The sequence below is a fragment of the Amblyomma mixtum genome, chromosome 1 (assembly GCF_055824585.1).
Source record: "Amblyomma mixtum isolate Tamu chromosome 1, ASM5582458v1, whole genome shotgun sequence".
In the NCBI taxonomy this organism is placed as follows: domain Eukaryota; kingdom Metazoa; phylum Arthropoda; class Arachnida; order Ixodida; family Ixodidae; genus Amblyomma; species Amblyomma mixtum.
Genome location: NC_143012.1, coordinates 88378184 through 88441142, shown reverse-complemented (window position 1 = coordinate 88441142; position 62959 = coordinate 88378184). Strand labels below are relative to the sequence as shown.

The 62959-nt window shown below is 47.8% G+C and overlaps 1 protein-coding gene and 1 pseudogene across 1 annotated transcript; both read left to right on the top strand.

Annotated features, from left to right (window-relative positions):
- Positions 1-4621: 4621 nt before the first annotated feature.
- On the top strand, positions 4622-55487 carry LOC149367139 (uncharacterized). Its single transcript, XM_089572740.1, has 3 exons — positions 4622-4723; positions 53253-53472; positions 55480-55487. Exons 1-3 carry the CDS (start codon positions 4622-4624, stop codon positions 55485-55487), a joined length of 330 nt encoding a protein of 109 aa, XP_089428866.1.
- Positions 28182-30572, top strand: LOC149367140 (uncharacterized; annotated as a pseudogene).
- Positions 55488-62959: the final 7472 nt, after the last annotated feature.

Below are 62959 nucleotides of genomic sequence, written 5' to 3'. Positions count from 1 at the left end.
TGATCTTTTAACTCTCCTCTATCTGCACGTGGCAGCGGTGGTGGCTTGGCTCGAGCCAGTAGCAGGCCCGTTCAATTTCCTCTTCATCCATCTCTCAGTCACAACAACAACAACAACAACAACAAACCGGAATCGTTGTCATTTATAGGAATGAGCTGAACGCTCAAACCCTTCACAAATTGCGGTGAACGAAGCCCCGTGAATATTAGATAAGCGCTGTGCAACTGCCAGCATGAAAGGCTCTCAGAGCGCACGGTGTGTTGCCGAAGTGGGTAGTGGAGGTTTGAGGCTTTCTTGGGAGTCACTTAAAAGTTCTCGAAATGGGAGCCCTAAAGTTCTCTATTTATTGAGATATACGGAGGCATTCAAATAAGCCCCGTGACAATCTCTACATGCAGTTGAGTTCTGTCTCGGAGGTTTTAAATGGACCGTACACCTGGTTACATGTGTTGAAGGTTACATTCCGTAACCTAGTTTTGTGCTCCATCTGGTAGAATGTAGTTATATTTAATCAGGTGTACTTTTCAGTAGGGACCTCTGGGTGAGCGATATGCCTAATCGCTGTTAAGAACAAAAGAATGTTCGTTTAGTTCGGTGTGTAGACGTTAGTTTTTATGCGAAGCATATTGCTAGAGCTACCACTCACGCCGTCGGCGTGGGACCCCTAGACGTCACACCACGTGACACCGTGACGTCACACCACGTGACACCGTGACGTCACACCACGTGACACCGTGACGTCACACCACGTGACATCGGATGAGAGAGGCGGCCTCCACCTCGCGCCGTCGCCGTGGGACCCCTAGCCGTCACGCCACGTGACACCGTGACGTCGTCGTGACGATGCCATCGCACAGACGCCGGAATGTCCTCGAGCGGAATTCCCGCGCATTTCGAACGCTCGCTCCACCGGCCAGGCAGACGCGGCTTCCGTGGCAATCCAGGCGCTCACCCAACGCGCGTCTCGGGGTTAGTCGGCGTTCCGCTGTAGCCATGCCGTTGTCTTCCCCCACGACGAAGGTTTCTAGTGGTTGTATTAAAATGACCAAGTATGCAACCAAGGAAAGCCATGTATTACCAAGCCTAGCCACCAATATGCTTCGCATCTGACTAGGCTTAACCTTAGCTAAGCCTCAGCCATAATTTTTTACGTACAATGAACTGAATCACCAGGGGTAAATGAACGGGTGACTATAGCATGGACAGCAGCGAAAAAGAAATGCGATGCTTAGATCATCATGAAAGCCGGTGACAGCTCCCTCGCCCACCCCCCTTTCCCGCAGAGTGGAAGGAGAAGACTGGCTGTCAGCAGGGCAGTAGTCTATAAAATAATTCAATTACTCCACTTCTTGTACATGAGTGCGTTTGTATCCGCTACGCACCCTGGCCGATCACCCGCTGTGGTTATGTGTCATTACGCCCGAGGACATCATCATCATCATCACAAAGAGACCAAGGCAGTAACAACAACCAGGAGACATGGAAAGACCAGGAGACATGAGAGGTCTTTGCCCTGCAGTGGTAGTAGTCAGGCTGATGATGATGATGACGCCACAGTAGACTCTGTGATCTAAGGCATGTGGAAAGGCTTCGGGCCACCGTGTGTGGCGGTCGATGCACGTATGTATGTAGCGGAAGCCTCTTGGTGGGCGAAGACGGCCAACAATGTCGGCGTGTAAAATGCCGATGTGACAGCATTCGGGAGAGATGAAAAGGCGGTAAGGAGACATTCTGTGGCGCGTCGTTTTAGCACGCTGGCAGTGCAAGCGCTCACGAGCCCACTGACGCACATCTCGGTTGACATTAGGCGAGACGAACCTAGACGTCATGAGCCGCTGCATAGCACGAATGCCAGGATGGCTAGCGTTGTGCAGCTGTTCGAAGACTTGGCGGTGGAAAACAGTGGGAACAAAAGGACTTGGAGAACCACTGGAGACCTCGCCCACGATACTGCCCGACCAGAAGGGCATAGGCGCTGGCGACAAACATAGGTAGCCAGAGGAGGCTTGGAGGGCTTGAAGCTCGCTGTCTAACTTCTGTGCTGGAGCCAGCGCTGCGAATTCCAGCGCGCCTGATGCAAGAGCATCGATACGGGGAATCGACTCGGCGGCGCTGTTCACGGGCCCTTCGATGTATCGGATGTCCACCGTAAAGTCAGAAATAAACCTCAGGTGTCTTATTTCTCGTGCGGTTTTATGAGCTCTGATTCTCACGAAATGCAAGCACATAACCATATAAAAAAATTATCTGCCTCTCCCGTAACCGAGAGTAGAGTAAGCATGAAATGTTTACGGGCCTAATGTCATCTCGGTGGACACGCGAACCCCACCGTACAGGAAGGGAGGAACGCCACCACCCGTTCAGCGCGATGCCCTGCCATTCGAACGCAAGGTTTTTTGAGGAAAGGAAATGGCGCAGTAATTCTCTGCCATCTCGGTGGACACCCGAACCGCACCGTAATGGAAGGGAGGAACGCCACCACCCGTTCGGCGCGATGCCTTGCCCTTTGAACGCAGCGCTTCTCCCCCGGGCCCCTTTGCGCCTGCGCGGCTTTGCTTCGATGCGCGAAGCCCCTAAGAGATCACGTATGAGAACGAAGTGTATCGTGGCATTTATGTGCTTTTTGCACGCGTTATTAGAAATCGAAAATTATAATTCCGTGCATTATCAAACGCACAGCGACTGATATCTTGATAAACATTGAGAAGGCACTGGCAGCAGTTATTTTTTGTGACTCCTTTGGAGACCAACCGGCGCTTGCATGCTGGTCGCGTAGGAGGGCTTACAGAGTCTCGTTAAATCTCGTTAAGTCTCGTACGGCGCCCGGATGTTCTCGTTTCAGAGCCCGGATGACTGGAATTCAGTGCCCGTATGAGTGGATTTCAATGCCCGTATGAGTGGATTTCAATGCCCGTATGAGTGGATTTCAATGCCCGGATGAGTGGATTTCAATGCCCGGATGAGTGGATTTCAGTGCCCGGATGATGGCTCTCGGTCTCGGCGTGACGTGACCATACTGCCGACAACGGGGGCTAAAAGCATTTCATGCCCAAAAATCCATAAGCACATGAAAAAAAATCTCTGCCTCTCCCGTAACCGAGAGTAGAGTAAGCATGAAATGTTTACGGGCCTAATGTCATCTCGGTGGACACCCGAACCGCACCGTACAGGAAGGGAGGAACGCCACCACCCCTTCAGCGCGATGCCTTGTCATATGAACGCAAGGTTTTTTGAGGAAAGGAAATGGCGCAGTAATTCTCTGCCATCTCGGTGGACACCCGAACCGCACCGTAATGGAAGGGAGGAACGCCACCACCCGTTCGGCGCGATGCCTTGCCCTTTGAACGCAGCGCTTCTCCCCCGGGCCCCTTTGCGCCTGCGCGGCTTTGCTTCGATGCGCGAAGCCCCTAAGAGATCACGTATGAGAACGAAGTGTATCGTGGCATTTATGTGCTTTTTGCACGCGTTATTAGAAATCGAAAATTATAATTCCGTGCATTATCAAACGCACAGCGACTGATATCTTGATAAACATTGAGAAGGCACTGGCAGCAGTTATTTTTTGTGACTCCTTTGGAGACCAACCGGCGCTTGCATGCTGGTCGCGTAGGAGGGCTTACAGAGTCTCGTTAAATCTCGTTAAGTCTCGTACGGCGCCCGGATGTTCTCGTTTCAGAGCCCGGATGACTGGAATTCAGTGCCCGTATGAGTGGATTTCAATGCCCGTATGAGTGGATTTCAATGCCCGTATGAGTGGATTTCAATGCCCGGATGAGTGGATTTCAATGCCCGGATGAGTGGATTTCAGTGCCCGGATGATGGCTCTCGGTCTCGGCGTGACGTGACCATACTGCCGACAACGGGGGCTAAAAGCATTTCATGCCCAAAAATCCATAAGCACATGAAAAAAAATCTCTGCCTCTCCCGTAACCGAGAGTAGAGTAAGCATGAAATGTTTACGGGCCTAATGTCATCTCGGTGGACACCCGAACCGCACCGTACAGGAAGGGAGGAACGCCACCACCCCTTCAGCGCGATGCCTTGTCATATGAACGCAAGGTTTTTTGAGGAAAGGAAATGGCGCAGTAATTCTCTGCCATCTCGGTGGACACCCGAACCGCACCGTAAAGGAAGGGAGGAACGCCACCACCCGTTCGGCACGATGCCTTGCCCTTTGAACGCAGCGCTTCTCCCCCGGATCACGTACGACAACGAAGTGCAACATGCAATTTATGTGGTTTTTGCACGCGTTATTAGAAATCGGAAATTATAATTCCGCGCGTTATCAAACCCACAGCTCCACTGATATCTTGATAAACATTGAGAAGGCACTGGCAGCAGTTATTTTTTGTCTCGTTTGGAGACCAACCAGCGCTTGCATGCCGGTCGCGTAGGAGGGCTTACGGAGTCTCGTTAAATCTCGCTAAGTCTCGTACGGTGCCCGGATGTTCTCGTTTCAGAGCCCGGATGACTGGAATTCAGTGCCCGGATGACTCGATTTCAGTGCCCGGATGACTCCATTTCAGTGCCCGGATGACTCGATTTCAGTGCCCGGATGACTCGATTTCAGTGCCCGGATGAGTGGATTTCAATGCCCGGATCAGTGGATTTCAATGCCCGGATGAGTGGATCTCGGTCTCGGCGTGACGTCACCACACTGCCGACAACGGGGGCTAAGAGCATTTCTCTGCCTATCTCTGCCTCTCCCGTAAACGAGAGTACAGTAAGCATGAAATGTTTACGGGCCTAATGTCATCTCGGTAGACACCCGAACCGCACCGTACAGGAAGGGAGGATCGCCACCACCCGTTCAGCGCGATGCCTTGCCATTTGAACGCAAGGTTTTTTGAGGAAAGGAAATGGCGCAGTAATTCTCTGCCATCTCGGTGGACACCCGAACCGCACCGTAAAGGAAGGGAGCAACGCCACCACCCGTTCGGCGCGATGCCTTGCCCTTTGAACGCAGCGCTTCTCCCCCGGGCCCCTGTGCGCCTGCGCGGCTTTGCTTCGATGCGCGAAGCCCCTAAGAGATCACGTATGTCAACGAAGTGTAACGCGGCATTTATGTGCTTTTTGCACGAGTTATTAGAAATCGGAAATTATAATTCCGTGCATTATCAAACCCACAGCTCCACTGATATCTTGATAAACATTGAGAAGGCACTGGCAGCAGTTATTTTTTGTCTCCTTTGGAGACCAACCAGCGCTTGCATGCCGGTCGCGTAGGAGGGCTTACAGAGTCTCGTTAATTCTCGTTGTCTCGTACGGTGCCCGGATGTTCTCGTTTCAGAACCCGGATGACTGGAATTCAGTGCCCGGATGAGTGGATTTCAGTGCCCGGATGACTGGAATTCAGTGCCCGGATGACTGGAATTCAGTGCCCGGATGAGTGGATTTCATTGCCCGGATGAGTGGATTTCAATGCCCGGATGAGTGGATCTCGGTCTCGGCGTGACGTCACCACACTGCCGACAACGGGGGCTAAAAGCATTTCATGCTTAAAACGGCTCCTTCCAAGGTGCGGCGCAAGTGCTGAATGGCGAGGCAGACAGCAAGGAACTCACGGCCGAACGTACTATAGCAAGGCTGAGATCTGGGCGAGTTGGTATGCATTCATACTGGTGAACAGCGCAGAAAAGGCGGGACAACAGCGCTTGTCTTGTTGTTGTCCCGCCTTTTTTTGCGCTGTTCACCAGTATGAATGCGTACTATAGCACCTTCCTGCGGCCTTGATTTTCTGGCAGAAGAAACCCAGTGGGCAGCGCAAGTCGTGGTGAACATGTTGCAGAAAGGCGCCTGCAGCTACACCGGGGTCATCGGTGACGAGACGCAACGGGGCGTCGGCCAGTGGCCGCATGAGTAGATTCCCTTCGGCAAGGGTGCGCTTAGCAGCCTCGGCGGCTGACTTCTACTCAAACGTAGTACGAGGACCGCGTGACGATTTAGGAGATTGATGATGGGCAGGGTAATGAGTGTAATTCAAGACAGGATACGCGTGTGTCAGTTCACGAGGCCGAGGAACTCTCGGAGCTTGCGAACCGACTCGGGGTGAGGAATGTCCCGGACGGCCCTATTTTCGGTCCAAAGGCCTTATCACCTGCGCCGTTACATGTTGGCCAAGGAACGCGATATCGCTGTCGCCGAAAACTCCTTTAGCCAAATGGATGACGAGACCGTTTTCTTCGAGGCGTGAAAAGACCAGGCTCAGGTGTTCAACGTGCTCTTCAGACGAGGGACTGGCGTCCAGCAGATCAGGTAGGCGAACACAAAACGCAGGCCACGAGTGAACTCGTTGATGAAGAGTTGGAAATTCTGAGCACAGTTTCGCAGACAAAAAGGCATGAGGACGCACTCGAAGAGGCCAAGAGGTGTTACAATGTCTGTATTAGGCATGTCTGCAGGCTGCAGCGCGACCAGATGATAGGCTTTCTCGAGATCAATCTTGGAAAAAAAATTCAGGGGGCACTTTGTTGACCTAAAGTGCGGTGAGGCGGAACCATTAGGCGCGGGGTTGCTGCTTGTGTCACTGATGTGTGGTAAAGACGTTCAGCTTCGCCTCTGAGTGGAACGCGACAGCGTCTTGTAAGGCTGCCAGGGAGTCCACAGAACGCCATCGCCCGTTCGGCTGTACACCTTGCTCGTCGGTAAATTTGCTTTGGAGGAAAGGAAATGCATCTGTCTCGCATATATCGGTGGACACCTGAACCTCGCCGTAAGGGAAGGGAGGAAGATGGGAGTGAACGAAGACACCGTGTTCACTAAACGCGCCTTTGTTCCTTCTAAACCATCCAGCTGGCATGGCGGAGTGGTAGCGTGCTCGTCTCGCACACTGGAGACCGAGGTTCGAATCCCGAGCTCGACCAATTTCCTACTCAATTTTATTTATTTATCTTGTCTGACTAGAAAGGTTAATTAGGCTAACTGGTTAATTAACCAATTAACTGAAACCTATCTACTTGGAGCATCGCTATACCATCCCTTTAATTGGTTGCATGGTTACCAGCCAAAGTACAATTGGCCCCGTTTGAAATTCGCGGACTGCGACGTCACGACCGTTTCGACCAATTGAAAAGCGTGACATTTCTGTCGACAACTTCTGCTTACTACGATGAGGCATTAAAGGCTTCCACCTTAAATTTCCTGTGCCATCTATATTGGCCGCGAAGTGGTGGACGAGAGGGGGAATATCAATCCTGGATGGTGCGGGCGTTCACGGCGCGAAGGTCGCCACAAGGTCGCCACAAGGTCGCCATATGCAGCTCCCAAGACCAGCTGCCGGATGACGGCCGAAACATGCCCAATTGCAGCATTTGGATGAATTTGCGGCGGTCATTGGAGATGCAGTCGCTAGCAAGACGACGCGGCCGCCAGAATACTGGCGGTCCCGTAGTGAAAAAATTAGTAGTCACTTTGGCGACTAAAGTGGTGCAAGGCGAAAGCCTGAGTACAGCATTCTGCCACGAATGTGGTTGTGAATGATGATTCAAGCGCTGCCAGCGAACGACGCGTCCATTGGCTGTGTGCGTGTGTTACTGATTTGTGGTTAACATGTTAAGCTTCGCCTGTAAGAGTGGAACGCGACAGCGTCTTGCAACGCTGCCAGGGAGTCCACAGAACGCCATCGCCAATTCGGCTGTACGCCTTGCTGGACGGTAAATTTATTTTTTGAGGAAAGGAAATGTATCTCTCTCGCATATCTGGGTGGACACCTGCACCTCGCCGTAAGGGAAAGGGGGAAGATGGGAGTGAACGGAGACGCCGTATTAGCTAGACGCGCCTTTGTTAATTCCAAACCATTCAGCTGGCATTACGGAGTGGCTAGCGTGCTCGTATCGCACTCCGGAGACCCTGGTTCGATTCCCCAACTCGACCAATTTCGTTCTCGGTTTTATTGATTTATGCGGTCTAACTAGAAAGGTTAATTAGGCTGTTTCATATTTATATTATTTTATTTCTATCCATCGTGTTCTGTCATTCACCTGTCAGATGTTGGAACTGTCTAGGATGTTCGACACAACGTATATGAAACGAGCAACGTCGAACTGAGTGAGGAAGTGCGTGGTGGTGGAGCTAACGCGGCTTCGTACTTATCTGTTTTTTTCAGCAGCGTCACCTTCCGCGGACGCTGTTGTCGCTGCGACGCGCGTCTTTCTTTTCTTTTCCTCTGTCTTCTGACCTCTTCATTCTCCTCTATCTTAATTAGGCTAATTGATTAATTAAGCAATTAACTAAACTCAGTCCCACTTAGTTGGAGCATCACTATACGATCCCTTTGATTGGTTGCATGGTTACTAGCCAAAGTACAATTGGCCCCATTTGAAATTCGCGCACTGTGACGTCACGAGCATTTCGACCAATTGAAAAGCGTGACATTTTCTGTCGACAACTCCTGCTTACAACGATGAGGCATTAAAGGCTTCCGCCTTAATATGTGGTGTGTGACGGCGTTTCGCAGCGGAAACTCGAGGTAGCTGGGCCTCGTGATGGCAGGAAAATCGACAAGAATCAGAGTGAAAGCTGGCGATGGCAGCCACGGCACAACTTGGAGGGTGGTGGCGGGCACAGAGGCGAGAATGCAGTTCACGCACAGGTGAGTCGTGTGGTCCACAAGTGGGCGAGAACGAAGGTTTACAGCCAGGCCAAAATTGGCGAGGAAGTCCACTTCAAGTCTAGTGAACCACACGTCCGCGATAATAAAAATCCCAAGGAAGGTGCGGCGTAAGCCCAAATCGACGGTGAATGAGCGCTGTCGGCAGGTTGCGATCTGGGAGGTGTACATCGCCTGCAAAGGCGCTCCTGGCATAGCGCGTTGCCGATAGAGTCGGGATGCAGGCACGACGCTAACCTCGGCACCGATGTCCGCCAGGAAGCGGCATCTCGATATCCTCTCGATGACGTAGAGCAGCAGGCAGCTGGGTGCAGAGCCATCAGTCACTCGCCTGAGCACAGGCAAGGCTGCCGGAACTGGGGGGCAGCGGTGCCGAACTTGCGGTGGTACCAGCACAGCCCATCATGGCCTACGCTTGATCGGTGGCTGGAACTGGAATGACGGCCCAACCGTCGGTGCAGCGATGAGGAATGGACACGCGAAGTGCGGCACCGGTGTTCGCGAGCTGGTAGATTTCATCCTCGACACTTGACTGCCGGTCGTCGACACTGGACGACGGGACGGAATTCCAGCCACAAAACGCGGGCCGGAGCAGTCCGAGACACGTTCAACCAGCTTCGGGAGCGTCTCCAAGGTAACCTGCTGCGGCCAGGACGACTACGAGGTTCTCAGATAGGCGCAGGAGGAGCAGCTCGTGAAGTAGCCGGCTCTTCCTGCTAGATAGCAGCTGTCGCATGCTATAGATGAGCTGTGAGGGTCAACTGTCGCTTCGGCACTGAGCAACTCCTACAGGCGGCTACGCTCCGAGGACCAGAACCGTACCCTTGAAACGGTCACATGCGGAGAAGGGGTCAGGCGTCTTCAAAACGCCGTCAGACTCGTCATTCACCTCAGGGGAGAAAGTCCACACGACAGGAAGATGCTTCACGCGTTGTGAAGCGACGCGCCGAAGGTCGAACACAGCCTCCCCGTCTGCGAACCAGACGGCGAGGCTCAGAAGCCAAAATGGCTGCAGCTGAACGTGGACTCTGGCGAATCCCTCCGCAGCCTATGCATGAGCCTGAACCTTGGGCGTTGGCGTTGCACTTGTGCCACCGTATCCCCGCAAACTTCTTAACCTCGTCCGCCTAACTTTCTGCCGCCCCCTGCTATGCTTTCCTTCTCGTGGTATCCACTCCGTTACCCTTAAAGGTGCGCTGAAGAGGAATCTGAGCTCGTCTTTTTACCGCAGGAACTCAATCTACACGTTCCGAGCATTCAATTTATTGCCCTGTGTGGCCGATTTCCCTTATTAAATCGAATTAGCGTCTGGCTCGCGCCTTTTTTTTTAAATTTTCCTCCGTACGGTGGGCGGAGTCGACCAACACGTGGAGTGCCTTTCGGCCAGCTCCGTGGAGGCTTTGCCTTCGCTTTATTTTGTTTTTAGGTTTCCATGAATAAATAGTTTCATTCGCAGATAATAAAGCCGCAAAATAAGACCGCAGAAATAAAAATACGCGCGGTCTATTTGCTTCTATGGATTACTACGCATTACTCCGCCGACAGCAGAGCGGCAAGCCGCCACGGGACTGGGTGAAAGGCACTCCACGCTTGGTCGACTCCGCCCACCGTACGGGGAGAATTAAAAAAGGCGGGAGCCAGATGTTAATTCGATTTAATTAGGGAAATCGGCCACACAGGGCAATAAGTCGCGGTTTCCAAGAATGCTCGGAACGTGTACATCGAGTTCCCGCGACAAAAAGACGAGTTCAGATTCCTCTTCACTGAACCCTTAAGGACCAGCGGTTACCTTGCCTTTGGATTACATGCCCCAGCCGGCGCCAGCTCATATCGCGAGCGATGATGACGGTAGCGTTGCTATAAACGTACAAAGCATATGTGCAAGTCAAACATTCTAGGCATAAATAAATATGCAATTATGGGAGGTGACCAACTTGAAAATTTAGATTTTATGCGAAGCATATTACTAGAGGTACACTACAGCCCTTCGCCGTGGTTACGCGCCGTGCACACCACGTGGTACACTGACGTCACACCACGTGACATACCACGTGCCACATGACGTCACAACAGAGGAAGACGGAGGTGCACTACAGCCCTTCGCCGTGGTTACACGCCGTGCACACCACGTGGTACAGTGACGTCACACCACGTGACATACCACGTGACATATGACGTCACCATAGGGGAAGATGGAGGTACACTACAGCCCTTCGCCGTGGTTACACGGCGTGCACACCACGTGGGACAGTGACGTCACACCACGTGACATACCACGTGACACATGACGTCACGACAGAGGAAGATGGGGGTCCACCTCACGCCGTCGCTATAGTGCTATATACCGTCGCTGTGGTTGCACGCCGTGCAGACCACGTGGTACAGTGACGTCACACCTCGTGACATACCACTTGACACATGCCGTCACGACATATCGCCGTCACGCGCTGGGAGAGGGAGAACGATGCCATCGCACAGACACCGGAATGTCCTCGAGCGGCATTCCCGCGCATTTCGAACGCGCGTTCACACTCGGTGTACGTGAAACGCTCGCTCCACCGGGCAGGCGGACGCGGCTTCCGTGGCAATCCAGGCGCCCACCCAACGCGCGTCTCGGGGTTAGTCGGCGTTCCGCTGTAGCCATGCCGTTGTCTTCCCCCACGACGAAGGCTTCTAGTGGTTGTATTAAAATGACCAAGTATTCAGCCAAGGAAAGCCATGTATTACCAAGCCTAGCCATCAATATGCTTCGCATCTTAACAGGGTTAACCAGGTTAAGCCTCAGTCATTTTTTTTAACCGTTTGCACAATAATTATTTGGCTATCAAGAATCTCGCAAAAAGGCGAATTACACACACCTCCCATACAATCCGTAACGGCACAAAATTTTCACCAAATTGTTCGGAACTGATATGGGTCCCAGCCCATTCGGGGAATCCTGGGAATGAGGCACCCCACAATAAAGATCCGAGGTTTCGTCGACCTTGTAATGGATTAATCTGGCTGCGTGAATTTTGACGAACGACTCCAAAATCACATATTATGATCTAACGAATCGTTTTAAAAAGAACTTTTTCCCCTCCGCACAAACGCGTGACTAAAGAACAAGAGGTTACGCGGCGTCGTCTACAGGCGAGATCGATACGCACCCCTTCACTCCTTGCGCACGGATCTATACAAGCCGAACTGTAAACACTGCGGCCAACGAGCAAACTAAGATCATATCCTATGGTATTGAAAAAAAGAGCCACCTCCGGGTGATCTACTTACGCTTGTACTTTCGAGCGGTGAGAGACCGTGCTGGCTAGCTGTGACCCTGCAGGACGGCAGTTCTGGCGATGTAATAGGCTGAAAAATGCGTCGAGGGATATGTACTCTCGAGCACTTAGCGCGCCCTCTTAGTACCAAGCTCTTTCCGACGAATAAAATGTTTTACAATGAATCATTCTTTGCACCCAAGAAATTTAATTCCTTCGAAGGGTTGTTTTGTAGTCCAGATGGTGATACATATTTCAAGAAATGCTTCGGCGCGGCAGACAAGGACAGACGTAGAAAACACACCACAGAGCGCCAACTAACAACTGATTTTATTGAAACCCGCGTCAACAAATATATACTTTGCGCTCATCAACGACAAAAAAGAGAAAAAAAAGATTACATGCAGTGAAGAGAGCATTAGGTAAAAAATGATTAGCACCCATGGCAGGTGTGACACAAGTGAACATCGTCATGCCCCAAATCTGATCATTCTGATAGGAATTCTAATTCTCTCTTGAGAAGCGTCACAGATGGATTGCTCACGAACGAAGAATGACTGCTGCTTCAAAAATTTCTCTTTGAAGCTTGTCTTTTCTGCGGCCTAAAATAAGTGTACCTCTGAAGAGCGGGATTAATTCCTTCCTTCAACCTTTCCTTTATCAAACACCTTTCCCCAGGCGTTATATCTGCATATAAAATTACATTTTCAAAGGGTGGATTTGAGGCACCACACTCTTTTATTTGAGAAAAGCCAGTTTTTGTGCGATTGGGAAGACAATTTCATGACCGAAAGTTTAGTCCAATGTCAAAGAAGTAAAAAGTGATCTGGCAACAATCCACGGCCTCTTACTACTTGAAAAGCGTGGTTAGAAGCGTGCTCTATACAAATGTCTGTAGGAAAGAAAACACTGAGGATGGCGACATGAGATGATTTGCTACTCTTTAGCAACAGCAGCCTAGCAAGATCCAAGGTTCCAGAAGCCGGCTGGCTCACTCAAGGCCCTTTAGTTCCGAAAGTAAGCGTCGTCATTTCTTTTCACGCGGAAGCTTTGTTGCCAAAAAATACACACCATTGCATCATAAAGTGTGCTCCTTGCACTATTTTTTGACATAGTCGCCGCTGACATTAATTCAATTCTTGTAGCGTGCAACCAGTTTTAAGAAACCACTCCGGTAAAACCCCGTGTCCTTTGACGTCAGAAATTGCGCACAGTCTGCCCCACTTCACCATTGCTTTGGAACTGATGTCTCGAAAGTGCAGCCTTCAATGCAGGGAACAGGTAAAAGACCACTTGGAAAAGATCGGGGCTGTAGGCTGGCTGATCCGATCCAATCCGAAGCGACGTGTCTGATCTTGTGCGAGCCTTGCAGTGCGCGGTTTTGCGTTGTCGTTCAAGAGCCGAACACCTTTACTCAAGAACCGCGGTATGTTTGGTCCAATGGCGGGCCTCAGTTTGGTGAGGGCATTGCAGTAGCGTGCCTAGTTGATGATATATTCATGGAGAAAAATTCAGGGGGCACTTTGTTGACCTAAAGTGCGGTGAGGCGAAAGCCTTAAGCGTGGTGTTGCTGCTTGTGTCACTGATGTGTGGTTAAGATTTTAAGCTTCGCCTCTAAGAGGGGTTTGCTACCTTCGGGCTACGGCCGCTTATCTGTTTTTTTCAGCCAGCATCCGCTTCGGCGGACGCGGTTGTTGCGACGCGCGTCTTTAGTCTCTCTGTTTTTCTCTTTCTTCTTATCTTTCATCTCTCTTCTTTCTGCACGTGGCAGCGGTGGTGGCTCGGCTTGAGCCAGTCGGCAGGCAGGCGCCGTGCACTTTCCTTTTCGTCCTTCTCGCAGTTGCAACCAACCAACCAACCTGCATCTAAGAGCGGAACGCGACGGCGTCTTGCAACGCTGCCAGGGGGTGCATAGAACGCCATCGCCCGTTCGGTTCTAAGGCTTGCTCGTCGGTAAATTGATTTTTGAGGAAAGGAAATGTATCTGTCTCTCATATCTCGGTGGACACCTAAACCTCGCCGTAACGGGTAGGGAGGAAAATCGGAGTGAACGAAGACACCGTATTCACTAGATGCGCCTTGGCTCATTCCAAACCATTGGGCTGGCATGGCGGAGCATTAGCGTGCTCGTCTCGCACTCCGGAGACCGGGGTTCGATTCCCGAGCTTGGTCAATTTCCTTCTCGGGTTTATTTATTTATCTTGTCTGACTAGAAAGGTTAATTAGGCTAAATGGTTAAGTAAGCAATTAACTAAAATCACTGCCACTTACTTGGAGCATCCCTATACGGTCCCTTTAATTGTTTGCATGGTTAGTAGCCAAAGTACAATTGGCCCCGTTTGAAATTCGCACACTGTGACGTCACGACCGTTTCGACCAATCAAAAGCGTCACTTTTCTGTCGACAACTGCTGCTTACAACGATGAGGCATTAAAGGCTTCCGCCTAAAAATCAAGGATAATCTGACCTTTCGCGTGCCATAACCTTTGATTGATTGAGCACTGAATTTTTTACACACTAGTGAGCTCGGCTGCTGTCACGTCATTGAGGCGGTCTTGGTTTCAGGGGTCAAGTGGTGCACCCATGTCTCATCACGTGGGATGATTCTGAACAGAAACTCATTTCCCTATCGCGCGTACCGCATCAAGTGATCGAGGCTGATTCCCATTCTTGGCCTCTTGTGATCCGAGGTCAGGTTTCTGGCACTGATCTTGCAGACACTGTCCGGTAACTGAGCACATCACGCAGCATGTGATGTGCCTGGGCGCAGCCATTACGACGTGTGGACGCCATGTCTGACACCTTTACATGCTCGTCCGCTAACACCATGTCCTGTGTTCAACCAATGTTGTATTCATTCGTGGACGTGGAGCGACGCCCACTTCGACCTTCATCCTCCTGCACACTCTGCATTCCTTCACTGGCCATGTAACGCCAGCGACCAACCATTTGACGAGACGCGACCTCTTCACCACACGCGGTCTGTACGCGTTCAAGGATGACGAACACTAGTCCCACGTGACCAACCATACCGGATAATAGCACGCACTCCCACTGCCGACCACACTGTCAGCACACGTCTCTCTCCCATAGTGATTTTTGCTTCAATAACCTCGGCCACACAGGTTTCCTGCTCTTCTCTTTTTCCTTCGGCGCCCTGCACATGCGTCATTCCTCCTAGGCCTACACACCTCCCGTTGTTTAAAAAGCAGGAGGTGTGGATTGTTACGCTGACGGTTTGTTTCACACTGTGTACCATCTTCTTTTTTTTCCCAAAAAAAATGACGAATCTTACTTTCGGAACGTCCCTATGTGGGCTTATTTCATGTTATGTCACGTGCTAGTTCTCCTCGCACGGGATCTGCACAAAATATTCTGATATACGAAAAACAAAACTTACAGCAGGTTAATACCCTAAATCGCACACTTCGGCTGCTCGCGCGGAAGAAAGTGCACGACGATAAACGCTGCATATAACCGCGGAGACAAAAACCACCATGCTCCAAATGATGAACCAAAGTACGAAAAACCCTAAGAGCTATCAAAGACATCGTTGCCAAAACACTCAAACGGTATCACCGGCGTCAATCAACGGGGCACACATGAAGTGATCCTACCCCATAAGTCACCGCTACTCCTGTTCGCGGTCGATACCTGCCAGGGAGTTATCGATAAAGAATCGAGTACTACCTACCTGCTGGCATTGTTCTACAGGGGACGAATATTTTAATCAGCCATATCATCATCATCATCATCATCAGCCTGACTATACCCACTGCAGGGCAAAGGCCTCTCCCACGTCTCTCCAATTAACCCTGTCCTTTGCCAGTTTCGGCCATTGTATCCCCGCAAACTTCTTAATCTCGTCCGCCCACCTAAATTTCTGCCGTCCCCTGCTACGTTTGCCTTCTCTTGGAATCCACTCCGTTACCCTTAAAGACCAGTGGTTATCTTGCCTTCGCATTACATGGCCTGCCCAAGCCCATTTCTTCTTCTTCTTGATTTCAACTAGGATATCATTAACCCGCGTTTGTTTCCTCACCCACTCTGCCCTCTTCCGATCTCTTAACGTTACACCTATCATTTTCCTTTCCATAGCTCGCTGCGTTGTGCTTAACTTAAGCTGTACCCTCTTTGTTAGCCTCCACTTTCGGCCCCCATAGGTGAGCACCGGTGAGATACAGCTGTTGTATACTTTTCTCTTGAGGGACATTGGTAAACTGCCATTCATATCAGCCATATATGCAGAGGCAATCTTGGAAATGCGCCCTATAAATCCATCCCTCTGAATGGTTACTCTGTGGTGCAGGGCAAGTCTGTGAGCGATGTTTGATTGTTTTCTGTACGCTTTGAGGGAAGCTGAGGACGCGCACACCTCTCCGTACAACCTACATGTCCACTTCGATGCAGCACGCACGAAGTGAATGGTTTGAAGGGTCAAGATCAAAGTCAAAGTCAAATTTATTTTCAACATCAAACATCCGCTAGACAGGATCCTTACCATAGCGTACGAGTACGCTATGGTAAGGATCCTTCCCCTTCGCCGATCGGATCCCCCCCTGCACGTACTTAATGTATACTGCTCCCCGAAACTGAAGCGAGTGACCTTCGCGGACCTCTTTAGGCGTGCACTTAAAGAGGCTGGTCGCGACCCCCTACTGATTGTGGGCGACTTCAACGCCCCTAGTCAGGTATGGGGCTATCGTAAGGAGGAAGTGCGCGGACGCATGCTGGCGGAGCTGGCGTCCACACTGGGCCTCACCCTCCACACCGACCCGGCATTTCCTACCCGCGTAGGCAACTCGGTGACCCGAGACACATGCCCGGACCTCACCTTCACTCGTAACATAAGACACGCAGACTGGATCAACACCGAGGATACCCTCGGCAGCGACCACTGCATCATCAACACCACTGTTTATACACGCCCCCTAAAGCGCCCTACCACACTAGCACGCATCCCCAATTGGACCACCTTTCGCAAAAATTTCCCATCCGACACCAACACGAATATCACAGAGCAAGGATACGCAAACTGGTCCCGGTCAGTCATATCGCACCTTCGCTCCCACGAGAAGCAGATACAGCTTACAGAGGTGGTCACGGACGCGGACAACCACCTCCTCCACCTCTGGGAAGCGCGCCGCGGCCTCACGCGCCGCTGGAAGCGCCAGAAACACAACAAGAAGCTCAAAGCGCGCATTGCGGACCTCACCCGGCAGGCAGCAGAGTACGCGGCCCAACTCGCTGACTCCAACTGGGTAGATCGCTGCAACGCGGCGGCGAGGCAGATGTCGAGCCGCAACACGTGGCGGCTCTTCCGAGCCCTCATCAACCCAACACATACCCGCACAGAAACGCAGAAGCAACTACACAAAGCCATGCACGCATTCCAAAGAAATACAACGCAGTTGGCACAGGCGCTCCGGGATCGCTACCTGTGCACAACGCAGGACGCCCGCAGATCGGCCTACTCCTACGCCGGCAGGGAAAACTCGGAGTTGGACAAGCCTTTCCAGGTTCACGATCTGCGGGCGGGTCTGGCCAAAATGAAGAGGGGCACCACGCCGGGCCGGGAAGAGGTCACCGTCAAACTTTTGGCGAGCCTTCCTGATTTAGCGTACCAGTGCCTTCTAGAATACATCAATGCGATCTGGACGGGGGAAACCCCGCTCCCCATTGACTGGAAGACGGCTCTTGTCACCTTCATCCCGAAGGCCGGGAAACCGATCGACACGGACAACGTCCGCCCCATCTCTCTCACCTCGTGTGTGGGAAAATTGATGGAGACGATGGTGCGGGATCGGCTGTCCGAGTACCTCGAACAACACAACACCTTCGCGGACACCATGTTCGGATTTCGCCCACATAGATGCGCACAGGATGTCCTGCTCCAACTCGACCGCGAAATCTTGAACCCCATTACACACCCCCAAAACTATAAAATCGTCCTTGCGCTCGACCTGAAAGGAGCGTTCGATAACGTAACTCAGGAGGTCATACTCACACATTTGAGTCAAACTCACTGCGGCACCAATGCCTTCAATTACGTTAAACAATTTCTCACGGACAGACTGTCCTACATCCGAATACAGGACGAAGAGCACGGACCTTTCCTGCTCGGCACGAGGGGGACTCCACAAGGCGCGGTGCTGTCCCCTCTGCTATTCAACATTGCCATGATGCGCCTACCCGCCCTGCTTGGTGCGGTCGAAGGGGTCCAGCACGCGCTGTACGCCGACGACATCACCATCTGGGCTACGCAAGGACGCCTGGGATATATGGAGACCAGCCTGCAAACGGCCGCCAGCAGAGTGGACCGCTATGCTCGAGACTGTGGTCTGCAATGCTCCCCGCAGAAATCGGAATTCGTGCATTTACGTCCCTCGCGCACATGCTTGACCCAAATCAATCTCTCGTTGCAAAGTGGTCCCATTCGCGAATCCAAGGAAATCAGAGTCCTTGGACTCTTCATACACAACCAGCGACGCTGCGACACAACACTCGCCAAGCTCCGGCAGGTGGGGGACCAGGTGGGCCGCATGGTCCGCCGGGTTTCCAACAAGCGCGGTGGGTTACGATGCAAAGACGCCTTGCGGCTGGCGAACCAATTTGTGACCAGTCGAATCTTGCATTCGACTCCCTACCTCCACCTGCCGAAACAGGAGGAGGATTCCCTCGAGGTCATCCTCAGCAAAATCATGAATCGAGCGCTGGACCTCCCAGTTTCTACCTCTACCAGCCGCCTTATGGCACTGGGGATGGTGAACACTTTTAGGGAGCTTCGGGAGGCCCACCTCAACAACCAATACACTCGTCTCACAAAGACAGGGTCGGGTCGCCGCCTTTTAGCCCGACTACACATCCAGCACACTCAATTCACAGAGGAGAGATGCCGCCTTCCCGTACACTGGAGACGCGCCCTCCACGTGCGGCCTCTCCCCACCAATATGTCCAAAGAGGATCATAATGGCAGGCGCCTGGCGCGGGCGGAAGCCTTGGACCGCCATTTTCGGAGCAAACCAGGAGTCTTCTACGTGGACGCGTCCGGCCCGGACTCCAGGGGATGGTGCACGGCCGCGGTCGTCCACGAGGGTAAAACAGTAGACGCCCTTACTTTCAAGGCCCAGTCATCAATTCACGCAGAAGAGGTTGCCATCGCTTTGGCAGCCTCTGACACCTCCTCCAAATACATAATCACCGACTCACGAGGGGCTTGTCGAAACGTCACGCAAGGGTGGGTTACTCCCCTAGCTTATCGTATTACCAAAATTGTAGCCGAGACTCGGATCCCGCGCACCGATCTATCGTTTGGGCTCCAGGTCACCAAGGCGTCCACGGAAATGAGGCAGCCGACGCCGCCGCCCGCGCGCTCTCTCTCCGGGCATTTCACACGGGACCCGACGCCGACCAGGACTTCCATTTCAATCCGATTTACACTTTTAAGGAAATATGCGATTATTACAAATCCACGCACCAAACTCTTCCCACCCCATGCAAAGGGCTGGGGAAGGTCAACGAGCGGGTACTCCTGCGCCTGCTCACCAACACGATGTTGTGCCCGGCAATTCTACAGCATTTCGATCTTAAATTCGACGGGCGGTGCTCACACTGCGTGGAGGTGTCTGACACCTACCACATGGTGTGGGCCTGCCAGAAAAACCCATCCCTACCCCCTATCCCGAACCCCACCCGAGAGGACTGGGAGGCGACCCTGTCCGGTTGCTGCACCCTCGAGGCCCAAAGGGCCTTAACGCAGCGCGCCCGGGCTGCGGCAAACGCCAATGGTGTGCCTGACTAGGCATCCCACCTAGTGGTTGTAAGGGCGTGACCCTTCAGGTCACGACCCCCAACACCTCTCTCTATGATTAATAAATGTTTTCACCACCACCACCACCCTCTCACGTCATTGAGGCGGTCTTGGTTTCAGGGGTCAAGTGGTGCACCCATGTCTCATCACGTGGGATGATTCTGAACAGAAACTCATTTCCCTATCGCGCGTACCGCATCTAGTGATCGAGGCTGATTCCCATTCTTGGTCTTTTGTGATCCGAGGTCAGGTTTCTGGCACTGATCTTGCAGACCCTGTCCGGTAACTCAACACATCACGCAGCATGTGATGTGCCTGGGCGCGGCCATTACGCCGTGTGGACGCCATGTCTGACACCTTTACATGCTCGTCCGCTAACACCATGTCCTGTGTTCAACCAATGTTGTATTCATTCGTGGACGTGGAGCGACGCCCACTTCGACCTTCATCCTCCTGCACACTCTGCATTCCTTCACTGGCCATGTAACGCCAGCGGCCAACCATTTGACGAGACGCGACCTCTTCACCACACGCGGTCTGTACGCGTTCAAGGAGGACGGACACTAGTCCCACGTGACCAACCATACCGGATAATAGCACGCACTCCCATTGCCGACCACACTGTCAGCACACGTCTCTCTCCCATAGTGTTTTTGCTTCAGTAACCTCGGCCACACCGGTTTCCTGCTCTTCTCTTTTTCCTTCGGCGCCCTGCACATGCGTCATTCCTCCTAGGCCTACACACCTCCCGTTGTTGAAAAATCAAGAGGTGTGGATTGTTACGCTGACGGTTTGTTTCACACGGTGTACCATCTTTTTTTTCCAAAAAAATGACGAATCTTTCGGAACTTCCCTATGCGGGCTTGTTCCATGTTATGTCTCGTGCTAGTTCTCCTCGCACGGGATCTGCACAAAATATTTTGATATACGAAAAAAAAACTTACAGCTGGTTAATACCCTAAAGCGCACACTTCGGCTCCTGGCGCGGAGGAAGGTGCCCGACGATAAACGCTGCATATAACCGCGGAGACAAAAACCACCATGCTCCAAATGATGAATCAAAGTACGAAAAACCCTAAGAGCTATCAAAGACATCGTTGCCAAAACACTCAAACGGTATCACCGGCGTCAATCAACGGGGCACACATGAAGTGATCCTACCCCATAAGTCACCGCTACTCCTGTTCGCGGTCGATACCTGCCAGGGAGTTATCGATAAAGAATCGAGTACTACCTACCTGCTGGCATTGTTCTACAGGGGACGAATATTTTAGTCAGCCATATCATCATCATCATCATCATCATCAGCCTGACTATACCCACTGCAGGGCAAAGGCCTCTCCCACGTCTCTCCAATTAACCCTGTCCTTTGCCAGTTTCGGCCATTGTATCCCCGCAAACTTCTTAATCTCGTCCGCCCACCTAAATTTCTGCCGTCCCCTGCTACGTTTGCCTTCTCTTGGAATCCACTCCGTTACCCTTAAAGACCAGTGGTTATCTTGCCTTCGCATTACATGGCCTGCCCAAGCCCATTTCTTCTTCTTCTTGATTTCAACTAGGATATCATTAACCCGCGTTTGTTTCCTCACCCACTCTGCCCTCTTCCGATCTCTTAACGTTACACCTATCATTTTCCTTTCCATAGCTCGCTGCGTTGTGCTTAACTTAAGCTGTACCCTCTTTGTTAGCCTCCACTTTCGGCCCCCATAGGTGAGCACCGGTGAGATACAGCTGTTGTATACTTTTCTCTTGAGGGACATTTGCATTCATATCAGCCATATATGCAGAGGCAATCTTGGAAATGCGCCCTATAAATCCATCCCTCTGAATGGTTACTCTGTGGTGCAGGGCAAGTCTGTGAGCGATGTTTGATTGTTTTCTGTACGCTTGGAGGGAAGCTGAGGACGCGCACACCTCTCCGTACAACCTACATGTCCACTTCGATGCAGCACGCACGAAGTGAACGGTTTGAAGGGTCAAGATCAAAGTCAAAGTCAAATTTATCTTCAACATCAAACGTCCGCTAGACAGGTGTGATGTTGAGGGGGGGGGGGGGGGGGTCAAGCAAAAAGCCTGAAAAAAGCCATTACAGGGCCTGCACCCCGTTGCAGATGTCGGAGCGACGCAGAAACCGACATGATAAAGAAAGAAAGGCAAGTACATTCTTATTTCTTGTACAACAAAAAGAAGAAACAAAGATACATCACGGCAGAAAATACAGTGCAGGTAGCAAAGATACAAGAAAGGCGAAAAATACAATAATACAAGATACAAAAATATATTACAAAAAAATACAATACAAGAATACAAGATACAAGAAAGACGAAAAAGACTAGTTACAAGGCAAGGGATAGCTATGGAATTCTAGGAAATTGAAAACTCGCAAAAAATGCATATAGAAATAAAAATCACAGAAGTGTGGTAAGAAGTCTGAGAGCACATTGATTATGAGTGAGCGATATGGGCACCATTTAATACACTTGTTAAGGTGTAGCGCAGCATCTGGTGACCGTAATTGGTTCGTGTATATGGTAGCTGTCATTGTTCTGTGCTCCTTGTATTATAAGCAGCGTGCCGTAATTTGATTTCTGCAAGTTCCTTGAGATAAAAATTATTATTTTTCATCGAGGTCGGATAGCGTTATGCAAGGAATGAATTATAAAGATTTGGTAATGAGATTAGGTTCAAGTTTTCAAAAATGGGCTTGGTGTGGGCATCATAAGGAACATTTGAAATTATGCGCACAGGTTTATTTTGCAACCTGTGTATTTTAGCAAGGTTAGTAGCAGTTGTGGTGCCCCAGACTAGGTAACAATATCTTAAAGTTGAAAAAAAGAGGCTATGATAAAGCAATAATTTTATGTTTGGGGGCAAAAGAAATCGCAGGCGCGATAACATCCCAACACTACGAGGTAATTTAGAGCAGGTCGTTTGAACGTGATTGTCCCACGTCATGTTCTCTTGGAAAAGAACACCGAGACTTTTTACAACGGGCACCACTTCTATGCTAGATCCAGGTAGGCTAAGATTGAAGCTTGCGTTCATCGGCGTGTTTTTGGGGCGGAATAAGGCTGCCTTCGTTTAAGAGACCTTTATAAGTAATGAGTTTACCATGCTCCAGTCCGCTAACAACGTAAGTACATCATTGGCTTTATTTATTTATTTATTTGTGTTGTGTTGTGTTGGGTTTATTGGCGCATAAGCATCTAAGGCTATCATGCGCCAAGAACAAGGTATGGAAAGATTGGCTTGAGCAGAGTGTGAAAACAAAGTTGATAAAAACGGTGGTGTAAAGGGCCTAAAAGTTATATTTATTACCTGGCTGATTAAATACAAACTTTTTAGGAATGGCTGTTTGCAGGAGCTTTTAAAAGTTGGTTAACCTCCGTGGACATCCTTGGCTTGCCAAGGATCTCGAGGCCCCCAACTACTCAGATAAAAACCTCAGCCTCCTTCTCAGGACTGTGAAAGTGGCTGAGGTGTATCGTTCTAAGTAGAGAAGCACAGGGTCGGAACATTACAGGTTTTGAAGAATTTATTTATTTATTTATTTATTTATATAGAATACCCCTAAAGGCCCTCGAGAGGGTATTACATAGGGGGGGGGGGGGGGCACAGGCAATTGAACAGAATAAAAAAACAAAAAGAAACACAAATATAAAACAAACAACAAAAGCACAAATAAGACACTTTGGATGACATAAGCAAAAGAATCAATCAAAAGCACAAATAAGACACTTTACATGACCTATAAGTAAGCAAAAGAATCAAAAGAATGGCAGCGCGGCAAAGAACGAAGATTAGTGCAGTATTAAAATTATACAAGCAGAACACTAATACAATGAATCTTTTTAGTAACATACCCTGCAAAAAAGGAAGCCATGAACAAATAAAATAACAATGTATGCGAAGAGTTAAGCAGTAGTTATTGAAGATATAAGTTTAAAATATTTATCAGGATCAGTGGTGGTTGCGATATGTGAAGGCAGAGTGTTCCAGTCAGATATTGTGCGTGGTAAGAATGAATGCGCATAGATAAATGTTCTGCACGAGAAACGTCTAACTTTAAAGGGATGATCGCGGCGGTCAAAAATCGAAGGAGGCAAAGAAAAAAAGTCGTTATGAAGTGATGGATGATGATAAAGTTTATGAAAAAGTGATAGTCGTGCAATTTTACGACGGAGACATAAATCCTGGAGACCTGCGCGTTTCTTTAAGGCTGTGACGCTGGTGTTACGTGAATAATCGGAGTAAATAAAACGAACGGCGCGGTTCTGCAATGATTGAATGTTATTTATTAGATAAGATTGGTAAGGGTCCCAAATAGCCGAGGCATATTCAATTTTAGGTCGAATTAGAGTGGTATAGGCATGAGCACGGAGGTGAGGAGGAGCATGCTTTAGGTTATGTTTTAAGAGACCTAATGACCGATAAGCAGATGCAAGCATAAGGTTAATATGGTGGTTCCATGCTAAGTCTGAATGAAGGTGAAGTCCTAAGTACTTATACGTGGTGACTAGCTCGATTGAGCTATTATTTAAGGAGTATGCTGTTTGAATTCGAGACATTCGGTTAGTAAAAGACATCAATTTAGTTTTTGAATGATGAAGTTGCATAAGCCAGGTTGAGCACCATGCTGTTACTGAATCCAGGTCGGATTGAAGGGATTGGCAATCGGTGTTAGAATAAATTTTGCGATAAATTACACAATCATCAGCAAAAAGTCTGATATGGGAAGAAATGGAATCTGGTAAATCGTTGATAAAAATTAGGAAAAGTAAGGGGCCAAGCACACTTCCTTGTGGGACGCCAGAGTGTACTTGGCTGAAAGACGAATTGTGGTTATTGACAGTTGTAAATTGAGACCTGGAAAAGAGAAAATCTTTAACCCATGCAATGACAAGAGGGTGAATATTAAGCAGTGCTAGTTTCATTAATAACCGGTTGTGAGGTACTCTGTCGAAAGCTTTAGAAAAATCAAGAAATATGGAGTCTACTTGAATGCCAGCTTCAATCGATGAATGTATGTCTTGAATGAAACCGGCAAGTTGCGTTTCGCATGAGTAGCCTTTACGGAACCCATGTTGATATTTAAAGATAATGTTATGTTCTTCAAGATAGTTAATTAACTGCGAGTGAATTACGTGTTCAAGAAGTTCGCAAAGAGTGCTAGTTAATGAAATGGGTCGGTAATTTAGTGGTGAGGAACGATCGCCAGACTTGAAAATTGGCACAACTTTAGCTAGGCGCCAGTCCAGCGGAATCACGCCTGATGATAGAGATTGTGAAAAAATAGCGGACAAGATGCGATGAATACCATCAGATGAATTTTCGAGTATTTTGTTATTAAAGCCAAGGTGATCTGATGCTGATGTTGTTTTAAGGTTCCCTAGTAAGGATAAGATACCGGTCTCACTGATACAAATTTCGGACATTGATGTATTAGAAGTGCTGAGAGAAATAGGAGGTAGAGGGAGGTCTTCATGGGTAAAAACGGATGTGAATGCGTTATTGAAAAGTTCGGCGCATTCGGCCACTGGAACACTGCTGCCTTCCGCGTTGGTAAGAGTAATGTCAGGATGATTAGCGGGGTTTATTATCTGCCAGAACTTCCGTGGATTGTTTGTTAGCATTGCCGGTAGATCGTGTGTGAAGAAGTGCCTACGTGCAGATATCAGCTCATACTGATATTCCTTATCACGTAGTTTGTACCTTTGCCAAGATTCGGAGTGTCTGTTCTTGTCGGCTTGTCTGTAAAGGCGCTTTTTCTTGTTATTAAGGCGACGTAGATGCCTATTAAACCAAGGTGCTGTGTTAGTGCAGGGGATACTGATGACGGGTATGAATCTGTCAATGAGAGTAGCAAGTTTCACGCTGAACAGGTTCCAGTTCGTTTCCACGGAGCGTGACGAAAAATCGCGAAGAAAATGATCAGCAGAGACTGACAACTGAGCGTTTATTTCGCCGAGGTTTGCTCGGTTGTAGCACCTTATTTGTTTAGTACGAGTTACCTTTTTATGGGGCACAAAATTCAGGTTACCCGTGATTATGGAATGGTCGGAAAGGCCTTCTAAGAGCGCAATGTTGGAGCAAAGGTAAGGATCACTTGTCAAGATAAGATCGAGAATATTGGCTGTTGTGGCGGAACGACGCGTAGGTTCAGAAATAAGTTGTTGCAAAGAGAAATCGAGACAGGACTGGAGGAAAGCCTGAGCTTCGGGATCATTGGCAGGAGCTGTTAATGACGACCAGTTAATAGCCGGAAAGTTAAAGTCACCAAGTAAAAGTAAGCTTGAATTCGGGAAACGACAAGTAAGATCGCTTAGTAAATTAGAAAACTGACTTGCGAATGAAGAATTCATGTCCGGAGGGCGGTAAATGACGCCAATGATGGCGACCGTGGGACCACAACTCAACCGAACCCATACCGATGCGATGTACGACGTGACCTCGATAGGCACAGCAGTGAGCACTTTATTGACAGCCAGAAGGACACCGCCACCTCTACGGCCCGTGCGGTCACAACGAAATATGTTGAATTCGGAGTCACAGGCGAAAACGACATCATCAGGAACCATGTCATTTAACCAAGTCTCGGTAAGCGCGATGACCGAGGAGCAGCATGAATCAATTAAAGAAGAAAGAGCTACGTTTTCAGAAAGAACACTCCTTATGTTAGTGTACAGAAAACTGACATCGTAATTGGGGCAACGCTGCGCGTTTGGCCGCACGGGTGGTTTGCCAGCCACTTTACGAGAACTGGAAGGGATGCGTCAGGCAAGGGACACGCGCACTGCGCTACTGGTTTGATCATCCCAGAAATACAAGACACCATTGATAAGCAGTTTATCAAAAGACAAACGGACCTTGTCACCTTCTTTTTTTACTGAATTGGCATACTTCCACAGTTGGCTGCGTTTCTCACGAACCGTTTTCGAGTAATCTCGCGAAATGCTGAAATCGGTATTCTTGAGTTTATAGCCCTTACTCATAAGCGTTTCGACTTCTTTTTCGTTGAACAGCTTTGCAATAATGGGTCTCTTTTTTTCCTGAGAAAAACAGCCTATGCGGTGAGCACGGGCTAAGGAAAACAACGTGATACCAAGTTTGCTAGAATAGAATTCGTTCACATGACGCTCAGAGTCTTCTCAAGTTTCAGACTCATCAGTGTCCTGAACACCATAAAAAAGAATGTTAGACCGGCGGGAACGATTTTCCAGGTCGTCAAGTTTTACTTAAATGTTGGATACATCGTGTGTACAACCCGTGGCAGATACTGTGGTAGGCACTGACTGTTTTTTAAGTTCCAGTTCCTTCACACGGGCAGCTAAAGACTGTAAGTCACTTTGAAGAACTGGAATAGACTCGATTTTAAGTTCAAGTTCATGCACACGATCGTTTAAAGTCTTCCTTTCATTTTGCAAGCCAATATGAATTGTAAGAATCTTGTTAACACTTTCGAGGATATTCGTGTGGTTCATCTCAAGCCTTTGAACAGTTTCATACACCAGTTCGAGCTTTTCCTCTTGGCCCTTCGTCATAGGGCCTGGGTTTGTTTCAACATCCCCACCCAGGACCAAAATGCGCCAAATGTACACTGCCGCCGAGCGGAAACGTTTCAGAATATGGGGTGGCCACGACACTGCTACAAGACAGACATCATCGATAGACAGAGATTCGATAGCAGTCAAACTAGGCCCTGGAAAGAACTGGTGTCATCGGCATATATGATAAATTTAGTGTCATCGTTAATGTTAACAATGTCATTTACATAAATATTGAATAGCAATGGCCCGAGAATACTGCCTTGTGGGACGCCACTCCCGAGACCAGAAAAATTAGATGTGTACCCGTGTATTTGTACTAGCTGCTGTCGATTATTTAGGTAACTATGCAAAAGTTTCAAGAATGTGCCACGAAATCCGTAGTGTTCTAACTTAGTTGTGAGAGTAGTGTGATTAATTCGGTCAAAAGCCTTCGAGAAATCCACAAATATTCCTAGCACGTAATATTCATCTTCAAAAGAGTCCAGGATAATTTCTTTTTGTTTTAGTAATGCTGTGTCGGTTGAACGGTGTTTAGTAAATCCAAACTGCAAGGGTGTTAGCAAGTTGTGTTTTGGCAGACAACGGTTAATTCTATCGTGCATCAATTTTTCAATTCCCTTAGAAAGAACTGGTAGGATCGATATCGGGCTGTAATTGGTCATATTGTTTTTGTCCCCTCCTTTATAAATAACCGAAACTCTCGCCATTTGTAGGCGGGACGGGAACGGTTTGAGGGGTGCATGACCGCCTCCAAAAAATACAAGTTTAAGCGAAAGCCGACGTAGCAAACTGTACGCGTAAGCGACGGCTTCAACGGCTACCCCAGAACATGTAGTCTTCGCGTAGCTGCCCAGAATTTTCTGCAGTTCAAACCTGTGGCTCCACTGAGAACAATTTTATGAAAACCACAAGCAAGTTTTCCGTAATTCAACTAATAATGCTCATGGCGATGAAATGAACATTGGCTGTGTGACGGGGAGCGCGACTGCACAGATGGATCTGACGAGCTGAACTGTACATCTGGATTACACGGACGGGAAGTAAGTGCGGGAAGTAAGTTCCCGCGCAAAGACAATAGCAAATGCACCAGGGAACATTGGCTGTGTGACTGGGAGCGCGACTGCACAGATGGATCTGACGAGCTGAACTGTACATCTGGATTACACGGACGGGAAGTAAGTGCGGGAAGTAAGTTCCCGTGCAAAGACAATAGCAAATGCACCAGGGAACATTGGCTGTGTGACTGGGAGCGCGACTGCACAGATGGATCTGACGAGCTGAACTGTACATCTGGATTACACGGACGGGAAGTAAGTGCGGGAAGTAAGTTCCCGTGCAAAGACAATAGCAAATGCATCAGGGAACATTGGCTGCGTGACTGGGAGCGCGACTGCACAGCTGGATCTGACGAGCTGAACTGTACATCTGGATTACACGGACGGGAAGTAAGTGCGGGAAGTAAGTTCCCGTGCAAAGACAATAGCAAATGCATCAGGGAACATTGGCTGTGTGACGGGGAGCGCGACTGCACAGATGGATCTGACGAGCTGAACTGTACATCTGGATTACACGGACGGGAAGTAAGTGCGGGAAGTAAGTTCCCGTGCAAAGACAATAGCAAATGCATCAGGGAACATTGGCTGTGTGACGGGGAGCGCGACTGCACAGATGGATCTGACGAGCTGAACTGTACATCTGGATTACACGGACGGGAAGTAAGTGCGGGAAGTAAGTTCCCGTGCAAAGACAATAGCAAATGCATCAGGGAACATTGGCTGTGTGACTGGGAGCGCGACTGCACAGATGGATCTGACGAGCTGAACTGTACATCTGGATTACACGGACGGGAAGTAAGTGCGGGAAGTAAGTTCCCGTGCAAAGACAATAGCAAATGCATCAGGGAACATTGGCTGCGTGACTGGGAGCGCGACTGCACAGCTGGATCTGACGAGCTGAACTGTACATCTGGATTACACGGACGGGAAGTAAGTGCGGGAAGTAAGTTCCCGTGCAAAGACAATAGCAAATGCATCAGGGAACATTGGCTGTGTGACGGGGAGCGCGACTGCACAGATGGATCTGACGAGCTGAACTGTACATCTGGATTACACGGACGGGAAGTAAGTGCGGGAAGTAAGTTCCCGTGCAAAGACAATAGCAAATGCATCAGGGAACATTGGCTGTGTGACGGGGAGCGCGACTGCACAGATGGATCTGACGAGCTGAACTGTACATCTGGATTACACGGACGGGAAGTAAGTGCGGGAAGTAAGTTCCCGTGCAAAGAAAATAGCAAATGCATCAGGGAACATTGGCTGTGTGACTGGGAGCGCGACTGCACAGGTGGGTCTGACGAGCTGAATTACACCTCTGTAAAGAAGTGCGCGAATGATGAGTTCGCGTGCCAGAATACTAACCACTGCATCAATGGCGCTTGGCGCTGCGATGGCAACCGCGACTGTTCAGACGGCTCGGAAGAGCAGAATTGCACCTCCGTAAAGAAGTGTCCGGCAACTCAGTTTGCGTGCGAGAATAACGGCAACAGTATCTTTAATTCTTGGCGGTGCGACGGCGAGCACGACTGCTCAGATGTTTCTGACGAACAGAATTGCATAAGGACGGAGACGTGCTCTCACACGCAGTTCGGATGCGTCTCGCGAAACGGATCCTTCACTTGAATCGACAGAACGCGAGTCTGTGACGGACTCAAAGACTGCGAGGACGGCCCCGACCAACGAGACTCCCGCCAAAAGCTGCCGCTGGAATGTGAAGGGAATTATTTCGGATGCGACAACGGGGCGTGTGTTCCTATGGAGCGGAAGTGCGACGGCCGATACGACTGCAATGATCGCAGCGACGAGATGGACTGCGGCGCAGAAGGCATCCGCGGCTGCTCTAGTGACGAGTTTGCATGTGTTTTTGAACACCTCTGTATTCCTCGCCACTCTCGCTGATTGGGCAAAAAAGCCAACTTAACAAACAGACGCGCATAAGCGGGCGTATCACGTATGTGTTATTGCAAAACTTGTTGACACGGCAATGGAACCTACAGTGGAATCCAAAAATTGGGAGCAGAATTTCAGAATCTGTTGTCGCGTTACAGTGATTGAGTGGGACTGCCGCTACGGTACTTACGTCTGGTGGATCGTGATTACTGGTTAGGGGCCGGCGCTTGTCGCAGATTAATCTTTCTATTAAGATGATTGAGTCAATGATCTTTTATTTGCGACCAGCGGGGTGGAAGGCTGGCAGCCCTCACTTCTGCCCACACAATGTTGGTGGCGTCATCACAGTCAGGGGTCGTCCAGGGCTGGTCCCTTTCCCTGCTGATGCGCAGCCTGCTTTGCAGCTTACCACTCAAAAGACGGCGGTTCTTCGAGATGCTGCGTGCTCGCCACACACTGCCACAAGTCTCTGGCGAATCTCCAGAAAGCTCTCATTCTCCTGCCACACGAACGATGTCGTACAACGCTGTCCTTGCTGCTGACTATGCATGCTACCTGCTACGTTGCGGACATACACAGGAAAAAGCGCACTGCCAACCACAACATGGATGCCTCCGACTCGTACTGCCATCTGGTGGTGGGAAACAGTCCCGATTAGTAATGGCAGGTACAATGAACGATTTAGCCAGAGAGATAAACTAGACGATAACCAGATGATAAACCCAGACAGATTTGACCACTTACGAAGTTTTAGCATTTAACCACGTATTAAGGCGAAAGCCTTTAGTGCCTCATACTGTCGTGACCAAGGAATATTAGCAAATGTGTCCGCGTATGAGCGGCACTGCCTAAAAAGAAACTGTGTCGAGGCTGGGAATCGAACCACGGCTTTGGCATTTGAGGCGGAGACGCTACCACTCCGCCACGAAGGCTCCGCCACTCTGCCACGAAGGCTCAGGGTTTGAGCATCAATAAAGGCGCCTCTAGTGAATGCGTGGCTTTCATAAATAAAATAAGAGGAATAAAAATAAAAAGAAAAAAGAAACAACAAAAATAAAAGAAAAAATAAAATACGAAAAGAAACAAAAATAACAAACAAGATGTGAAAAAGAAACAGCGTGCCAGGAAACGCTTTCGCCTTGCAGAACTTCAGAGAGCCAAAGTGCCCCCTGAATTTTCGAATAGATGGCCACAACACATTAAGATTAATGAGAAGAAAAATAAAATTAGTCTCGTCCGCGTATAGCCGTTTATATGAAGTTGAGGTATGTTGATAACATAACTGGTATGCACAATAAAAAAGCAATGGCCCCGGAAAAGGCTACTCTGCAATGCCACATATAACTTGTGGAACCGTGATCTGTGCCCAATAATATACGTGTAATGGAAATGACGGGACCAATATTTAGTAACAAGATTAAATGCGAGTTTAACACCGTGGTACGCAGGGCCAGTTGGTAGTCGGTCGGCACGTAAGAAATCGCACAAGACGATACACTAACAGGAAATATAGCATGGACACGAGTGCTACTAACAAATTAAATTATTCGGAAAACACCGCTTCTTATCAGCACGCGCGGCTTTTCATTAGACAGCGTGCATGTTCACCGAAAGAGTAGTTTTTTATTTGTTTTAGTAGTTGGTACCACTCGTGTTCATCCTGTGTTTAATCTTAGCTTCCCCTCTTGTGCCCTATACTGCATGGATGCGAGAAGCTGAATTCCGTACAGCGCGAGGTAATGCACTAGAATTTCGGGCTTATGGGATCGAAAGCCTTTCGAAAATAAAGTAGAAGTTCTATTCTTTTTTTTTTGTCATCATAGCTACTTTGCAAGTCTTCTTTTACACAAAAAAAAGCAATTTCAGTTTATTTGGTGCTAAAATTCGCAATTCTCAGTTGAAAATGAGTGACTTTCTTCGAGATATTTAATCGTCTTTTTCTGGAGATATTCATTCGATTTTAACAACAAAAAGGGTACTGATATAGACAGCAAGGGTTGGTTGTGCAGAGTGCGCCTTGTATGCGAGGCTGCTACTCTTGCCATATTCACACTTCTTTAAAAGATGCCGGAAGCAAAACATTTATTTTAGATATACATAGAGGTGAGCATATTCAATCGACCGCAGCTGTGATTGATTGCTACTTTGTTATCGTAACTATGCCTAATTAATTTTACGAAGAAAGATTGTATATGATAAATTGCTCTCTATACTGTCGACATTATCTCAGCATTGTCTCGGCTAGAGCGATATTCCAGAAATTGCATTCAAGAACTTTAAAATGACGAGAGCAACATTTTGGCTTCACACCTTGCGGGAAATAAAGCAGAACACTAGTAAGTGGTGATTGAAAATACATGTGAGGATACTGAAACAAGGGGATGGCTAGTAATACATAAATATAAACTTTCAGTTTCAGATGCTTTTTTTTTTGATGACAGGGTAACATTTGTACAATTAAATGACATAATCATATCATGCAACTTGCAACAGAACAGGCTAGATGTTAGAAAGTCAATTTTATAACTAACTATTGAAGGCCTTTGCATATTTAAAAAGCTAACATTCTGAACGAGGCCACATGCATGTTTATTCCTTGGTGTTCCCAGACGAAGTATGGTATGCTAATGCAATCAGTGTCCTATCGCATTTGACAGCATATTTGATTCATAGCAGTCACAAATCTTAGAAAATTCAAGGAAACTTAGTGCTCAGATTATCTTTTATATAAGCTAAACTTCCACCTCCTATCCGATATTTGCTAAAATACCTACACCTTTGTATCTCGGGAGACTGACTACATAACTTTCACTGTAGAACCGCGTCTCCGTAAAGCTAAGAAGCAAAAACCTATATTCGAGGAAATCTAATTCGCTTCAGTTTCGCATCTTTTGCTTCTTAGGCTTGTTATCGTTGCATGAAATCTTGAGATTTCTGTCGCGAATCAGCGTGACGCGTCCCCAACTGCTGAAGGGGAACGGTTTCGCGTGCAGGTTCGAGGAAGAGAACAAAGAAATCAAACAAAACAAAACGAAGCCGTGTTTATATTTTAAAGGAAAGGAGCTAATGAAAGGAACGAAAACACTAAGGAAAACACACACTAGGCACGCGTAAAACACAACAGATAAAAAGGAGAGAGTTACCGGCAACAAAGCGTCCCAGGTGGTGCGGGAATGCCTTGCAGGTAGCACAGACGCGGGTTGGCGAGTTGCGATGCATCGCTGGCGTTGCTTTCAGGGAGGCGGTGGTAGAGAGCCAGGAGACGAGGAACGGAGCTGGACACGGGAGACGCTGACGAACTCCTGTCAGTCGCCCCCAAGAACTGGGCAGCTGCAGCAGGAAAACTGTAGCCGGGTCCTGTTGACGGCGTTCCGCAAACACCGTAGGCTTGTGCAGCCTATCCAAGGAAGTCTTGGCAGCACAGACCCGAAGTCTGACGGCTGCCACCTCCAGGCTTGAATGAGGCTTAATGGTCTTGCGTCGATGATTCAAGCGAAGTCACCGGCAGCTCGAACCTAACGTTCGACAGCTGCCACTTCCACGCTTGAACCACCAGACTTGTGCTGCGGTGTCTTCCTCGACACCTCGGATTGCTGACACGTTGCCCTACGCTCCTCATGCCTGCCTCGCGCACACCACTCGCACGCGCACACGCGCAACGCGGGGCTGGCACGCACGGCGCTCCGATGTCCGACGCACCACTGCCGACACGCCGCGTTCCACAAATCTCTCAACAGTGTGGTGTGCACATCACAATTTCGTCGCTTTCATTATAAGGAGGGTTCTGCGGGTAAAAATAGTAAGATTCGTTGTCGTGACACAATTCGCTGAGCAGTCCCGCCACCAGGAAGAAAGAGAAATAAATACAAATGAAAGCTTCTTACATAAACAACCAGTTCAAGGAACCTTATCACAATCACTCTCGCTTTCAATACACTTAGACCACTCGCCTAAAATCTTTGCGCAAACAGCTTTCCGTTACTGAACCAACCTATACTGACAATTTCTTGCATGACATTTCGATTTCGGCAACCAAAGCAGTTTCTTTCTGCGTGCGTCCAAGTTATCAAGAAGGTAAACCTCAGACATGACAGATGCTGTTTCTTTGCCATCCACCGGTCTCGCGTAATGCGAGACGAAAAGGTTGCTTGGTTTATGGGGTTTAACGTCCCAAAGCGACTCATGCTATGAGGGACGCCGTAGTGGAGGGCTCCGGAAATTTCCACCACCTGGGGTTCTTTAACGTGCACTGACATCGGGAAAGAGCACAGATGCTTGCTTTGTGTTGCTCAGAAGGCAGCCTTTGAAGGGCTTCTGTGTTCACTGGTGAAACCTTAGTACGTTCTAATTGAGCTGCTGGGTCGTTAACCTCCTGAAGATCTGCATCTTGATTGTGAGGCAATACCTGAGTTGCAAAGCTTTGCCTCTTGTTAGACTGTTCGAAGGTATCTTGGCTTCTGAACTTCGTCGCTAGCACTGTCCGCTTCAACCTTCCCAACCCTCATTTTAAAATGCGGCACTCTCGGCTCCGTGCTGTTTCATCTCCATTACTACCAGATCATGCCGATCTGATAGGTTCTGTTTTATCCTGTCCACGATGTGCACGTCCTTCCGTCATAAATAAAATATCTACCTTCAAAATTTTCTACTATCTCTGCAATCTTGTCGTTCATTTCTCTCAGCAGACTTTTAAACTTGGGTTCTGGGCCCTTATTTAAATATGCGAAAGCCTTCAGTCCCTTCAGCAGGAGCACGTTTGTCATTTGAGACCCTTTCGTAGTGTGAACTACACTGGCCGTGGATGACCAGTTTCGTGTGAGAGTGGGTGAGCCAAGCTGCGCATGCGCGAGAAGCGAGTGACGTCACAGCTGCGCAGCTGGTGCGCCGGAGCCACTGCCGCTGCGCGGGGAGACCCGCCATTGCGCATTCCCGAACTGTGACGTCATAGACCTGGAAGACGCGCCGGCGCGCGTTCCAGAGGGTAGCAGACTGCCTATGGCTTCAGCGCCGCGTTTCTGGCACAACGTTGTCAGCGCCAACGCCTGCAGCGCACACCTTTCACTACCGCCACTTAGCTTAAAGCGTGCTTGAGGTGTCCACTGTACCATGAGGGCAGTTATGCGCCTTCCTTCTGGTTCAGGTGTCCACCGAGATGTGGACACCTCGCCCTCACCTCAGGGTAGGTATATCCTGGCGTTTTTACCTTGTCATCTTTAGCTTAAGCTGACCCAGTCACAGATGAGCATGGGTTAAGATGGTAGATAAAAATTCAAGGGACACTTAAGCTCCGCCTTAAAAGTATGGCACGATAGCGCTAATGTCTCTCTCCCTTCAGCGACCTGGGGTTTTTGCGCATCGTTTCACAGATACAGACACTGTCAGATACAGACAAGGCACAGAAGGCCCCCTTTAACCAAGTTGAATGAGCGTGCCTCGGTGGCCTATATACAGATTATTTACATAGCATATAGCATATGGCCCCTTTCTGTGCATACATAACGTAGTGTAGTAAATACTCCTTTTTTTTGACAAAACAGTACCTCCGTGGCCTAGGGATAACGTGTCCGACTCTGGGTTTAAGCAGTGCGGGTTCGATTCCCATTTCATTCCAATTTTTATTTTCAGAGCAAATAATTTACTTTTTTTGTGCACATTGTTTTGGTTTGGTTTGGTTTTTATGGGGTTTAACGTCCCAAAGCGACTAAGGCTATGAGGGACGCCGTAGTGGAGGGCTCCGGAAATTTCGACCACCTGGGGTTCTTTAACGTGCACTGACATCGCACAGTACACGGGCCTCGAATTTCTCCTCCAAAGAAATTCAGCCGCCGCGGCCGGGATCGAACCCGCGTCTTTCGGGCCAGCAGCCGAGCACCATAGCCACTAAGCCACCGCGGCGGCGCGGTGTGCACATTGTAATGACTCTTTAATCATGTTGCGACTGTATACTCACAATTTATGGCCGCCGCGGTGGCTCAGTGGCTATGGTGCTCGGCTGCTGACCCAAAAGACGCGGGTTCGATCCCGGCCGCGGCGGCTGGAATTTCTTTGGAGGAGAAATTCTTGAGGCCCGTGTACTGTGCGATGTCAGTGCACGTTAAAGAACCCCAGGTGGTCGAAATTTCCGGAGCCCTCCACTACGGCGTCTCTCATAGCCTTAGTCGCTTTGGGACGTTAAACCCCATAAAACCAAAACCAAATCACAATTTATGACATGTTTTAGTCACTGCTCGAGACTACCGCCGCACGTGTGACGTCACTACCTTTTCGACCAATCCTCATTTTCTGTTTCGCTGCCATAAGCGCACCTTTTTCGGGAAGCGACTAATAAGGATCGAAACCCGACATTACAGAAAGAAATACACGAATGTAGCCCTTCAGGAAGAAAAGTGTGAACAGAGATACAGCAGCGGCATGTGAGTACGACTATCAGAGGCAACGCAGCTTTAATGACACCGCCAACGGGACGAAATTTATTCAAAGGAAATTCTCCATATACCTGTAGCCGTCATAAATGTAACTCTAAACAGCGCCGGTGACCTATTCAAAGATATTACCCACAATGAAGGTGACATCGTACAGCTAAAGGCAAATTAGGAAATGGGTACAGTTTCCGAGTACGGCAGCAGAAAAGAAAATAATGGGGACATCACTATAATGGGCGTATCTGCTTCGAAAACAACGAGAGAACGGTGCGCGAGGTGCGGAAAAAGGAAAAAGAAATGAGAAATTCCTCGAAAAGCGAAGGGGGTGGATAAATTGAGAAAATAGCAAATCTGCATTATCACATCTCCACCCTTCGCCGGCCCGCCGGGGGAGACCTAATAAGATTCCAGCGAGACTTCATTTCGAGCTTACGTGTGTGCGCTTGAATCCCTCCGATCCTTTCGAGTCATCCCATTTCTTGCTTGGCAGCGCGGGTCGCATTCAGGCGCTGTGTATCTCTGAGGGCTAGAGAGCGGGAAGAGGACAAAGAAGAAAGGAAAGAATGCACACATATGAAATAATAGAAAATAAGAAAATTTCTTGAGAGCTGTAACATTGTTAGACGGCAGCCGTGGACGACGGCAAACAGGGAACAACTTTGTCTTCTTAGGTGAACAAAGCATGTGACGGAGTAGGAGTAACGAGGTTCGTAAAGAGGCGCATTACGTACCCGTTCTTTTTTTTTTCATTCTTTGTTTGCGTACTTTGCCTGTTTTTGCCTCTGACCTTTTTTTCCTGTGGTCTTCTCACCAGCAGTGGGATTATTTTAGAGCGAAAAGCTCTACTCCCCCCATGCTGAGCCTGAAGGTCATCTGGCTCTTAGATTAGACCTCTAACGGGAGGCACGCCGCATGTGCCAAAATCGCGCCTGGCAGGTGCCTCGATCTTCTGCTGCGACGCCTTAGCTGCGCGCTTGGCAGTCACGTCCGCCGCTGCACTGACCGCCGCTCCGGACGCTCACTCTTGTACTTCTACCACGTGATGCATCACGTGGTTTGCTCTCGCTGAAGTCTTGAAACAATAAAGATTAACCAGGGCTAAACCCTGTCTAACCGTGCCTAACAGAGCTTTCGCTCTATATATACTGGTTCAGCTGAGTTGAGCCACAGCCACTTTATTTATTAGTCTCAAATACCAATAGAATTAGAGAAAAGCACAAGAGCGAACAAGAAACTAAGGTGATGGAAGATAGCGTGTTATGGTCCCAACTTTCAGGTCTGCTATGTCTTTGTTCTCAGCCCAGTCTGGTCTCTGATGCTGTACGTGCTGCAGTCTAATCGTATCCCCCCCCCCCCCCCCCCCCCCTTTGGGAAGTTCGCTTGTTTTAATCTTGTCAACTAAAATTATATTTTCAGTGGGTGAACCTTCGAAGCATCCTTAAATTACAATTGGATTGTGTTTTTGCTCCCTAAGCAAAGAAACACTTTAACGTCATTTACGAAGCGCTCAATAGTTTTTGTTTCCTATAGTTTATTCTGAAATTTTTGAGCGCACTTTATCCAGAGCGCTTGAAACAGAAGACTATTACCATAACTGACTTAAAACGCCTCCTTAACTTCAGAGATTCATTAAAACTAAAATGGCTGTGGTATATGAGGAACTAAGTTTCAGGACCGGGTTAATTTCAACCGCCGGAGGTTCTTAACATGCTGACACGGGAGTTTTTGTCATGTCGCCTCCATCAAAATGCTGATATTGCTGTTTGGTTTCGTTTTGTTGCTTCCGTGGGTGTTTATTTTTCCCCTCCCTTTATGAATTCTACAAAAACAGCTGTCGTTTCTGAACCAAACAATGGTATAAGATTACTCGCCGTAGTGCAAAACTGCTCATGCATCCAATCGGCACTACTTTTAATCATATGGCTGTTCAGAAGATTGAGTGACAGATAATTTTAATGGCGGCACCTTTTTTTTTTTTTGCCTGAAGAAACGCCAAGAAGTTTCGCATTCTTCGGGCCTAACAGTGAAGCCCAGTTGTGTCGCCCTCATGGTACAGTTCTGCTTATCGCCGTAGTGATCAGTATCATTGATCAGTAGTAGTGATCAGATCAGAGTTTGTGTTTGTACCACTCTGGAAAATAAACGAAGTGAATTCAACTGAATTATATTGAGGTGACGTGAATAGGTCTATTAGCGATTAAATTCACAGCGTACTTGAAGAAGTTTAGCGCAGACTGCCGAGCCATTTCCTTGCAATGATTTTGGAACGGAACTTGGTGTTTGTATTTTTTTAATCTACGCGTCAAATGCAGACTTCGATTATGGGGCACGTCGCTGTAGAAGAAATTGCAATGAATGTTAGCGCCCCAGGTTTCGTTAACGTTCCCGACGTCGCAATGAAATAGGATAGAAGGATTGCTTATTCTCACTCACTGATACAATGTGGAACAGCGGGCCCGTTTAAAGGGAAACTGCATAGGATTTAGAAATCAACGAGCTTAAGAGGGTCGGATGTGTGAAACTTGCAAGTAAGGTATGCCAAGTTTTTTTGGGCTAGCACTTGAAATGATGAAGTAATCGCGGATTAAAATCCGGATGCCCTTCAAGCTTCTCCGCAACGCACAACGCCATGTGGGAGCGCGTGATGACGTCATCGAAGGTGTCGGTACATTTCCAACGCACAAACGCCTACATTGAAGGAGAAAAAACCACCGAAGGCAAGCAATGCCGAGAGTTGTTTGGCAGCGTCTAACGAGTCAGGGTAGGGTGTGGCTGACGACAGGGGTAATTTGAAATCATACCTTTTGTGACGTCACGCTTAATGTTACTGCACTCCTCCGGTGCATCAGGAGAAGCGCAAAATTCAATCGTCGATTACGTCACTATTTTAAATGCTAGTGCAAAAATACTTGGCATGCTTTACCTACAGCCTATATAGATTGTATCCGTGAATATCGCGAAAATCTAAAAAAAGTGCTGCAGTTGCCCTTTAAGCGCTAGCAATAGTGTGCGAGCGAGGGCAGACGAAGAAGCAAGTGAAACAGCTGACAACAAAAAAATGAACGACAATACGCAGCTCTTAGCCAAAGCTCAATACTAGCTCTTATTATTTCAACTTCAAAGGCGCAAAGACACTTCCTCAGGAGTGTTAGTCAACCTCGCTTCTGTGCCCACTCCTGGGGCTAATATGTTGGTGTTTTTGGTGTTGCCAACTCAGCACATGCGCAGCATTCGTGGGAAAAAAAATGTTCGAATATTGGAATATCGTAACGTACTCTGATGAAGATATTTAATGTAATCGTCCATTCTTCTGATTCGTAGAAAAATCTATCTTTTTAAAGTTTTCCGTCGCTCGCATTGAAAACTTATTATCGAGAGCGTGTTTGACGGTAGCAAAACGTTAGTAAGGCATGCTGACGGGCTAGTTGGTTTTGCATCTTGAAACTTAAAAAATTCAACTGGGAGCAAATAATTTCGCAAGGACAAAAAGAGACGAGTAGACCTGTCCGTTGCCTCCGCGTCTCTTTTTGCCCTTGTGAATTTATTTGCGCCTAGCTGGTTTTTTCCAAGTTTCAAGAAGCAAAACGTTAATAGCAAAAAAAAAAAATCAAGCCTGCTGATGGGAGATCAGCGTATATTTTGAATGCTGTAGTGAAATCTTGAAATATATATAATAGTTGCTTTGCCGTTAAAAAATGCGTTTACCCAGAATTGTTGGGTATTTTCTTTCTCGCATTTCATTCGTTGCTGATAGTGCATGCGTCATCTTCACATAGAACCAACAATTAAACTGTAACGAGCAAACTCCATTTCTGCAATAACAGCATAAATCTAACACAGTATGCATACAAAGTTATGAAATGAAAATCAGACGAAACAACCCAAAAAACAAGTCATACACAGTCTACATAACGCCACACTGTACATGGAATCAAATTCTATGATGCCTTTGTACTTCGCGCTCGTCGTAACGGAGCAGGCACGGTGGAGGTGCGCACTTGCTAACACATTCTCTGCGTAACATGCCAGAAAAATACGCTAATGTACACCTGAAATTATTTAATTTCGGAATTGCCAAACACCCAAGTCCTTATAGCACTCTATTCAACGTAGGCGGCGCATCTGTGCAAACAAAGATAAAATCAGACGCTTTCATCTGAAAATTTCGAAATTCGACTGGTAATGACTTTTTCCTCTCTTTCCGAGCGGGAAACACACCGAAAAAAATTTTTCTCTCTATTTTGATAGTGAAATCGTAACTCCACCTGCTCCTCAATAGGGCGCTTTTGAATGGATGACGAAAGTTGCCAGAGGCAGACGGAGATCGAGGATTACGAAAATATATTAATCCTGAAATAGAAACCTAGCTGGAGTTTACAACCTCGTCTTTTACGCGAGCCGATTCGGCGCGGTGCGCTGGGCGTTCACGTAGCGTATAGCTCGCTGCGTTAATTACGATGTTGTGGAAACTTCCAGAGCCTAGACTGCCTCGTCGTTACTAGGATTATGTTTCGTACCAGGCTTTTCGGTGCGTCGGTGCGGCTCGAGCTTTTGACCGTAATTGAAAGGCACCTACGTGTGTTAAAAGTGCTTTGTACTTCTTTTGTTTTTTTGTGACTAGATTTATCTGGTGCAGCTAAAAATGGCATGGTCATTATTTGTGATATTTGTTTCATCCTCCTAAATCCGTCGAAATCCTGTTTTTTGGACAGCTAATTCTGAGTTTCCTTCGTCGTTCTCCGTACTGCTTAGTTGAAGCTGCAGGTCTCTACATGGCTTGTTGAGACTTTTCGCTTCGGATGCAGAAAGTGCAGCAACATTTAGCGACGCTAATTAAGGTTCGGCCGTGCCTTGTATTAGATAACCGAAATTAGACGATGTTTCACCGAAGCTATCGTTTATTATACTTTAATGAGCCATGCTATGACGGCAGTGTCGCACTGCCAAAGAAGGGACGAGAAAAAGAAGTTGAGTTCGGCAAAAAAACTGCAAGAACTTTTTCTCAAGAGACCGTGATTTTAAGGCAAGTGTTCACTCTGTGGTTATTGATAACGAAGAGAAAAGATTGACATTGCGGTTACCCCTGCTTAACGCGAGGTTTAGCGGGAGCTGTTAAAGGGAAGCTGAAACGATTTTTTGAGAATTCGAGGTTATTCAAGAATTCGAATCTATCAAGCTTCTAGATAAAGCATGAAAAGTATTTTTGCACTAGCATTTAAAATGGTGTCATAATCATCGATTAAAAACCGCGACGATGTTTAGGCTTCTTCTCACTACGTTGGAGGAGTGCGGGGAAACTCGGCAGTGAAGTCATTGTTGCCGAAATTTCAGATGTCCGCTGCTTACGTCTGCATGCTGCTGTGCGTCGTCAGATGGCGCCAAACAATGCATCGTGAGGTTCACCTTCGATGGCGTCGGTTTTCTTCCATGGAATAACCGTTTCTTCGCTGGAAACGTAGGGCCGTCATATGTGACGTCATTATAGGGGCCTCTGCTCGTCGCTGTGCACTTCAGAGAAGCCTGAACGCCGACGACGACTTTATTCGGCGATTACGCCACCATTTTAAATGCTAGAACAAAACGATTTCGCAGGCTTTACGTGCACGTTTCGCAAATTCGGCAATCTTAAACTCATCCAATTCTAAAACCGCTTCAGTAGTCCTTTAAGTATACTTTACGATATGTTGTGATAGAAAATATGAGAGTGACCTCACGTCAGTGTAGTTCTAGCCTCTAGGGTGCTCTTTTTAATTTTCCGTCACACAGCGAAATTTTTCGTCAATGTCTGCTCTCCAGATTGCCTTTATAGAAGCACAGCGCCACCGACGATCCTCTCCTCGGGCGGCGTGCTCCTCAGCAGCTATCGCATATGGACTGTGCTACCTTCCTTCGCTCTCGCCATACCCTTCCTCCTCCTTCCGCGGTAGCCACTTTTCGGATGGTTACCATGATATCCTTTCCTGAACTCTCGCCATAACTTTATCCTCGCACCGTACCCTACTTCCACGGCAACCCCCTTCTCCTTCTAGGGTGACTACACCGTGGTTGGTTCCCTTGGCAACCGCGTACCTGTTGCACCTTCATACGCTCTCGCCTTCCTACTTTCACGGTAACCACCTTGCGGATGGTTGCCGTTGTCATCATCTTCTGGTTACGCCTTCCTACGCTCTCGCCATAAAGCCTCCTTCCATGGTAACCCTCCTCGTCATTCCAAGGTAACTGTGCTACGAATGGCTACTGCATGAATGGCAGTTTACCAATATCCCTCAAGAGGAAAGTACACAGCAGCTGTATCTTACCGGTATTCACCTATGGGGCAGAAACGTGGAGGCTAACAAAGAGGGTTCAGCTTAAGTTAAGGACAGCGCAGCGAGCTATGGAAAGAAAAATGATAGGTGTGACGTTAAGAGATCGGAAGCGGGCGGAGTGGGTGACAGAACAAACGCGGGTTAATTACATCCTAGCTGAAATCAAGATGAAGAAGAGGGCTTGGGCAGGGCATGTATTGCGAAGGCAAGATAACTGCTGGTCCTTAAGATTAATGGAGTGGATTTCAGTAGAAGGCAAGCGCAGCAGGGGGCGGCAGAAAGTTAGGTAGGCGAATGAGATTAAGAAATTTGCGGGAATACGGTGGCCGCAATTGGAGAAAGACAGGGTTAACTGGAGGGACATGGGAGAGGCCTTTGCCCTGCAGTGGGCGTAATCAGGCTGATGATGATGAAGATACGTGCGGTTTCCGTTACGTTTCGTTCTCGCCATATCTTCCTCCTTTCAGAGTCACCATCCTCCGGATGCTCCCTGTGGTAAACACACACCGATTACCCTTTCCCCGCTAAAGCAGTACCTTCCTCCCATCACGGTAGCCACCCTTCGAGTGGTTCCCATGGCAACACACCCGCCACTTACGGCGACGACGACGACAGACGGCGACATCCTACGACGACGCGAAACCCAGGAACAGGCACTTAACAGCTCTCGCTGTAAAAATTAGGGACGATCAATGTTTTGATCCGGAGGATATGCAATAGCATTCTTCTTTCACTTGACATTGTCATCTAGTCCAGTTCGGATCTGTTTCAACCATGATTCTATTCCAGTTCTAAGTCAATTGTCTTTTAGTCTTTAACCCCCCCCTCCCCTCAATCTACTCCAATTCTGATTCTAATTCCGACTACGCAACAATTCAAAATGTGCCGCATTTTTAGGTCGCGGCGCATCCTCATACCACCACTGGTGTAGCGGCGCACCGGTTAAAAAATGCGCCACTGCGCTGGCGTGTGACGTGCAAACACAGCCACCGGTGAGGCTTGTGCGACACAGGTTGCTGTGCTCGAACAGTGCGAGAAGGAATTGCTTCCGCAATTCATACTTTTTTCACAAACAGCTGTATGGGAGGCTGCATATTTTGCACGTAGGCATGTTGTTGTAAGTCATTTTTTTGTTTGTCAGTTTCAACTTTGAGGAGTCATTTTTCGTTTGGCGTCTTTTTCCTCTCCCCTACAAGTAGACAGGGCGATAGGAAACAGCTGGTAGGTGGAAGGTGGAGGGAGAGAAAACCCCTAAACACAACCTGGCATTTGGAGCCTTTACACAGACGCCGACGTTGACGCTACCCGACAGTTTTCCTCTTCATGGGCCTCCTAACGCTTCCTCTTTAAGACCTCCGCCAGCTTTCCTTTCGTACAGGGCAGCATGTAATTTCAGGAATCTGGGTTTCTGATTCGGGCAGTTTTTTTTTTACCCCCTATCAGTCTTGCTACTTCTTAATCTCATCCGCCCAACTAACTTTCTACCGCCCCCTGCTATGGTTGCCTTCCCTTGGAATCCACTCCGTTACCCTCAAGGACCAGCGGTTATCTTGCCTTCTCATTACATGCCCTACCCAAGCCCATTTATTGCTCTTGATTTCGACTAGCATGTCGTTACCCTGGGTTTGATCTCTGACCCACTTTGCCCTCTACACACTTGAACAGTAAGTATGGCACTCAGCGATGCTCAAAGTTCGCTCCGCTGATGCATGGTCGCTGGCTGCCGGTTGGTTGCTTCGGGCGCCAATGCCGTAGCACACAGGTGTATGAACGTGGTGGGAGAGGATTACGCTAAAAGAGAGCACATGTTGCTCCGTCAGAATCCAACTGGTTTCAAGCATTGCAGCCCAGGAGGGCGTCGGAGTAGACAGTGTTGGGGTCTAGCTGCAAAAAACGAACATCGCCGCCCATTTATCAAAACTTAAATCGCGTTTAGATCACGTGAGGCACGAAAAAACACCGATATAATCACTACTCTTTCATTAGTTGTCATTCCGACCTTTGAGGCGCATTGGCTTTACCGTTGTAACGAATCCGAACGATGAGGCAGCGATTATATCGCAGTTATGTTTTAAGAAAACCCACGTGACCTATGCTGTCCTTTGACGTTACAGCCACTGTTCGGTTGATGAAAAACCGAACCAGAATGAGAGATAAAACTAATGGTGTCTTCGGCTGACACGCACTGCCTCCGTGCCGGTGCGTAGGAAGTGACGTCAAATATTACACGAGTGGCACGTCTCCTTGCACATCAGTTGAACGTGCGAAACACTCGCAGAGTGCCGTTGCTCTTTCTGCCGTCTGTTAACCGAGGCCTCCGAGACCCTCGATGATCTCAGAGGCTATTCCTACGAGCGGCCGACGCCAACGAGCGCAGTCAGCAGTTTGTATAATTAGCAACAGCCTCTTCAGAACAGTGCAGTGCCGCGCTTGTAACAGGCGTTGATAGAATCGGCGGGAAACGCAGGACCCACGAGGCTGCTCGTGAGATACTGCGACTAATTATGGAGGCGCAGGTTTTTAAGACACCACACCAAGGCGTTATGCTTGCCGGTTTCGATGCATGCGCCTTTAGAGCTTCAGCTAGAGTAACTTCCGAAAATATCCGCGGGTGTCGATTCTCAATCCAGTAAGCGCCCCAAATTGTCGTTTTATTGATTTCCTTTAACCTGCGCATACGTTCGCAAAAAGAACGATGTTATAAAATCCAGGCATGCCGGATGAACAGCATATGCCGTTCGCTGGAAGAGCTAAGGCAGAACTTGCAAGGCTAAAAATATCGACAAACCTTTAATTTCCTCATAACGGAATGCACATGGCTCACCAGCCGGTGGCTGCGGGATTACAGCGCGAATAAATGCATTGCAGCTGCTATAATATTCAACATTTTTTTAAAATGTGGCCACTTGTAATGCTTCGTCCGTTTTTCCTCTTCGTCGATGCTGCGTCAACCAACGCGCGTGAACAGCGTCGTCTGCTAGCGCGCGCTGCACGACGGGATTCCACCGCGCTCCACCGTCGGTCTCCACGGTGGCGCGGTGGCGCGCACGCGTGTCGTGCTCGTCCCGCCCGAATGTACGGCACTGCACGAGTGGCATCCAGCCGAGCGTGGGGCACCGCACGAGTGCGTAGAAAACTCTACGAGTGTCGTCAGCCGAAGACACCATAAGTCATAAAAATTGCAGAGCACTGTCGTCAGCTGCTTTGGAGAAATGCGAAAGCATTTGCATTTGAACGTCAGCAACTCTTTTTTGCAAGTCAACGTTGCCACCTCACACTTATCACGGGACCCTTGGATGATGTTGACAACTTCTTTTTGCGAGTCATCGTTGCCACCTTACACTTATCACGGGACCCTTGGATAACGTCGGCAACTTTTTATTCCAAGTCAACGTTGCCACCTCATACTTATTACGGGACCCTTGTATTACGTCGGCAACTTCTTTTTGCGAGTCATCGTTGCCACCTCAAACTTATCAAGGGACCCTTGGATGACGTCGGCAGCTTTTTTGCAAGTCAGCGTTGCCACCTCACACTTATTACTGGACCCTTGGATGACGTCGGCAACTTCTTTTTGCAAGTCATCGTTGCCACCTTACACTTCTCACGGGACCCTTGGATGACGTCGGCAACTTCTTTTTGCGAGTCATCGTTGCCACCTCACACTTATCAAGGGACCCTTGGATGACGTCGGCAACTTTTTATTGCAAGTCAACGTTGCCACCTCGCACTTATTACAGCACCCTTGTATTACGTCGGCAACTTCTTTTTGCGAGTCATCGTTGCCACCTCACACTTATGAAGGGACCCTTGGATGACGTCGGCAACTTTTTCGCAAGTCAGCGTTGCCACCTCACCCTTATTACGGGACCCTTGGATGACGTCGGCAACTTCATTTTTGCGTGTCATCGTTGCCACCTCATCACGGGACCCATCGATGACGTCGGTAACTTGTTATTGCAAGTCAACGTTGCCACCTCACACTTATTACGGGACCCTTGTATTACGTCGGCAACTTCTTTTTGCGAGTCATCGTTGCCACCTCACACTTATGAAGGGACCCTTTGATGATGTCGGCAACTTTTTTTGCAAGTCAGCGTTGCCACCTCACACTTATTACGGGACCCTTGGATGACGTCGGCAACTTCTTTTTTGCGTGTCATCGTTGCCACCTCATCACGGGACCCTTCGATGACGTCGGTAACTTGTTATTTCAAGTCAAAGTTGCCACCTCACACTTATTACAGGACCCTTGGATGACGTCGGCAACTTCTTTTTTGCGTGTCATCGTTGCCACCTCGTCACGGGACCCTTCGATGACGTCGGTAACTTTTAAGGCGGAAGCCTTTAATGCCTCATCGTTGTAAGCAGGAGCTGTCGACAGAAATGTCACGCTTTTCAATTGGTCGAAATGGTCGTGACGTCACAGTGCGTGAATTTCAAACGGGCCCAATTGTACCTTGGCTACTAACCACCGTGCTGGCTAGCTCTGACCCCAGAACGCAAGTTTTGGCGGTGGAGTGGGCTGACAAAGTCGTCGAGGGCTATGTACTCTCGACCACTTAACGCGACCTCTTGCCAAGCTCTTCCCGGCGAATAAAATGTTTTACAATCAATACTAACCATGCAACCAATTAAAGGGATCGTATAGTGATGCTCCAAGCAAGTTTGACTGAGTTTACTTAATTGCTTACTTAACCAAGTAGTCTAATTAACCTTTCTACTCAGACCAGATAAATAAAACCGAGTAAGAAATTGGCCTAGCTTGGGAATCGAACCCCGGTCTCCCGAGTGCGAGTCGAGCACGCTACCACTCTGCCATTCCAGGTTTTTTTTTGTCTTTATTGCCTGCTCTGCCATTCCAGGTCGATGGTATGGAATGAACAAAGGTGCGTCTAGTGAATACGGTGTCTTCGTTCACTCCCATCTTCCTCCCTTCCCGTTACGGCGAGGTTTAGGTGTCCACCGAGATATGAGAGACAGATACATTTCCTTTCCCCAAAAACCAATTTACCGACGAGCAAGGCGCATTTGTCCGCGTTTCAGATTGGTCTAAATTCCCGTGACGTCACCGCGCGCGAATTTTGACGGGTGTCCACCGAAATATGCGAGACAGTTACTGCTCATCTTCCTTTCCTCAAATATAATTTTCGACTAGTGTCTACTGAGATATGTGAGACAGTTAATGCGTAATTTCCGTTCCTCAAATCAATACAATTTTCATTTTCTTCATTACGGCTCCTCTTTCTTCTTTCACTCACTTCCTCCCTTCCTGTACGGTGCGGCTCAGCTGTCCACCGAGATGGCAGAGAATTACAGCCCCATTTCCTTTCCTCAAAAAGCGTTGCGTTCAAAGGGCAACGCATCACGCCGAACGGGTGGTGGCGTTCCTTGGACTCCGTGGCACCACTACAACACGCTGCCCGCTTCATTAATCGGCAGTTAATTAATGCACCAACAAAATGTGCAGTGAACAATCGCGTAGCTGAATGCAGCACTCAGGCTTTCGCCTTTCACCACTTTAGCCGCTAAAGTTCCATGTAATTTTTTTTTGGCAAGTCAGCGTTGCCACCTCATACTTATTACGGGACCCTTGAATGACGTCGGCAACTTTTTTTGCAAGTCAGCGTTGCCTCCTCACACTTTACGGGACCCTTGGATGACGTCGGCAACTTCTTTTTTGCGTGTCATCGTTGCCACCTCATCACGGGACCCTTCGATGACGTCGGTAACTTTTTTTTGCAAGTCAGCGTTGCCACCTCACACTTATTACGGGACCCTTGGATGACGTCGGCAACTTCTTTTTTTCGTGTCATCGTTGCCACCTCACCATCGGACCCTTCGATGAAGTCGGTAACTTTTTTGCAAGTCAGCGTTGCCACCTCACACTTACTACGGGACCCTTGGATGACGTCGACAACTTCTTTTTTGCGTGTCATCGTTGCCACCTCATCACGGGACCCTTCGATGACGTCGGTAACTTTTTTTTGCAAGTCAGCGTTGCCACCTCACACTTATTACGGCACCCTTGGATGACGTCGGCAACTTCTTTTTTGCGTGTCATCGTTGCCACCTCATCATGGGACCCTTCGATGAAGTCGGTAACTTTTTTTGCAAGTCAGCGTTGCCACCTCACACTTACTACGGGACCCTTGGATGACGTCGACAACTTCTTTTTTGCGTGTCATCGTTGCCACCTCATCACGGGACCCTTCGATGACGTCGGCAACTTTTTTTGCAAGTCAGCGTTGCCACCTCACACTTATTACGGGACCCTTGGATGACATCGCCAACTTCTTTTTTGCGTGTCATCGTTGCCACCTCATCACGGGACCCTTCGATGACGTCGGTAACTTTTTTTGCAAGTCAGCGTTGCCACCTCACACTTATTACGGGACCCTTGGGTGACATCGGCAACTTCTTTTTTGCGTGTCATCGTTGCCACCTCATCACGGGACCCTTCGATGACGTCGGCAACTTTTTTTTGCAAGTCAGCGTTGCCACCTCGCACTTATTACGGGACCCTTGAATGACGTCTTCAACTTTTTTACATGTCATCGTTGCCACCTCGCATTCAACACGGTTCCCTTGAATGACGTTCGCAACTTTTTTTTGCAAGTCATCGTTGCCACCTCGCCCTTATTACCGAACCCTTGAATGGCGTCTGCAACTTTTTTTTGCAAGTCATCGTTGTCACCTCGCACTTATCACGGGACCCTTGAATGACGTCTGTAACTTTTTTTACAAGTCATCGTTGCCACCTCGCACTTAACACGGTTTTTTGAATGACGTTGGCAACTTTTTTTTGCAAGTCATCGTTGCCATCTCGCACTTGCAGGTCATCGTTGTCACCTCGCACTTATCACGGGACCCTGAATGACGTCTGCAACTTTTTTACAAGTCATCGTTGCCACCTCGCATTCAACACGGTTCCCTTGAATGACGTTCGCAACTTCTTTTACAAGTCACCGTTGCCACCTCGCCCTTATTGCCGGACCCTTGAATGGCGTCTGCAACTTTTTTTTGCAAGTCATCGTTGTCACCTCGCACTCATCACGGGACCCTTGAATGACGTCTGCAACTTTTTTACAAGTCATCGTTGCCACCTCGCACTTAAGATGGTTCCTTTGAATAACGTTGGCAACTTTTTTTGCAAGTCATCGTTGCCACCTCGCATTTATCACGGGACCCTTGAATGACGTCTGCAACTTTTTTTGCAAGTCATCGTTGTCACCTCGCACTTATCACGGGACCCTTGAATGACGTCTGCAACTTTTTTACATGTCATCGTTGCCACCTCGCATTCAACACGGTTCCCTTGAATGACGTTCGCAACTTTTTTTGCAAGTCATCGTTGCCACCTCGCACTTATTACGGGACCCTTAAATGACGTCTGCAACTTTTTTTACAAGTCACCGTTGCCACCTCGCCCTTATTACCGAACCCTTGAATGGCGTCTGCAACTTTTTTTGCAAGTCATCGTTGTCACCTCGCACTTATCACGGGACCCTTGAATGACGTCTGCAACTTTTTTTACAAGTCATCGTTGCCACCTCGCACTTAACACGGTTCCTTTGAATGACGTTGGCAACTGTTTTTTGCAAGTCATCGTTGCCATCTCGCACTTATTACGGGACCCTTGAATGACGTTGGCAACTTTTTTTTTGCAGGTCATCGTTGTCACCTCGCACTTATCACGGGACCCTTGAATGACGTCTGCAACTTTTTTAGAAGTCTTCGTTGCCACCTCGCACTTAAGATGGTTCCTTTGAATGACGTTGGCAACTTTTTTTGCAAGTCATCGTTGCCACCTCGCACTTAACACGGTTTTTTTGAATGACGTTGGCAACTTTTTTTTGCAAGTCATCGTTGCCATCTCGCACTTGCAGGTCATCGTTGTCACCTCGCACTTATCACGGGACCCTGAATGACGTCTGCAACTTTTTACAAGTCATCGTTGCCACCTCGCATTCAACACGGTTCCCTTGAATGACGTTCGCAACTTCTTTTACAAGTCACCGTTGCCACCTCGCCCTTATTGCCGGACCCTTGAATGGCGTCTGCAACTTTTTTTTGCAAGTCATCGTTGTCACCTCGCACTCATCACGGGACCCTTGAATGACGTCTGCAACTTTTTTACAAGTCATCGTTGCCACCTCGCACTTAAGATGGTTCCTTTGAATAACGTTGGCAACTTTTTTTGCAAGTCATCGTTGCCACCTCGCATTTATCACGGGACCCTTGAATGACGTCTGCAACTTTTTTTGCAAGTCATCGTTGTCACCTGGCACTTATCACGGGACCCTTGAATGACGTCTGCAACTTTTTTACATGTCATCGTTGCCACCTCGCATTCAACACGGTTCCCTTGAATGACGTTCGCAACTTTTTTTGCAAGTCATCGTTGCCACCTCGCACTTATTACGGGACCCTTAAATGACGTCTGCAACTTTTTTTACAAGTCACCGTTGCCACCTCGCCCTTATTACCGAAACCTTGAATGGCGTCTGCAACTTTTTTTGCAAGTCATCGTTGTCACCTCGCACTTATCACGGGACCCTTGAATGACGTCTGCAACTTTTTTTACAAGTCATCGTTGCCACCTCGCACTTAACACGGTTCCTTTGAATGACGTTGGCAACTGTTTTTTGCAAGTCATCGTTGCCATCTCGCACTTATTACGGGACCCTTGAATGACGTTGGCAACTTTTTTTTTGCAGGTCATCGTTGTCACCTCGCACTTATCACGGGACCCTTGAATGACGTCTGCAACTTTTTTAGAAGTCATCGTTGCCACCTCGCACTTAAGATGGTTCCTTTGAATGACGTTGGCAACTTTTTTTGCAAGTCATCGTTGCCACCTCGCACTTAACACGGTTTTTTTGAATGACGTTGGCAACTTTTTTTTGCAAGTCATCGTTGCCATCTCGCACTTGCAGGTCATCGTTGTCACCTCGCACTTATCACGGGACCCTGAATGACGTCTGCAACTTTTTTACAAGTCATCGTTGCCACCTCGCATTCAACACGGTTCCCTTGAATGACGTTCGCAACTTCTTTTACAAGTCACCGTTGCCACCTCGCCCTTATTGCCGGACCCTTGAATGGCGTCTGCAACTTTTTTTTGCAAGTCATCGTTGTCACCTCGCACTCATCACGGGACCCTTGAATGACGTCTGCAACTTTTTTACAAGTCATCGTTGCCACCTCGCACTTAAGATGGTTCCTTTGAATAACGTTGGCAACTTTTTTTGCAAGTCATCGTTGCCACCTCGCATTTATCACGGGACCCTTGAATGACGTCTGCAACTTTTTTTGCAAGTCATCGTTGTCACCTCGCACTTATCACGGGACCCTTGAATGACGTCTGCAACTTTTTTACATGTCATCGTTGCCACCTCGCATTCAACACGGTTCCCTTGAATGACGTTCGCAACTTTTTTTGCAAGTCATCGTTGCCACCTCGCACTTATTACGGGACCCTTAAATGACGTCTGCAACTTTTTTTACAAGTCACCGTTGCCACCTCGCCCTTATTACCGAACCCTTGAATGGCGTCTGCAACTTTTTTTGCAAGTCATCGTTGTCACCTCGCACTTATCACGGGACCCTTGAATGACGTCTGCAACTTTTTTTACAAGTCATCGTTGCCACCTCGCACTTAACACGGTTCCTTTGAATGACGTTGGCAACTTTTTTTTGCAAGTCATCGTTGCCATCTCGCACTTATTACGGGACCCTTGAATGACGTTGGCAACTTTTTTTTTGCAGGTCATCGTTGTCACCTCGCACTTATCACGGGACCCTTGAATGACGTCTGCAACTTTTTTACAAGTCATCGTTGCCACCTCGCACTTAAGATGGTTCCTTTGAATGACGTTGGCAACTTTTTTTGCAAGTCATCGTTGCCATCTCGCACTTATTACGGGACCCTTGAATGCCGTCTGCAACTTTTTTTTGAAAGTCATAGTTGTCACCTCGCACTTATCACGGGACTCTTGAATGACGTCGGCAAGTTTTTTTGCAAGACATCGTTGCCACCTCGGACTTATCACTTATCGCACTTATCAGGGTGTAGAAGAGTGTTATGTGAAAATATTGGAAGCGAAAGAAGCGCACCAGGGGGCATCGAGAGTCAGGCGGGTGGATGGGATTAGGAAGTCTGTGGGGGTAAGGGGGCCGTAGCCGGCACAGGACAGGGTTAATTGGAGGGTTATGGGAGAAGCCTTTGTCTTGCAGTTGTGGGCGTGGTTAAGCTGGCAGTATTCATGGCGACGACCGCACCGTTTATCCCTCATCCAGCTCTTCGTTGTGCCCAGCCATCATCGAGGTTTAACCGTGCTTGTTGCTTGCAGGGCCAGCTGAGGCCCAGCCCCGCTGGGGTCACCCTAGCCGAGCTGCAGGCGTGGGTGACCTCTGAGTTTGGCATCCCCGCCGAGCGCCAGCTGCTCAAGAGCGGCATCCCTCCACGGGTCCTGGTGGCGCCCGGTGACTGCGGCGTGCTCACCCTCGCCCACGGGGACCGGGTCATCGTCGAGGTGGTGGGCAGCGGGGACCAGTCTCCCGGGGCACAGGGTACGCCCCGCCAGTTTGAAACCCGGAGTGCAGTCAAGCCCACTTGTAACGAACGTGACAGTCGCTCAAATCTCGTTCATCCTGTTTGAAGTTCGTAAGAATCTCTAATAGAGGCAGGACAACCTTAGACTTCAATCAACCAAATGATCAGGCAGGCTTTTGTAATGGATACTCGACAATAGACCATATTCACGCTATCAGTCAGGTGATAGAGAAGTGCGCAGAATATAACCAGCCCCTATATATAGCCTTCATTGATTACGAGAAAGCATTTGACTAATTGGAATCGTCAGCAGTCATGCAGGCATTGCGGAATCAGGGTGTAGAAGAGTACTATGTGAAAATACTGGAAGATATCTATAACTACTGCACAGCTACCATAGTTCTCCATAAAGTCAACAATAAAATTCCAATACGGAAAGGTGTCAGGCAGGGAGACACGATCTCGCCAATGCTCTTCACTGTCTGCTTACAGGAGGTATTCCGGGGACTGGAATGGGAACAGTTAGGGATAAGAGTTAATGGAGAATACCTGAGTAATTTGCGATTCGCTGATGACATTTCCTTGCTAAGCCACTCAGGACAAGAACTGCAAAGCGTGATCAATCAGTTAGACAGGCAGAGCAGAACGGTGGGGCTAAGAATTAACATGCAGAAAACCAAAGTAATGTTCAACAGCCTAGCAAGGGAACAGCAGTTCGCAATTGGTAGCGAGGTGCTGGAAGTAGTAAAAAAATATGTCTACTTAGGGCAGGTAGTGACCGCAGATCCGGATCATGAGAGGGCAATAACTAGAAGAATAAGAATGGGGTGGAGCGCATATGGCAGATTGTCTCAGATCATAATGGTAGCTTACCAATATCCCTGAAGAGAAAAGTATACAACAGCTGTATCCTACCGGTACTCGAATATGGGGCAGAAACGTGGAGGCTAACAAAGAGGGTTCAGCTTAAGTTAAGAACAACACAACGAGCTATGGAAAGGAAAATGATAGGTGTAACGTTAAGAGATCGGAAGAGGGCGGAGTGGGTGAGAGAGCAAACGCGGGTTAATGACATCTTAGTTGAAATTAAGAGGAAGAAATGGGCTTGGGCAGGGCATGTAATGCGAAGGCAAGATAACCGCTGGTCCTTAAGGGTAACGGAATTGATTCCAAGAGAAAGCAAACGTAGCAGGGGACGGCAGAAAGTTAGGTGGGCGGATGAAATTATGAAATATTTCGTCCCGCCAACAAACCTCTTTACCACAACCTTAACGTGAAATTTGAGAACACCTTGATAAGACAAGTTCAGGCACAAAAATTTCTCGGGGTTTGGTTTCAGGAAGACTTGAGCTGGTCTGTACACGTAAGAAACCTAAGTGTAGAACTTGCCCGCACAGTTGGATGTCTTTACAGAATATCTGCGCTCATACCTCTCTGGCTGAAAAAGAATGTTTATTACTCACTTTTTTATTCCAAACTAACCTACGGCTTAATGGTTTGGGGCACTACTACACAATACAATTATACTAAGCTAATTACTTTACAGAAGAAAATCCTACGCTGCTTCGAATCTTATCGTGGCATTCCACAGGACTTAAGAACCGCTCCTCTATTTAAAAAACACAACATCCTAAAGGCAGACCAGTTGTATTATTTCAAAGCACTGCAAGTAATACACCAGGAGAAACTGTACGGAATTATTGCCTCCGAAAACGCTGAATACCTTTTGAGGCACCGAAAACACCGTACACCAAAAATCCGAACAAATTATGGAAGACAGACAATGGCGTATCAAATACTTACCATCTTAATCAAATTTGACGGCAAGCTAAACTTTGAATGCAAATTAAAAGCATTTAAATGCCAACTTAGGGAGCTATTGTTATGTTGTCAAATTAAATATAGTCATAATTGAACAGTGTTTTTCATGTTTTACTGTCGTCTCATAAAAGAAACACAAAACTCTGTATAACTTAAAATGACTTTCAGTTCCTTGTGTCTTTCTTTTGTGTCTCTTCAAACAGTATTATGATGTTTTCACTGAAAATTTAAAAAGTGCATTATGTATTTATGCATTATTTTGTACAGCAGTTATTTGTGCTAATTTGTTCAAGTTATTTGTGTAACGTCTGATTATGTGTGATTTGTTGTTTGTGTTTGCACCTGTATATGCAATACGTTTATGTAGAGGTGTCAAATGTTGCGTTTTTTTATCTTTTGTGACTACCGCTCGGAGGCACGATTTATTATTTTGGTTCTAAGATGCTTGTTGTATCTGTACCGCTGTGAGCTGTGTAGGGTCAGAGGCCTCTTCAGGCACCATTAGCCTTTAGCTTCTGTCCCTGCATCAGACTGTGTTTCGTCTGATGCTGAAATAAAGTCTGAAAAGTTTGCGGGGATACAGTGGCGGCAACTGACAAAGGACAGGGTTAATTGGAGAGACATGGGAGAGGCCTTTGCCCTGCAGTGGGTGTAGTCAGGCTGATGATGATGATGATGACTTATCACGAGACCCTTGGATGACGTTGTGTTAACCCTTCGATGCCGCTCCATGGAACTGTCTGCGCCAAGCGTTCAACTCTATTTGAAAATAATATATATTCGTTCTTCCGAGCACCCTGATCTCACAAACGGTGCAGGAATGCTGCCTGTAGCGGTCGTCATGGCACTGATCGTAATAACCTGATCAGCGCAATTACCTGTTAGAAAAATTAATACTCACTGTGGCTAGCCCACCGAACAAAAAAAACTATTTGGTCTCTTGAGCTGTAGCTTGGCACTGCCTATTCAGCGAGAACAAAGATGAAGGAGATCTGAGATAGGTATCTGCTATTGCTATTGTCGGGTTTTTGGTTTTATGGGTAGTGTGTATGCTGACACTATATTCAAGTTACAAACACAAGGTTTGTCCTTGTGTTGACAGTGCTGTATTCGCCTGCTTTATCACTTCGTCATGGTGCTTTTTGCCTTCATCTTAATTCATCCCCGCCGCTTCCAACCTTCTATTTTTTTCCTGCTTTTCTTCCTCCTCATGTAGTCTAAAACCCCTCCCAACTTTTCCACCTCTCAACTGAGGCAGGTGAGAGGGGGTTCTGCGGACGCCGACAACGCTGACGGCGCGAAACTCGGAACGAGCTAATAAGAGCTAACGCTCTGAAAAGATACAGACGAAAGGCAGCCGTAGAGAAGAAAGAGCTGGAACCATATTTTAAATTCCCACAGGCTCTAGTTCAGGTTCATGTTAGTCGGCCCATAGGTGGGGTGGGACCCAAAGAGGTTTCCTAACACAGAAGGATGACTTGCGTGCTGTGAGCTGACGCGCGCAACCGCGGAATGAGAGGGTTCTCCCCGAGCCAGGTTCGTGGTGTTATTCGATGTTAAAACCATGCAGCGTAGAAAATAAGCACAAAAGACGCACTGTTACTGGCATTGTCGTATGTCAGGAAGTGGATGTGGAGTTCAAATTTGAAACGCGCCTGAAGCTTTGTCGTCTCTGTGGTGGTAAACCCACCTTCCACTGTTGTCCAACCTTCACAAATGCATCAGACAGAGCTAGATCATGAATTGTTTAGAAACAGAACCTCTTTGTCAAACAGCAACAATGAAGGCTGGACAAAGAGGTTCTGCTTCTAGATAATTAATGATTTTAACTTGAGGTAAACTTAGTACAGGAGGAAGTCTCGTTTTGATAGCACTTCACTGCGTGCGAAATGATTAGCTAAACAGTCACACCTTTGAAGTGCTTGTGCAGGTGCTGTCGGCTCTGTAACATCACATGTTTTTCGTAAATTTCGTGTTCTTTTGAATAACAACTTTAGTTGCGAGTTAGCGCTCGTATGTGATGCCTCTCTCTTTTGTGATTTCTTCTGCTTCGCGCTGTACCATCCACAATGCACCCTGAGACGCAGCTCTACTGAAATAATTAGGTTACAGAGAGTCGCAACGAATAGACTGGCTAATAAGTGAGTAATTACTCATTGGCATCCACCCAAGCGCAGCCATACGGCTACCCCGGACCAGGACGAATTTTTCTTTAACTACGAAGTTTCTGAGAAAGCTGTATAGCTTTCCTTTGTAGCCGTATGGCTGCGCTTGGGTGGATGCCAATGAGTAATTACTCCCTTATTACAAATTTACTCCACCTTGGGGGATTCCCTTAAACATTTGACCATAAACTGGCTACCAGTCAACGGAAGTTATGCGATGAACGTAGCTATTTCGCTTTGCAAGAAGCCTGACGCTGCAGTGTCGGATCGCTGCCCAACGCTTGCAAGTGTTCCCACTGATGTCCATGTCTTCATCGCTGCTCTCCACGAAGCATCGTTTCCGCCCACGCCACCGCGTTTCGACCCGGTTTGCTGTCCTTGCTGCGTTAAAACGGTTTTACACACTATTTAAATAAAAAAAAATTATCTTGCAATGAAGAGACGGGACTCGAAGGAAAAAACCGATGAAACCGAAAAAACCGAGTTTGTAAATTACTCGAGCATATTATACATACTCAGGTCATCAACTACCTTGAAGATCATAACATTATCTTCGATCATCAGCACGGTTTTCGCAAGGGCTACTCATGCGACACCCAACTTGCCGGTTTTATTAACGATATTCATGCACTGATTGACGCTGGTTTTCAAGTTGACGCAATATTTTTAGATTTTTCTAAAGCATTTGATCGCGTTCCACACCAAAGGTTGTTGCTTAAACTTTCCCAACTGAACATTCACCCTAATATTATTGCATGGATAGCAGATTTTCTCTCATCTAGAATTCAGTTCACATCAGTTAACAACTCTAACTCATGTTACGCTAATGTTACGTCTGGAGTTCCACAAGTCAGTGTACTAGGACCTTTACTTTTCCTCATCTATATTAATGACTTACCCAATTGCGTGACGTCCAGAATCAGACTATTTGCTGACGATTGTGTGCTTTATCGACGTATAACCTGTAACACTGACAGCCAGCCACTGCAGTCTGATCTTGAAGCGATAAGCACATGGTGTTCTAATTGGTTAATGCCTTTAAATGTTTCCAAAACTAAGCTTATGTCTTTCACCAACAAGCCACGTATTCCTACCGCCTACTTTCTTGATAACAATAGTGTAGAATTCACCACAAGTTACAAGTATCTTAGCATTAACCTTCAATCCGACTTATCATGGAATCATCATATTAATCTCACTCTTGCCTCCGCTAACCGTACTTTCGGACTTCTCAAACATAATTTAAAAGAGGCCGCGACACATGTAAAAAAACTAGCGTACACCACATTAATCCGTCCGAAACTCGAATACGCGTCTGACATTTGGGATCCTCATCAGAATTATATCATCAGTAACATCGAAGCCCTGCAAAACCGTGCTGCGCGATTCATCTTTTCTGATTATTCGTGTTACAGCAGCGTCACCTCATTGAAGACTAAAGCCGAGTTAGATAACTTAGCACTGCGCCGAAAAATTTCCCGTCTATCACTCTTCCACAAGCTTTATCACCATCCTTCCCTTCATGATGAATTCTTTCAGCCACCGCCAGTTATCTTTCCACGTCGCGATCATCCTTACAAAGTTAAACGCATTAACTGCCAGTCATTCCATTATGCCTATTCTTTTTTACCACGCACAATAACCGAATGGAACGCTTTGCCATCAGAAATTGCCACGGAATCTGATCTAAATAAATTCCAACATCTTCCAACAACCCAACTTTATGCACTCATGTTTCAACAACTAAAAAGGTATTTTTTTTAGCGTTCGTTTCTTCCGCCTTGTCTTCTTTTATTTTATATTTTTTGTTTTGTACTTCAGCACACCTTTTCCAGTGTCGTCTTTTTCTTTTTCTAGCGGTGCTGTTATTTATGCTCAAATTTTGCTGTTATGTGCATTGTTGCGACCCTTTCTGTGAATGCCTATTTATGATTAATATTTTGTGATTTCTATTTTATTTTAGTGCAATATCTTTATCCTTATAACAATGCTTTGTACTTACTACCCCCCCACCCCCATGTAATACCCTCAAATGAGGGCCTTTGGGGGTATTTTGAATAAATAAATAAATAAATAAAAGACAGGGGGATTTAAAAGTGTTTAAGCCAAAATAACGCCTATGCGACACCATGCAGAGGAGAGGTGGTGATTAGGCCAGTTTGTAGTCCCTAGCTTATGCCACTACCTCAAAGAGCAAGCGTTCTTTTTTTCTTTCTTTTCATTTCGCGTACATAGACGTGGCACCGCCGCTGCCAGTATCGAACCAAAGACATGATGTTCATTAGCTGCATGCCGCAACCTCTCCGTCACCGCTGCTCGTAGGATCAAAGCTCTGGTTTGTTCCTGACTACTAGGTCCGTGTAGTAGGTTGCTAACGACCAAATAATTGAGCCGCGCCGCACAGAGCTTTCTTCCTGCGTAACTTTTTTTTTGGCACCATTAAGCTGCGTCCTTGTTCATTCTCATTCTAATTATTATGTCGTTTAGAATCTGGCTCGCTGCCGCTCTGAGTAGTCGATCGATTGAGCCTTCGCCATGCACCTGCCCTCCAATCATTCAGAGCAGCTCATTTTGTCACAGGACCACGCCATTCTGCACTGAACTTGAAATTTCTAAAGCAGAACCCAAAACTGGGCGGGTTGGTGAACGTTCAACATTATGTACCGCGCGAAAAACGAAGACAGTGGTGCCTCAACGTCCGCCTGAGAGAGCACGAGAGGCCGCTGGGGACATCTGCCGCTTTATCAAATCTCGTTCTACATTGCCGTGACTACAGTAAAGAAAATGATAGCGTGTGTGTTCCTGATTTGGGGCGTGCCGACGTTGTGTTCAGGCACAGGGATCAGAAGTGCCGGGAAATAGTAGAGGCGTATCAGATCGCCACATCGCGCATTCCATGCGTTGCAAAACCTTCGGTGGCGTTACACCAGGTAGAACTGGAATATCTTGATAGTACTGCGGCAGTGCAATGAGGCAAATGCGCACGTGTGGTTTGCTTTTAGCCCAGGTGACCCACCAGCCTTTCTGGTAAAAAAAAAGAGAAAATTTTGCTGTTGCTGTTGTTTTTGTTGTTTTTGTTGTGTTTCATGCTTTGTGCGTCGGCGCGTGCTGGGTTGAAGCCTTTATACGCACGAGTATTTCCTAATAAAATTTCAGTTGATAGTCGGCGCTTATTTGTTTGCACGTTTCTGCCCCTGTCTTCGTTTTTCGCGCTGTATATAATGTTGAATATTCTGCAGTTTCTCTTTTGTAGAGGTTTTTGTCCTGGAGTGGATGAAGTTAGGCTCATGATGATGGTGAATATGATGACGGATTTCGAAGGTCCCCGCTGCACACAAGGCCCGCATGCCCATGGTGCGGAAAGACGGCCAGACTGTTTATCAATGCACAAGCTCAATGTGCACGAAATTAGCAATGCTTTATTTTTAGCCTCCTCGTCAAACGTACGCAGTCAGTCCTGAAAGTTTAGAACGCTATTTTGTTTCATACGACGTTGGAGATCTAAGGGAGGGACGGACTTGCCTTCGAAGACGGACTTGGAAGATTGCACAATAACCGTAATGCTCCTTCCTGTTCTAGAAGCAAACTACACAGACCTATCCCGCGACGACTACCAGCCGTCGCGCAACTTTTTCTTTGAGCAGTTTCTTCGGTCTCCTTATTCCTGCTTTTAAAGCAAACCTTAAAGATTTTGTAGAAGGAGTAGCCACATTGAGATTACTTAGACGAGGCGGGCGGTTCAGCTCTGCCAGTTCACTACCACAGTTGTCAAGGCTGTTGCCCACAGCTCAGCGATACTGATGTTATGGGAAGACGGAAGGGACAACTTCAAAGAGAGATTGTAGAAGCGGTTGCCATCTTACGTTCACAACCGGATGAGTGTGTTATCTCTCCTTCTGTTTCAATCTCCTAGAAGGAATTGCGTTTCCTTGTCACGTGACCTTTTGGTCGCTTTCCTTTCCTTTTCATGTGCATTTTGTGTCTTTTATGCTGTGGTTTTCTAGTCATCACTTCCACCTGAGGTTGTCATCTTTCAAGTTTCGGAACTTTTCTGTTATCCGTTTCATGTACAACTTGCGTAATTTAAGCTGAGCCCTTTGCTTTAAAGGCCATGATGTTTTTCAATAAATTTCCAGTTGCAAGTACCGCCCTGTGTTGTCGCCTGCTTCCGTTCTGGATCGGTTGCGGTTTTTAGTCGTTATGTCTCACCAACTGGCCTACAACTATATTCTCTTAAGAAAGAAAGCTTAAGTTGCTGGGTCCGAGTGCAGTTGACACAGACATCGCGCACAGCATAATACACTGGCGTCTTACTGGCAATCGTGCGGGCAAGAACTATGTCGGTGGTTCACGCATGCGTACTGGAGTTTTCCTCTACCATCCAGCCGCCAAACGGTGTGCACGCGAAACGGCAGGTTTCGGTCATTTTGAGCCTTGTCAGGTACATTGCATATATGCGTCGTGATCCTTTTCGAACTTCACAGTGGTCCTGAGAAACCTCAAAGCGTCTGATGTTGACAACTGACATCACCTGCACGACAAAAGCGTCTCATTGATTTGCAATTGTCCCTGTCCTGGGCCAGTAGTACTCTACTGGAAAATTTCTTAATCTCATATCCTCAGGATAGCCTCTGTTGTCCCCTGCTACGATTGCCTGAGGCTCCCCCCTCGACCAATCCTTAACCAATCCTTTCTGTATTTCCATTTCGTTTTTGTGTCTATTTTATGCGCTGAATGTCTTGTGCTCTCGAATGGGAGCAAGAAGGGCGTGGACTCTTTGTCAGGCATCCTTTTGCCTTTTAGTCTGCACCCTAGGCAACTGTACCATTGAGTTGTCTAAATAAACACTTTGACTTTGACTTTGACTTTGACCATTGTTCAGTTTGTTTTGTGTTGTCATGGAAGCACCGGTTGTCAGAAACATTTTTTGATAGGTGGTAGCCAAGAACTAAACTAGGGTTGCCAACTTATATTTCGAGGGAGGAATGGGCTTTTCTCTTCTTGTTGCCAGCCTTCCTAACGTTGTTGAGACCAGTATTTATTGCATTCGCTTATCATCCAGGTTGGTTGTCTTGAACTGCTGTAGCCCAGACTTAGACACGTATTTATGACGAGTATTTTTGACATTAATTCTTTTACTTTACTTTGAATACTGGACTCAGCCTTCGACACCACAGCCTTGTCGTTTTTTAGTAACGAGTTATGACGGGACATTTCGCAGCAGACAGTGGTATAGGAGCGATATGATGAATCGAGGAAAAATTGCAAGAAAATAGGACCCCTAGTTTCAATTCCATGTGGTTGGTTTGGTTTGGTTCTTGGGAAAGGAAATGGCGCAGTATCTATCTCACATATCTCGGCGGACACCTGAACCGCGTCGCAAAGGGAGGGAGGAAGGTGAGAGTGAAAGAAGAAAGAGGAGCCGTAGTGGAGGGCTCCTGAATAATTTCGACCACCTGCGGATCTTTAACGCGCACTGACATCGCACAGCAGACGGGCGCCTTTTACTGTGCGAAGT

Coding starts and splice junctions, on each gene's coding strand:
- LOC149367139 (XM_089572740.1), top strand. CDS start 4,622: ATGAGTGGATCTCGGTCTCGGCGTGACGTCACCACACTGCCGACAACG. Junction 4,724..53,252: donor CTCCCGTAAACGAGAGTACA/GTAAGCATGAAA, acceptor TGTTGCTTGCAG/GGCCAGCTGAGGCCCAGCCC.